Source organism: Hevea brasiliensis, chromosome 9 (genome assembly GCF_030052815.1).
Source record: "Hevea brasiliensis isolate MT/VB/25A 57/8 chromosome 9, ASM3005281v1, whole genome shotgun sequence".
NCBI lineage: Eukaryota > Viridiplantae > Streptophyta > Magnoliopsida > Malpighiales > Euphorbiaceae > Hevea > Hevea brasiliensis.
The window spans coordinates 16862529-16934238 of record NC_079501.1 but is presented as its reverse complement, the minus strand read 5'-3'; the positions used below and the strand labels follow the sequence as shown (position 1 = coordinate 16934238).

Below are 71710 nucleotides of genomic sequence, written 5' to 3'. Positions count from 1 at the left end.
TAGCTTCTCATCAGAATATTATTTATTGTATCCAACTATTGACAAAGCAAAAAAAAAAAAAAAATATATATATATATATATATATATATGTACAGGAGTCAAGTGAAGATGCTTCTTGTAATCTGGAAGGTGACGGTACGTTTCCAAGACAAGCCTGCCACGCATCTTATGCCCTATGTCTCCATTCCCTCCACTTTTCAGATTGGTAAGATTCGCACATCCCTCCAAATTTATCTGGCGGTCACAGTTAAGCCACTTGCATATAGATTTTACATGGCCCTACGGGAATAAATTAGCTTGTTGCTACTCTTTATTTTATGGGAATAAGAATAACATAACCCTTTAAGTGTATGTTTATTTAAAATTATAATTATTTTTTAATTAAAATTTAATTTTATAATTAATTCTTAATAAATTATATTATGTATAACTCAAGAGAGTTGATTCAAATGATAATTATATTCATTCCTTATTTATTATTTTTTTAATTTAATTCTCTCATACGATTTGAGAAAATTTAAGACAGATATTTCTTGAATTATATATGTTTTGAATCTATCGAAGAGATGGACTAATTGAGTTGCTTAAAAGATTAAGTCGTACAACTATAGTAATGAAAAAACAAAAAAAGAAAGATTGTATCATATTATATATAGTAATAAATTTAAAGAATAGTACTTATCACAGATTTTGAAATAAAAACAAGACAAAATCGTACCTAAGTATTAGGCTTTTTGTGGGTAGGACCAGCGTTGCATGAAAATCTCTTCCAACTTCCCTTATCTCTTGCGGAAGCAGACGAAGCTTAGGTTGTGGTGGATCACTTAAAAAAGATACACAGGATCCGGATGGGCACACTTACCTTTATGGCATGTAATGAGATAAACATATTGATAGTGGCTGACCTAATTAAAGCAATAATAAAGTCAAATAGATGCTACCATTCACATGCCCACGGTACATAAGATCAATGCAGACCTTCAAATCCACCCCAATGCTCGTTAGAATTATTTTTCTATTTAAATACATAAAATATATAATAAGAATTACTTATTAAATACAAGAATTTTATATATTTATATTTTAAAATTATAATAAATCAAATTTAAATAAGAATTTTTCTTTATTAATTTTTTTAAATTAAAAAAATAAATAAACAAAATCACATATATTACATCTTATAACTCACCCCTACTCACTTGAAATCTTCAAATTTTAATTTCAACACTGATTTCATTGAAAATAGATCCCTAGTATACGATCAATTAAGAAAAAAAAAATTGTTATATATTAATTATTGACTCGATTAATTCAGAATGACCGATCATATATTATAAGTAATTTTCATAATATGTATATTAAACAATATGGACAGACGTAAAAATACTCAAATTAATGAGATTTATACTTAATGAGTATGGTGGATAGATATGCCTTCATGAAATTGGGTGCATAATATACGAGGTTGGAAAATATATCATGGCCAATCAATGCAGTATATATCTTTATTTATTTTTCTTCTCTGCTTTTTGACCAACTAGCTCGATGATGGAGTCTACAAGTACAAAACAGTGAGAACTGTAGCTGATCCAACTTTTTGTGACTTGTGTTTAGGAATTAAGATCATGGACCATGATTTGGTTTGGTGGGTTGGAGTTGGTTCTACTTCGCCATCCATGTAGGGTCTGGAGTTAATGTTCTGCCATGAGACTTGCTAGGGTTTTTATTGTTGGATTTTGAGTGGATGTCCCATATCTAATTTATTGTGTCGGTTCATAAATAATTCATTTTTGTATTATAAAATTCAAAATTATAATCATCATTTAGTTTTAAATTCATTAATTGATTATATTATAAATTATTTTAATTAGCATATCAAATCAACGACGTTGTATTTTGGCTTGATAATTGGTTTGGTTAATTTTAATTTAATTATCAACACAAAAATGTTCATTTGTGAAACAGAGGAAGAAAATATTGGGAGAGAAATCAAAAAACTGATTCTCATTTATCTGGCACTTGCTTATATATACACTGTACACGTGTATTTGGTCAGTCTGTTACGCATAACCAACTTATAACCACTCATTCCAGCTCAGCTAAACAGTTTTAATTTCTTAACAACTTTTCCGCCATTATAACTTAACTAATCTCTTCAGCCCCCCTCAAGATGGAGTTGGGTTCAAGGGAACCAAACCCATCTTGTACAAGAAAATATGAAAAAGAGAAGAATTGAGAGGCTTTGTGAACAAGTTAGCCAGCTGAGCTTTGGCACCAATGTGTGTCGTAGTGATGAATTTATTAAGAACGTGCTGGTGAACTATGTGACAATCGATATCCAAGTGTTTTGTGCGCTCGTGAAACACCGAATTCTTTGAAATATGTACTGCTACATTGTTGTCACATAAGAGAGGAATAGGGAGAGAAATTGGAATTTGCAAATCACGCAATAGGTAAGAGATCCATTGCAGCTCACATACAGTTGTAGCCATGCTACGATACTCTGCTTCCGTCGATGACTTACTAACAATTGCTTGCTTCTTTGTTTTTCAAGAAACTAATGAGGAACCAAAGAATATGCAATAACCTGTAATAGACTTCCGTGTCATAGGACAGGTAGCCCAATCAGCATCACAAAAGGCACGTAGATGAAGCTCTGTTTTGGTAGGGAAATATAAGCCTTTTGTAGGGGTGCCTTTCAAATAACAAAGCAAAGCCATGAGAGCATCCCAATGGGGCTGTTGAGGTTGCTGTAGGAACTGACTTAGGTGCTGAACTATATAAGAAATATCAGGTCGTGTTAAATTGAGGTATAACAAATGACCTACAAGTCTACGGTACTATATCGGATCATTAAGCAATGGACCCATGGAATTATCGAGCTTCAAAGATTTGGACATAGGAAATTCTTTAATCTTAGCCTTCGTCATTCGGGCATCATGAAGAATGTTTAAAATATATTTACACTGAGTAGGCAATAAACCAGCACTTGATCTGGCTATCTCGACTCCAAGAAAGTAATGAGCATATCCAAGATCCTTAATGGTAAAAGTCTTTTGTAAGTAATCCTTAACAGTGAGAATGTTTGATTCATCTGCTCCTGTTACCAACACATCGTCAACGTATACTAATAAAGCAAGAAAGCTTGAACCATTTCCCTTAGTGAAAAGATAATTATCATGGGTGGATTGAACAAAACCATAGGCTATTAACTTTGAAGTAAGCTCCTTATTCCACTGCCTTCCAGCTTGCTTAAGGTCATATAGCGATTTCACTAGTTTGCACACTTGCCCAGGTTGTGCTTTCTCATACCCTTCAGGACGTTTCATATACAATTCTTCATCAATAAAACCATGAAGATATGCATTATTAATATCAAGTTGGTGGATTGCCCATTCCTTGGCCGAGGCAAGAGCAAGAAGAAGTCGAATAGTAACAGTTTTTGCCACAGGGGAGAAACTAGCAGTGTAATCTAGACTTGGCAGTTGATTGTAACCCTTGGCAACCAATCGTGCTTTATAGCGTGCAACAGTGCCATCCGGGTTGTATTTTACTTTGGAAATCCATCTGGACTCAATGGTTTTCTTATGAGGTGGTAAAGAAGTAAGTTTTCATGTTCCATTGTTTTCCAAGGCATTTAGCTCTTTATGCATTGCCTCAACCCAATGAGGATCTTTCTTAGCCTGAATATAGCTAGTAGGTTCTAGAATCATAGATACATTGGCAATGAAATGAAGGTAATTTGGATCAAACATAGTAGATGTTAAAGATATAGAATTATTACCTGGTATAATAGGAGCAACCGATGGATCAGCAGCAGTTGATGAATTGGATTCATGATCAAAGTCGATAGGTTGGACATTTGCAATGAAGTCTTAGAGCCATGTGAGTTTAGTAATTATCCTGGTACTACGACGAACTGGAGGTGGGGAATGTTGATGACTAACAGATTCAGTTTGTGAGGAATGGTGCAAACTAAGAGAGGAATGTGTAGGAGTAGACTCTTATGAAGGTATAAGGTTGGAATTTTGTGAGATAGGTAGAGATGATGATGCAGTGGGATTAGAAATATGATCAACTGAGGAAAAAATGTCATTTTGTGGCAAAGGAATGGATGGAAAAATTTTCTCTGTAGGAATGGATGGAAAAATTTTCTCTGTAGGAATGGATGGGTATTGTGTGTGTGACTCAGAAAAAGGAAAAACATGTTCTTTGAAGATGACTTCTTGAGTGATAAAAAAGGAGTTTGTATGGGATTGTATACCCTGTAACCCTTTTGACCAGGTGGGTATCCTAAAAAAATGCAAGGATATGCTCTTGGTTCAAATTTGTGCTTGAGGGGTAAGATATTAGTAGCATAACAAAGGCAACTGAATGTTCTCATGAACGAATAGTTTGGCTCTTTGTGATGAAATAGTTCATACAGGGACTTCCATTGTAAAAGTTTCATAGGGAGTCTGTTGATGATGTATGTAGCTGTAAGTAATGATTCTCCCCATAATTTAAATAGCAAGGATGATTGAAACATCAATGAACAGGCCACCTGAAGCAAGTGTCTGTGCTTCCTTTCCACGACACCGTTCTGTTGTGGAGTGTATGCACATGAACACTGGTGAACAATGCCCTTCTCTTGGAATATCTGATTGCAATCTTTGTTGATAAATTCACTGCCATTGTCTGTCACACCTTACCCCTCTGTAAGGCATAACATGATCCCGTAGAATACCTAATGAACTACCGAACTTCACCTACCGATAACTCATTAAGTACCCCACAAGGGATTTTAAACAATTTTCTTACTTTTGACAAGTGGTGAGCATTTTCTAATAGGTATTTAAAACATATGATTAAAAGTAAATCTAATTAATATTTTTGGTCCATTTTAGTTTTCCGCAAATTTTATAAAAATTTTGACAGAGTTCTGTCTGTATTTTGAGAAATCAGTTCTTCAAATACCTGTAAAAAGCACTTCTAAAAATTTTTCTCAACCACTACTTCAAATTTCACAATCAAACTCTATCAATTTCAACAATTCCACAATCATTTCAATCAATTTCTCAGGTTCAAAATTCAATCATCCTCAGCATACTAGCAATACATTTCATTTAAATTAAATAAAATAGTTATACTCATATTTCATTAGAGACAACACAATTTATGTACATTCTTACAAAAATTTACATCAAAAGAAATACAAACTAAACTTTATTACAAACTTCATACAAATTTTTGTACAAGCTGCTCAAGACCCATTTGCACGTCCATACATTTATATGCAATACATACATGAAAAGAAATATTTACAATTAGGGTATAAATTATACCCGATGACTTTAAGCTGATAGCTCTTCACACCTCAGCAGCTCAGTCTGCTACTCCTCTAGTCTTTGTATCTGACAAAGAATAAGCCATCACGAGTACTAGGACTCAGTGGTGCACAACATACTAAAATAATCTTTATGCAAAAATAAAATCACATTTATTCAAAAATTTGACTAAACATGAGCATTAAACACAAAACATGAATTATGAGATTTTAATGCAAACCACGTTCATTTCAAAGTATCAAAACACATTTTATAAAACCCACAGTTAGATCATGTCATTCGAAACAAATAGAATCTCAATAGCCAGAGGCTAAAGAGAAGTCACATCACAAGGCTAGCTAGCTATGGATATCCATTCACATCCTCTTCTACTGGCACACCTCAACACTTCTCCAGAGAAGGAATCAAAATTCGAAACTAATTACCCCCACTAGTCGTGCTAGTGAGGGGTTCAAATATATGGTCATGACACTGTGGTTTCAAAACTTATCTTAACAATTTGCTAAACATTGTCATTTCAAATATACACAATAACTTTCACAATTTAAATCAAACATCATAAGAATGCCATAATTCAATATTTCACATTGTTCAAAACAGTATGCAGAAGATAATTATAAAAAGTATACGTTGTGCACAAACCTCAAGCGAGTCGCCTCTTGGCCTTGACTCGGTTCCTCGGGTTTTTTCCCGGTATTCTTTTCAACTGAAACACACAATTTTACAATGTTTCAGTACTAAAACTTAACATAAATCCCAAAATAAATTTAGCTTCACATTTACCTAGTTCTAACGTGTTAAATTCGACGTTCTCCAAATTTTTGTGTTTCGGGTTACTATTCACTACACTATTCAAGTCAAATAGTTGACTTTCTAAGGCTTAATAGGTATGGAAACTCCAACTTCACCCACATACCACATTTTGGTCACTAAACTTGTTGGTTTTGGTTGTTTACTCAAATCCTAAGTCTTTTAGGTAAATTTGGTAAATTTCAGTTTTGGAGTCCTAAGTTGCACTGTTCCATTGGTCACTTTATTGTTGGAATTTGGCAAAACTTTCTTCATAGAAAATATTCTCCATTGTCTTAAGTTTATTCTCCTTTTTGAATCACCCCAATTGGAGTTTTGTAGCTCAAGTTATAGCCAAAATACATTCATCGTTCACGCATAATCGCTCATGCTGCAATTTTGGTTCTGGCAGATTTTTGATCCAACTTCGTTCAATAATTTGATCAAGTTAAGTCCGTAATTTGGTCTAATTTCCTTCATACGAAATGTTCTACTATGTCTTAGGTTTCCATCGGTTCAATATTCACCTAAATCGGAGTTTTCTAGAGAGAGTTATAGCCATTGAAACTTTACTGTTCAAATGGCAATCCTGCAGTTTTGCAGGTTCAGTAACTCAACTTTGCTCAATAATTTGATTAGGTTAATGGCATAATTTGGGTTGGTGTTCTTCATGAAATTTTTAGATCTATATCTTATCTAATTACTGGTAAAATTTCAGGTCATTTTGACCTTCCTAGCTCGAGTTATGACCAAATGAATAATTACTATTCATTTGGTCAGTTTGTGCAGTGGCAAACTGCTCTTAACCAACTTTGGTCAATTGGTTCACTAGGTTTTGGTCAGTTTTTGAGCATGGTTCCTTAATGAAAATTATGTCATTTTATGTCTATTTTCATCCCCAATTGATATTTTCAAGCTCAAAAATGAGCTTTAATGATGATTTAAGTGAGGGAGAAGGTGAGGGAGAGAGAGTGACGTTTTGAAAAAGAATAAAACTTATGTTTTTTTTTTCTTTCTTTTTATCTATTTTGCTTATGGAAGACCACAAAATCTAATTTAATAAATTAATTAATTTATTTATTTATGGCATCATGCATGAGGTCATGCATGATGTCATCACCTTTTTACTTTTTCATTTTCCTCTCTCTCTCTTTTTTATTTTTTATTTTTCTATTAGTTCTTTATTTTAATTCTCGATTCTGAAATTTTCTTTTCTCCGTTTTTATTTGACAGTTAGGTCAGAAGTAAGCTCTCGGGGTCAATTGACCAAATTGCCCCTCGCCGGTTCATCCCGGTTTGCAATTAATTCCATATTTCTTCCGGCTCCCTGACCTAATTATTTGACTGGATTACGCTTCTTTCGTGATTTTCTCTTTTCCACTGTGTTCATAAGGGTCCTAAGGACCGCAGCGTCACTTTTTACGGTTCGAAATTTGAGTTTAAAACGACTTCGCAGTCGTTCCTGAGAAGGTCACCCATCGCTGTGACTCTCGGCTCGTTTAAGTTCTTATGTTCTGTTTTTCTTATTTATACTTAACTACTTGAACATTACTAATTATTTGTGTTTATGGTTTATCTAATTGTTTTAAGTATGGTTTTAATCCCCTTAATTGTCCGGACCGACACCGGTCACCGGAGCAGTGAAATATACCAGGCTATACAAATAGGGGTGTTACATTGTCGCTTCGAATAATCTTGACTGAAGTATCGAATTGATTGGTCACAGTATTGAGAAATACTTTGAGAGTATATGTTGTTTGTGATTTACCTCGTAAGAGGTAACTCCGTGTTGCACGACTGTAATCATCAACTATTGTTAACATGAATTTTGTGCCAGATGTTGAATATGTTTTATACAGTCCCCAAAGATCTACATGAATGAGCTGAAAAGGCATGCTAGCTCTTGTTGGATTAGATGGGAATGGTAGACGCCGCTGTTTGGACATGTGACAGATGCTACAGTTTACGAAATTAATTGCTTGTTCAATTTGTGGTATGTGGGAAAGTATGCCATGCGATGCATGACCTAATCGGTTGTGCCAAGAATAAGTATGGATAGGAGGAACTTTATTCATATCAACACTACATATGTTTGACTTATTACAAATCTGCTCAATATAAGGGGTAGATGCAGGTATAGGTTGATCAACATAGGCGTTAGTTAGCTAAAATGATGACTTGTCCAACCTATACAAGCCTCCTATCAACCTTCTAATTGCTACAGCTTTCTTAGTCCATCGGTCCTGTAATAAACAGTATGTAGAAAAAAAGGTTACTATTATATTGGATGTAGCTGCTAGTTTACCTACAGATAAAAGGTTGTACTGAAACTTGGGAATGCAGAATACATCTGTCAAGGAAAGACTAGGGTGTAGAAAAATAGTACCTATGTGGCTAACACTTTGTTTGGAACCATCGAGTAAAGACACAAACACTAGATTATTTGGTTGTTGAGAAGATATAAAATGTGTGCGATCATGGGTCATGTGAGTGAAAGCTCCTGTATCTATGATCCAAGATCCATCCTAGTTATATTCAGTGCTAAGGAGGGAAATGTAAAGAGTCATACCTGCATAGCCAGAGAAGTTTTGGCTACCATCCTCAATACTCATCTTGCGTTTCATATATTTTGCCACTTCTTGATGTACAGCAGCAGTAAAATCCTTTGGCCATTCATTTTTGGTTTCATCCAATGGTGTATCTTGAAGAGACATATTACCTTGTGTGAATGAAGCAATTTCTTGCTTGATATTGTATAAGAGAGGCCCATTACTTTCACCGAACCTTTGTCCCAACTCATTCCAAAGATCTTTAGCAGATGGTGTATATACTAAAGATTCAACCAGCTCTTTTGAAATAGCATTCAAGATCCATGCTATTACCATGCAATCTACACGTCGCCATTTCTCAAACAAATCTAAATCTTCCTTTGGCCTTTGAATCTTTCCATTTATAAACCCCAATTTGTCTTTGGCACACAATGCAATTATCATTGAACGTCTCCAGGTTAAGTAATTCAAGCCATTCAAGGGAGCACTTACCAACAATAATCCTGGATTTCCTGAGTTTTGCAACTACAAAGCTCCTTCAATGGACTGATCTGCCATATTTCTTACTTCACTTGAGTTATCAGATGACATACGAACAAGAGAATTTATTGAAGAACACAAAATGTAGCTTGGAAAAGAAACTGCCTCCTCCGATCTATTTGATCAGATTTAACAGTTATAGTAACTAAGGAAGAGCTTTATCTACACAGGAAAGATTGCTCTGATACCGTGAAACAAAGGAAGAAAATATTAGGAGAGAAATCAAAAAACTAATTCTCATTTATCTGGCACTTGCTTATATATACACTGTACACGCTTATTTGATCAGTTTGTTACGCATAACCAACTTATAACCACTCATTTCAGCTCAGCTAAACAGTTTTATTTTCTTGACAACTTTCCCGCCATTATAACTTAACTTATCTTTTCAGCAAATAAATGCAATTCATATTTAAATAAAAGTGTGCAAGTAAATATAGCTTAATATGAGTGATTTCTTCATGATGAATGCAAAATAAATGACCTATAAAAAGAGATTATAGTTGCTTAGAAAGAGAAAGACAAGATTGTCATAGTGCTATTATCAGTGAGAGATACAGAGGAAAAAAAATTATCAAAGAAAAAGGTAATTTACATGGTCAATCACAGGTTATTATTATTTATTTATATAAATGTAATCAGTTAAATCAATAAATAATCAAAATTTAAATCATAAGATTAATAATTATAACTTCATAATGGTAGGGAAACCTAGTGTTACACAGAGCCATAAGTAAACTTGTTAATCCTTTATTCAAACTTGAGAGGGAGATCAATAAGAGGGGTGGTTCAATAAGTAATTAATACGGAAATTAAATAAATTATTTTTATATTTCCTGTTATATCTATATTATATATAAATATGTATGAAATATTGGTTTTACTTAAATTATCTTTAAAATTTAAAATTAATTATAATTATATTTTTATTATTTAAATTAATTTTAAAATTTATATAAATTTAAAATTTTTAATCCTACTTATATATATTTAACTTCAATTAAATATAAAATTTTATAAGAAATAATCAACTAAAATAAAAAATTAGTAAATAAAAAATATTATTAATCTATCTATTATTTATAAAAATGTTAAAAAAAGTATTTATAGAAATAATCGTCCCCAATAATACATATTAAAGATAATAACATATAGCTAATTCATATTAAAATTCATCGCTAATACTATTTAGTTAGAAAAACATACGTCACTAATAATTTTAGTCATTAGTGCCTTTCAAATATTATTGTCGTTAACTTTTTACCAACAAAAAATTTATTGTTAAATCCTTCATGGTGCTGATTTTACAATATATTATATTATTACTATTAACTTTTAGCAACGATATATTTATTACTGAATATCTAATAATTTTTTTAATATTATAATAATTAATATAAATAAAACTTTAATATCATTTTAATAATAATTCTATCTATACTAAAAAATATATTATAATTCTTAATATTGTAATTTTATAATTATAATCCTATAAATATTATTGATTTATTAAAAATTATTTAATTTATTTTAATATATATATATAATCGAAAAGGAGGAAGTAATGGGAGGAACAAAAATATCCTACACATTATTATAAAATTATTATTAAAAAATTAATTATTTAATTAATATAATTGTAAAAATATAATTTAAAAAATTAAATATTTAATTAATTAAGAATTTAACGTTAACTACATATTAAATCAATAATTTAAAATTTTAATCCAAATCAAGTAGATGAACTATATTATTATCATAAATTTATATTTTTAAATTATTTATATTGATAAAAATATAGCTATAATCAAACTTAAAATTTACTTTTAAATATAAAAAAATTTAATTTAATTTTATTTTTATTAAGAATAAAAATAAATAATTTTATATTCTCAAATTATTGTTGAATATAATAAATTAAAAAATAAATTTTATTAAAAACTTTAATAAAATTATTATTATTGCATATTAGTTTTTACTAATTTGGGTAAATAAAATAAAATTAACACTAATTTCATAATTTTAATAATATCATTTAAAATTTTAAATAAAATTTTAAAAAATGCTTAGAATTTTTTTTATTAATTAGTCTTATTTTCAAATTAATTAATGGTTTTAAATTAACGATTAATAATTAATGTGGCCAACATTTTTAAATGGTTTTATCTAAATCAACATTTAAGTATATGAGTTAATGACAAATATAACAATTAAAATATTATTTAAATGATAGACAATTTTTAAATGACAATTTTAAATTAAAAATTTTATAAAATACATCAATAATTTGGACCAATTTTATGTACACCTAGTTGTGATCAATGTTGATTTAATTCTCAATGACAGCTAGAATATTAATTAAATACACAATTTAACCAATGGTATTTATAAATGGGCCAATACTACCCATTGATTTTTATTAAGAAAATTGATATATGGAGCCATTTTGTTTAACAACCATTTTATTTTTAGTCAATTTAATTAATATTTTCCTAATTAGTTGAGCCAATGTAATTGGACTAATGAACATAAATTTTTTTTTTAAATACCAATTTGTTTTTTTAACTAAGTCTAGTGTTTTAAAAGGTGTCAAAAAGTGGAAAATATTAAATTTTGAATTTTTTCAGTTATTAATTTTTTTATAGTGAAAATTAAATGAGAAAAGTTACCCTCAATTGATATGAAACTTTTTTTCCCCTAAAACGTTAAAGGAAAAAAAAAAAAAGGCTTAGAGAGACAAGTGAGAGCCACAGAGAACCATAAACAAGCTCCTTTAAGCATAAATCAATGATAAAAATTGAGAGATTATCCTTTCTATAAAGGCTTAGAGAGAGAAGAAGTTTTACCCTGTTTGCTAGGGGAAGTATAGATCTGATTTGGTATTAAATGTATCATTCTTGTTTGGATGAAAATTTTCAAATGGATCTTTATTATAATCCGTCAATATTTTTTCTACCTTTCATGCTTTAAGAATTATTATTATTATTATTATTATTATTTTCTTGTTATGATTTGTGTAGATGTTTCTTTACGGAGTTGGAACCTCACTTGCTTCGATGCTTGCCACGCCTTATATTTATATCATGGAGGAAGATTTAACTCAAAATCGTTTAGAATGGAGAAAGTGAATCAATATAGACGACTTTAAATTTTTAAAATAAAAATTTAGTTGAATTGAATTGAGTTGAGTTGTCATGACTTTTAGAGGATTCATATGCTCCATCTAAAATTAAAAATATGCCAAGGGTCCTAAGTTCAAACTTATAAATTTATATTTTTAATTCCTCATCTTATAAAATGTTTAGATAATTTTATTCTTAAATACTCTCTTTATAAATTTCTATGTTTATTTTTTATTATCTTTTATGAAATAAAATTCTAAAACAATTTAATTTTCATGTAAATTTTTGTTATTCTTTCAATGTACGATATGATATAATACTTAAATATTTTATAAAAATAATTTTATATATATTTATAAATTAATTAGTTTGTGCTTTTATAGTGTGTTTCGTTTGACTCTTACTCTTAATTTTGACTGGTTTGAAACTTAAACCCCACATCATTCCAATACCGACATGATTTTTTATTTTTCCTGGAAGGCTACAAAATGAAATGGGAATAATTTTCTTTTCAAGGTCCATTTTCCCTTGCTGAAACCTTTCTCTGTTTGCTTCTGTCAACAGTCAACACCATTTCTACAGTTCTTCTTCTTCTTCTTTTTTTTTTTTTTTTTTTAAGAAGACAAACTTCTCTCATCTTTTAAGTAGCAACACTTCTATCTATTAGCCTAAGATTCCTTCCTCACTTCAGAGAGCGAGAGAGAGATGAAGCATTTTTTGTTGGTCCTTTTGCTAGCCATTTTGATCCACCAAGGATGTTTCCATATCGATGTGGAAGCAGGAAATGGTTTCATTAGAACCAGAGGAGTTCATTTCTTTTTGAATGGTAACCCTTACTATGCAAATGGCTTCAATGCATACTGGTTGATGTATGTAGCTTCTGATCCATCTCAGAGATCCAAAGTCTCAACTGCATTTCATCAAGCAGCAACACATGGCCTCACTGTGGCTAGAACTTGGGCTTTCAGTGATGGTGGTTACAGGCCTCTGCAGTATTCTCCTGGCTCCTATAATGAACAAATGTTTAAGGTGGCTTGATGAATACAGACTCTTTTCACTTTAAGTCTTTTCTTTGAATCTTTTAGATTCACAATCTTGACGTTCTGGGTTCATTTTGTTGGTCTAAAGGGACTGGATTTTGTTATTGCTGAGGCTAGAAGATATGGGATCAAGCTCATATTGAGCTTAGCCAACAATTATGACAGCTTTGGAGGGAAGAAGCAGTATGTGAACTGGGCTAGAAATCAAGGGCGGTACCTGCCTTCCGATGATGATTTCTTCAGACACCCTGTGGTTAAGGGTTACTTTAAGAATCATATAAAGGTAACAATTCCTCTTGCCCCTTTCAATTTGTTTGTTTACAAGGTTTAAGATGCTTTTTTTTTTCTCTCCATTTCTGTTTCTTCATTATTGTTATTTATTTATTTATTTTATAAATCTTATGAGCACAATTAATTGCCATAGATTTCTTCAAATTGTATTATAGAGAAAAGCAGCAGAAGCTGGTATGTGCAGTTTGCGCTGTATTTTTAGCAGTGACTTTTCCCATGAATTGTGCTTTTCCAAGAAAAGAAAAAAAGAAGAAAGAAAAAAAAAAAAAAAAACCCTTACCAACATTTTCTTATTTATTAAAAAAATTGCATTTAGTTCGTAGGCATGATATATGAGACCAATTATCTTTTTTACTTTTTTTTTTTCAGACTGTTCTTAACAGATACAACAGCTTTACTGGAATTCATTACAAAGATGATCCAACAATCATGGCATGGGAGCTTATGAATGAGCCTAGATGTACATCTGATCAATCTGGAAGAACTATTCAGGTTTCTTTATCTTTGCTGTCATTTTATTACATCTAATCTTTACCTTTCACCTTCTCACGATTTTTTGAAAAGAGAAAAAAATTGATTTTTTGAGCTTGATGGATACTTAACCATGTTCTTATAAATTCAATTGCATTTCAATTTATACCTTTTTTAATTTGAGTCCACTACTCAGCAATAAAGCTTTTCAAGTTTCCTTTCTGCCTTTTTTGCTTTTAGACCCACTGCCATGAGGGTAGGGACCTCCTTAATTAGTGCAAAAAATAGCAAAAAATTTGATTTTTGCGTGATATATCTTCATTTAGCACATCCAATGTGAATTCTTGGATCTTTATGATAGGCTTGGATAATGGAAATGGCCCGGTTTTTGAAGTCAATAGACAGAAACCACTTGCTTGAAGCTGGTTTAGAAGGATTTTATGGACAATCAACACCACAGAGAAAGAATCTCAACCCTGGTATTGAAATAGGGACAGATTTCATTTCCAATAACCGCATCCCTGGCATTGATTTCGCCACAGTTCACTCATATCCTGATCAATGGTAATCAATCAAAATATACGTAGAAACTCCTGCACTTTACAGATTCAAGATAATTTATGTTTACGGATGTTTTTCTGTCGCTTGAGCAGGTTATCTAGCTCTAACAATGAATACCAACTTGCTTTCTTGAACAACTGGCTCAATGCACACATCCAAGATGCACAGTACATTCTACGAAAACCAATCCTCGTAACCGAGTTTGGAAAATCTTGGAAAGATCCTGGTTTCAGCACATATCAGAGAGACCTAATGTTTAACACAGTTTACGACAAGATATACTCATCAGCTAAAAGAGGAGGTGCAGCTGTTGGAGGCCTGTTTTGGCAACTTCTAACCGAGGGAATGGATAATTTTCGAGATGGTTATGAGATAATCTTGAGTGAATCTTCCTCAACAGTGAACGTTATTACTCAACAGTCACACAAGCTCTATCAAATTCGCAAGATTTTCGAAAGAATGAGAAATGTGCAGAGGTGGAGGAGGGCAAGAGACATCAAGAGGCATCAGTGGCAGCGTGGAAACAGGGGCAGGCATATTGGAAACTGAAAATATGAATTTCTTGAAACTGTGTGAGGGAGAAGAGTGTGCCTTTTTTTTTTTTTTTTGTGAGGTTTCAGAATATGGTTTCTCTCTTAGAGATGATTGTTATTCGTCCAGGAGGGCTAGCTTAGGTCATTATATGATGCAAGTTAATTTCTCTGTCTTTATACTTGTGCTGTGAGTTTAGTTTGCTAAGGAGTGTTCCCATTATGCTGGTGAAGTTGGAAATTTCCACTAAGAAATTTCAGGTTCAAAAGCCTTGAGAGGATGCAATTAATAGCCAGATTCTTATAAAATCTGCTTCAAGAATTAACATTCTAATGCCTATGTTCTCAATCCACCAACCCTTTAACAGGTTACAAGAAATGTAACCAAGAGAAATTTGCAAAGAGTTCAGAGTTTTGGGGATCTAAAAATTTGAAAAAACAATGTTTAGCCTTAAATCCCCACCGTTTTAAAACTATTGTTTGGCATATTATTAATGCTGATTGGTAATAAAGTTTGTTTTTTTTATTCAATAAAAGTTTAGGTAAAAGAAAACTCCCACAATCTCCAGAGCTAAGATATATTACTAATTTTATTAATTAATTACAGACAATGTATAAGGCTTGAATTCTCAAGTGTTCATCCAGTTTTATTAACTAAACCAACCTTCATTTCGTTTGGACTGTAACAATGATTTTTATTCAAATAATTTTGACATAATATTAGAGATGATATTTTCAGTTTAAATTTTAATTAAAAATAAATATATAAATAAAAATGCAATGATAATAGAATATATTTTATTGTTGTCCAAATTAATCGCAACCGTCAAATTAGTAGACAATTACTCCAATAAACTCATTTAAGTTTAAATTGAACATCGGCTTCGAACTAGTGAAATCAAATCAATGTGGTCTGAACAGACCGTCTGATACAGGTTTTAAAACATTGATTTTTGACCAGCCTGGGTGGGATTCAAGTGAGCTGCAACTGCCAAATAGCCCTGCAAGTTCTCTGCTCCCTACAGAGTGCTGTAGTGTTATTCATCATTCCTTAACGAAAGAAAGAAGTTCTGGATCGCTTCCCTCTGCCTGTGAGCACAAATGTCTCAATTTAAAAGGATGCTTTAAAGCTTCTCTGTGTAGTAGCTTCCCTAAGAAAGGCATGGCTTTGTCCTTAAGGCCTTATATGAGAAGATTTTTTAGAGTCTCAAGCTCTGCTTCTACCGAGTGCAGAGACCTATTGATTGCATATTCAGGCCCAAATGACTTATCTCTAAGAACCCAACTCCTTTCTCCCATAAACATGCTTGAAATCAACTCCCAATTGAAGTATCTGGTCAAAACCGATCGCTTGCGGGACGCCCGCCAAATGTTTGATAAAATGCATTCCAGAGACGAGATTTCATGGACCACAATTATATCTGGATACGTCAACGCCATGAACACCACTGAGGCCTTAACGTTGTTTTCTAAAATGTGGGTTGAGCCAGGACTCCACATGGACCCCTTTATCCTAAGCCTTGCACTCAAAGCTTGTGGGCTTAGTTTGAGTACAAGTTTTGGTGAATCAGTGCATGCGTATTCGGTAAAAACCGATTTTGTTAACTCAGTTTTTGTGGGGAGTGCCCTTCTGGATATGTACATGAAAGTTGGTGAAATTGAACAAGGTTGTACAGTCTTTCATGAGATGCCTACAAGAAATGTAGTGTCCTGGACTGCAATTATAACAGGGCTTGTTCATGCTGGTTACAGTAAGGAGGGGCTGGTTTACTTCTCTAAAATGTGGAGATCAAAGGTGGTCTGTGATTCCTACACATTTGCTATTGCATTAAAGGCATGTGCTGATTCAGGTGCTTTGAATTATGGGAGAGAGATTCATTGTCAAATATTGAAAAGAAGCCTCGAAGCAAGCTCATTTGTGGCCAACACTCTTGCTACGGTGTACAACAAATGTGGGAAATTGGACTATGGTTCACATTTGTTTGAAAAGATGACCATAAGGAATGTGGTTTCCTGGACAATGATAATAACGACATATACTCAGATAGGTCAAGAGGAAAATGCTCTTAGAGCATTTATAAGAATGCAAGAAATAGGTGTCAGGCCTAATGAATACACTTTTGCAGCAGTCATTTCTGGTTGTGCCAATCTTGGGAGAATTGAATGGGGTGAACAATTGCATGCCCGCATGTTATCTCAGGGTCTAATGAGTTCTTCTTCAGTGGCCAATTCCATCATGACCATGTATTCAAAATGTGGACAGTTAATTTCGGCTGCAATGGTGTTTCAAGAGTTGACTAGAAGAGATACTGTTTCGTGGAGCACAATAATTGCAGGATATTCTCAAGAAGGGTATGCAGAAGAAGCATTTGAATATCTATCATGGATGAGAAGGGAAGGGCCAAAACCAAATGAGTTTACTCTTGCTAGCGTACTGAGTGTTTGTGGAAACATGGCAATCCTTGAGCAAGGGAAGCAATTGCATGCACATATATTGCATGTTGGGTTAGAAGAAACTGCAATGGTCCGAAGTTCATTAGTCAATATGTATTCCAAATGTGGAAGCTTAAAGGAAGCTTCAAAAATCTTTGATGAGGCAGAAAATGATGATATTGTGTCATGGACAGCCATGATTAATGGATATGCTGAACATGGATGCAGCCAGGAAGCCATTGATTTGTTTGAGAAAATTCCCCAGATTGGTTTGAGACCTGATCCTGTGACTTTTATTGGTGTTCTTACTGCTTGTAGTCATGCTGGACTAGTTGATCTCGGCTTCCATTACTTCAATTCAATGAGTAATGAATACCAAATTTGCCCCTCAAAAGAGCACTATGGCTGCATGATTGATCTCCTTTGCCGAGCTGGACGATTAAGTGAAGCAGAAAGCATGATTAAAAGCATGCCATTTCAAAAGGATGATGTTGTTTGGTCAACTCTTCTTAGAGCATGCAGGGTCCATGGTGATGTTGATTGTGGAAGGCGTACTGCAGAGAAGATTCTTGAATTAGATCCCAATTGTGCAGCAACTCACATTACCTTGGCCAATATGTATGCTGCCAAAGGAAGGTGGGATGAAGCAGCAAATGCAAGGAAGCTGATGAAAGTAAAAGGGATAATTAAGGAGCCAGGGTGGTCATGGATTAAGGTCAAGGATCGAGTTTCTGCATTCATGTCTCGTGATCAGTCTCATCCACAGGGTGAAGATATATATAGCATGCTGGATTTACTAGTCTCCAAGGCACAAAAGCCTGTCCTAGAAATAGATCCTCTTCTAGATGATGCCAACCATTAGCAAAGGTGAATCATGCACCACCATTGGATGTAGATTGAAGCTAATTTTAACTTATGCAGTCACTTTTATGAGCTGCGTATCATAAAATATGGGAAGGAGGTTAAATCTGGTTGATATAGATCGCAAAAGGTAGCTATAAAGCTTACTCATATGATTACAAAGATACACAAATGATAGATGGGACAAAGTTGAGGTGTGCAGGATCTTCTTATGGTGTAGCATGCACGAATTGTGGTTATGTTCATATTAAACGAGCCGTTGATCTTACGAGGTAGCAACAAACGTACATTTTGCTGATGCAGGTCACAAATGATAACTAGAAGCTGATTTTTGTGATTAAAGATGTAGCAGATGATGGATGATGAAACTGAGTTGCTGATGCATCTTATCATGTGGTATGTAGTGCAAAGTATGTTTATGTCCTTATAGAGAGAATCTACAAAACATAGATGGATTGCATCTTTCTTGGCGGCAGACAACTATGAGCCAATCAGAAAGCATAACCACATGCCAATGATGCATTGATATTTGGGACACATGAATTTGTAGGTTATATTTCTTCATTGAACTTGTGCAATTAGAAGGATATTTTTAACATTGAGAACTTCTGATCTTCAGGTGATATTGTATGCAAACAGGGTTTGAGACTTGAATGCATTTTGGCAATTCAATCATATTGTTTCTGAAGGATAACTTCTCTTTTATGGTGTATATTCGAATGATTAAATTATTCATCTTATGTTTGGGATTCAAAAAGGGAACACCCTAGTTGGAACATTTGGTTGTTCCATGAAGTTGAAATCCTGAAGTTGGGGTTGGGGTTTATTGAACAGGAGAGAGTTACCCTCCACCGTCCAGCCCATTTAATGGAAAGAAGGGAGAAAAAGTGATACTAAAGGAAGTGGAGGTGTGAAAGGTAAAAATTGGAAGTAGAAGAGTTATGATGAATGAGTTCAAAAAGAGTTGTGATAAAGAAGTGTAGCCTTCAGTTCGTTGTGGGCATAGTTTTATTTGAAAGTTGTCTTCTCCTTGGCATTTTTGCACAAGCTCTGGAATTCCAAAATTTTCGAAGATATTGCGTAGTTACTGAAACAACAAGATCAATACTGTTAAAGAAAGGACAGCACAGTTTTACTGAAATCTTCGGGGTTCTTTTCTGATTTACAGGAGGACGACATTCTTTGTACGTAACACATAGCTGAGGCAGATTGTAACATTGAATGTATTTAATATGGTAGGAGTGGACCCTGTGGAACCATATAGTAACTTTTGCATTGAAGTTTCCTTCGTATTGATATGCATTAATGCACCATTTTTTTTAAGTCTATGATCTCCGTTGTAATTTACTCAATTGTGAATTATATCTTGCAATTATCTTCCTCTTTCTCTTGAATTTCTGCGTTTGATTTCACTTCTCAAAATAGACTGCAAGCCATGTTTGCATATTAGATCGACCAATAAGATTCAGTTAGCATTCAAATCAAATCTGATCAACCACTAAATAATTTAAGGATAAAACAAGGGAAAGAGAAAGAAAAACTAATCTGATCAACCACCAAGGCAAAACTCGACTCTTTACCCTTACAACAACAAAACAAAAAAAAAAAAATATATTAGATTCCAAGTCCAATTGAAATTAGAAAATATAATTAATTTAAAAAATTTAGTAAAATTTAAATTATGAATTTTAATAATTACAATCTTAAAATGACTAAATTTTTTAGTGATCTATATGTATGAGTAATGAGTTGGATTTTGTATTGTAAAAAACTCATAAAGTGGAGGTGTGTAGAATTTCATGAGTTTTGTTTGAGTGACTTGTAAGAATAAAAAAAATAATTAGTAGTTGTAATTATTTTTTCTTTGATAGTGGATTTGTTTGATGAAGTAAACTTATACCGAACTACGTTAAATTTTATAATTTTTTAGTTTGTGTGAGTATAATTTTCACAATAATTGGTATCAGAGATGTGATTCTAGATATTAAAGATGGTGAGAACAAAATTTGAGGTAAAGTCATTCGATGGGAGAAATAATTTTAATTTGTAGCAAAATACCGTCCTTATACAATAAGAATAAATTAAAGCATTGAACAATAAGCAATTGACGACCATAAAAATATAATGATTGTGAGGAACTTCAACAAAGAGCAGTAAATACAATTTTATTGACGTTAGCCTCTGAAGTGAAATATAGTGTTTTGGAAGAAACTTCACCAGTTGTTTTATAGAAGAAATTGGAGAGCTTGTACTTGTCAAAATAACTCACAAATCACTTGTTCCTAAAGAAGACATTGTATTAACTCAAGATGGAGGAGGTACTAATGTGAGAAATTACCTTAATATTTTCAATAAATAAGTTACCTAATTGGCTAGTATTGATATGAAGATGATGATGAAGATAAAGCCCTCTTGCTTTTAACCTCTCTCCCTCAATCTTATAAAAGTTTGGTGAGATCTTTAACAGTTGAAAATGAGACTTTGAAGGTAGAGGAGGTTACCACAGTTATCTTGGATGATGAAACGTTCAAGAAGACAAATAGTAGCAAGGAAGATAGAGCTTTTGTTACTGGTTCTAGTCGTGAAAGAAATAATTCATGTGAAAAAAATTGGAGAAGAAATAATGATCAAGTTTGAGACCACGAGTAGACTTTGAAGATATATAACACTACTATTGTCATGAGAATCACCATATTCAATACCATCGTATGAAGATGAAGGAAGATATTGCAGAGTTTAAACAATTCAAGAAGAGTTACAGAAAAGAAAAAGAAGAACTACTGCAATTACAATTGATGATAGTGTTGATAGTGCATATTTGAATGTGGATGATGATAAGAAAAATGCAAAAGATCCATTACAAGATAAGTGGTTAATGGATTCTGCTTGCCTATTCAATATATGCTCAAAAAAGTAGTGGTTTGATATGATTGAAAAAAAGAAAGGAGAGAAAGTTAAGTTAGCCAATGAAAATAAAATGGAAGTTTAAGGTGTTAGAGGAGTGAATATCAGCCTACATACTGATCGTGTGAAATTGTTAGATGAAGTGAGGTATATTTCTAAATTCGAAAGGAAGTTAATTTTCCCAGGTAAATTGGATTCTTTGAGTTATACGTGTTTAATTCATGATGGAGTTATGAAAGTTAGTTGAGGCACTCTTGTGATCAAGAAGGACGAGAAAATTGATGCAAAAAATCTCTACAAATTGGAAGAAATCATAAGTTGAAGTAAGAAACAACATCAACAATCAAAAGTACGAAAAAGTTCTCAATAGAAAATTAACTTTTGCAGAAATTGTGAAAACTAATTCTATTTAACTTGGAGATTACTAGAGTCCAAGTCTAATTGAAATTAGGGAGTATAATTAGTTTAGAAAGTAAAATTAGTTTAAAAAGTTTAGTAAAATTTAAATTATGAAATTTAATAATTGGAATTCCTAAAAACTAAGTTTTTTTAGTGGCTTATATATATATGAATAGTTGATTAGCCTTTGTATTGTAAAGAACTCAAGAAGTGGAGAGGCGTATCGAATTTCATGAGCTTTGTTTAAGTGACTTATAAGAGTAAGCAAAATAATTAGTTGTAATTATTTTTTCTTTGATAGATGATTTATTTGGTGAGTAGGCTTATGTCGAATCAGATTAAATTTTATGTTTTTTAATTTATGTGGATGTAATTTTTATGACAATAGAAAATATCTTACATGAGCCTATCTCCTATTTCAGATCAAGCCATCAGAATAAGATAACTCCAAAACGGAATTCAGTCAGGTTGTATTTAGGTTTTTCTTTTGAAAATGATTTCGTTCCTCATCTTTAAGCCAATGCCTGAACACGTATAAAATAAAGCCTAGGCAGAACATACAAGCTGCCGAAATTATGATTATTCGAACCGACAAGGAGGACACAAATGCTGCCAGCACAATCGAATGCCATGACCAATGCCATAAAAATGAGAATAGGGACCCAACGGCAGCACCAACCACCACTTGGCGTATTGTATGATATTGTTGTGATACCCGTAGCCATGACTACAAAAACAGATGAGATAAGCATCAGCAATCTGTCTATTCTCAATTACCACACAACAAAAAGATTTTGTAAACTGTCACCAATTATATGGAAAGGGTTCAAGAGTCTTCATTGTCATAAGCTCCGTTAACTAATCTATTGTCTTAATGTTCTTGAGAATGTAGAATCTCTTAGAATAGTTCAGACTCTATAAAATTTTCATTCATTTCACCAATTTGTAAACCATTATTTTCCTCAGTTTTCAGTTTTCATATTATTTCTTTCTCAATGACAGAAAGTTTGCTATGCCCACATGCATATAATGTATACTATAGTATGAGCGACAACATGATACTTACAAAATATGAGCCACATGCCAAGGTGAGCGCACTTGTGATCAATGTAAATTCATTTACTCCAAAACATTCTGTAACTGCAACAGCACGCAGAGCAGCAAGAAATTATGTGTCAGCAACAGAACCACTACAAATCAACTATTTACTAATGAAGAACTAAATCCAGTTCCTTTGCTCGGTCTGACAATGAATATACACATGGGGAAACATGAGTACCAGCAAGCAATTGCTTTTTAGGAAGAAGAAATAAACAGATTGTCTATAGTCTCTTATGCATTCAAATGTTTCACAGAAATACACAGATTGTCTATAATCTCTTATGTGTCCAAATGTTCCACATAAATGCTTGTTCCATTTTGTTTCACAAACTATATGAACAAACATGTCTTCTTCCGAGACAGGTTAATAAATAAATATCACTATCAGCACAGATGATATTGAGGAAATGAGACTTCACTCCAGTGAAACAAAGTATCTGATTTAGTTCCTCTAATGCAGTATGATAGAATCTATCTTTCTATATATATCATGAAAAAACTTGATAATCCTTCATCCATTTATCAACCTAAATTTTATGCAATCACAGGGTGTAGAAACTTTCTGCTAATCCATATTATCATCTTAGATTGATGCTTATTCGAAATCACCCTGCAAAAAAAAATTAAAGATAATACTTCAAGGCTGCATTAATTATTCAAGTTCTCATGGAGTTTCTTTTATGAACTGAAATCTTCAGGCCTACTTCTAGTGTTTGGTTGGTGAGAAAATGAGATTAAATTAAAAAAAAAAAAAAGCAGGGATTAGGCAGAAGGGGAGAGAAACAGAAGTGCAAATGTGTAAAGAGATGAAAGATTCTAGAAGGAGAAATTGATTCTTTAATTTTGCAGATGCACACCTATACAATTCTACTACCTCTATTCGCATGCCCAACCTATTAAACAAGGATACTAAATTAGTTATAAGAAGATTGAAAATATTTATCTTCCCCCATAACAATGACTAACAACTCATTCCTAAAGCTTTCTTGACTAAAATTAAACAACCATTAAGCTAAAATAGCCAACCGTGAAAATATAACATAACATTTACCATCTCAGTTCATAGTGATATAACAAAATGGGCAGTAGAATTACTTGAAAGAATGCAAAACACAACAATGTAAAAGATGGATTGTGCATGTGAAGATGGCATCCCAGGATCAGAATTTGCCGTTGGAAAAGGTCTTTCTTGGTTGAATATCCGTTTGAGCGTTGCTGAAAGTAGAAAATTTAATACAGACCCCATACCAATCCACATGGACTCACCATCATGCCTCCAAAGAATGACAGCAGCAAACAAGACAGATACAAACCACTTGCTCTGTACCGACAATATCAAGCTATAATTTCATGAGAAAAGTTATTTTGTCTAAATTTTGAGTGAAAATTCTCAATTAAATGCTGAGAGAAAAGTTTTAGAACATGGTAGTACCAAAAAGAATTGGCACTCAAATATGGTCCAAGGTTATTTAGTACTAATTAACTTTCTGCAATTGAGGCTTATATAACTATATCATAGATATGAGATAAGAAAAGATTAATTTGAAGTGACTTACACAGAGTTCCTACAAGGGAACAAGAATATGGAATATTAATTTTCTGGGCACAACAATATTATGTGCACTAAGATTTTGTAAGGTATTAGTTTCATGATATTAGAAACTTGCGTTTTGAATTTCAATTTTGTATATTAGTTTCAAGTTTCAACCACACCCCCTTGTTATGCTATAATTCCTGCTTTCTTGGGCACATATCAAAATCTAAGCTTGAGCCATGGAATACAATATAGACCCACACGAGAGTAACAAGTCTCACCTGCAAAAGTTATGAACAATAAATGAAGAAACATAAATAATATCTGAAATTAAAGAAAACAAAAAAGCAAAACAACATAGATTACAAAGTTCGGGGCAATAAAAAGGGAGGGGGGGGGGGGGGGGGGGGGGTTGTGGTGTGGTGGGAAAGAACAAACCAGACGATTGAGAGTACGTTCCAATCGTTCAGCCATGAGTTCAGAAGGAAACTCAGAGGAGTCCTTCACTAAAGCTTCTTGTTGAAACATTCTGACATTTTTCTCATCATCACCAGTCCTAAACTCAGAAGTTTTAACCAGCTCAGTAATGGAGGTCTTCGACACGATTTTCTTGAAACCAAACTCACCAAAGAAAACAGATGTTGAAGCTGGAACCCGGAAATGCAAAGTGGGTTTGAAGCTATGGAGGTTAGAAGGATGAGAGGGAGAGAGCTTGAAGCTGGGTTTGTGGAGAAGGGCAGTATTTGCTCCCATTTTCAGGAGAAGTCTTGGCATTGTACAGGCAAAGTGTGGAAGAAGAACCAGATAGAAACATTTTCTCGAAGGGAAACGTGTGAAAATGCGAAAGAATCGATGTGGAAAATTTGGTGAATGAATAGCAGAGGAAAATGCAAATAAATTAGTAGCCTAACCACAAATTGCATATTATTATTATTTTTTTTCTGCTCATCTACTGCATTTACCTCTTAAATTTATAGCCTAGTGAGAGATAATATAAATTTTCCCTTTATATAAAGTTTTTTAATAGTGTAAAATCATCATAAAATTAAAACTATAATAATTCACATCAAGTACATTTTTATTTCATCAAATAATATGGCCATATTCAAAGAGAATAAGGCTATTAGAAGTTTGATTAATATATGAAAAAGTCATAAGCCTTGAATGTATATTTTATTTATTAATAAAAAAATTAATTAATTTTAAGTAAATACAAATATTTAGTTTAAAATTTTTAAATTATTTTGTATAAATTGAAATTTATATTATATTTACCTGTTAAAAAAGTTGACATAGAATGGCGAGAAATTTGTCTCTATCATTGAAACACTTCATTTTTCTCAAATTATTAACAATAAATTCGACGGTAAATACTGCACCATCTCAATTTTACTTATTTAGGAATTTTTTTTTGGACAAAAATAAAAAAAGAAAGAAAATACAATAAAGGAAGAACATCTTTAAATGAACTAATGAGTTTATTTATTTTATTAAAAATATTTTCCATAATTTTCGACATTTGAGTTCTAAAAAGGAAAAAATCGCAGGAAAAGAAAAATACCTTCACCATTTTCCGTTTTTGGAACGGAAAGTCATTTTCTTTCCCTCTTCAATAGCTTGCTGCTTAGCTTTTAGATTTTTGGATTGTTTTTTTCTTTTCACTGTCTTCGTTTATGACAAATGATACGAGACCTGGCCGGATGAATTTAATTTTTCCTAATATATCAACTTTTTTTTTTAAAAAAAAAATTTCTGATTTTGTTTAACATTTTACTAAAAATAATAAAAATGGAAATAATAATAATAATAATTTTTATGTTGAGTTTAAAATATTATTATTTATAATTTTTTATTTTATTATCTCTTTGTGAATAACTAAGAACATAAATTTCACTGGCAGGAAAATGAATGAGCACCAAATCAAACTTTAAAAAATAATTTTTCACAGTCAAACATAAAATATTTTATGTTCCTATAAAAGATTTTTCATTTAAAATATTTTTCATAAAATAAACACAAAAATTTTTCATCTAATTCTACATTGTTTATATAATCAAATAATAAAAAATTATTTTATTTTATTTTAAAGGACTTTTCATGGAGAACATTTTTCTCAAAATAAATAGAAATATTTTTCATCTAATTTTTCATTTTATAGTTAAAGAATAGAACATAGTTTATTTTTCTTGAAAGAATTTTTCATAAAAAAATATTTTCAACAAAATAAATACAACGTTAAAGATTTTTTTTTTAAATAGTCAAATTCAAATTTAAATTTTTTATTTAATAAGAGACATTGATATAAAAATTGAATCGATCCAACATATTAATTTAATAAATCAATAACTAAGTATAAAATCAAGTCAATTCTTTTATTAAATTGAATAAGAAGATGACTTAAAAAATTAAATGACTTAACAATTGAATCGGTGATCGTGTGATTCAATAATTCATTGACTTATAATTCTAAAAAAATACTAATGATGTTAACACTTTAATATTTAAAAAATTTAAATTTACATTGAGTTAATGGCTAAAATATTATTTAGCTGTTATTTTTTTTTTATTTATAGTAATACAATAAATTTTATAAAAGGATATGTTTTTTTTTTAAAATTTACAATTAATATTTAAATAAATATTAAAAATAGTAACTCATTTATTAAAATATTTTTGTTCTCCTGGTGGAATTAGAAATTTTTTTAAGGCTAAAAAGAAATTAAATGAAATCTAAATGAAAATATAGGGATTAAAATAAAAATAAAAAACTATTAAAAGATCAAAATTAAATAATATAAAAGATATAAATGAGATTTATATAAAAGCGTAGAGGTTGAAACAAAAATAAAAATATTAGAGGCTCAAACAATAATTTTTTTGAGAAAAAAAAAAACTAAGATCTATATGTGAAATTTAATTTCAAAATTTTTTGGGACAAACAGTAATTCTTTTAAAAAATATGTTAAAATTTATGAGTAAAATTTTAATTTAAGAAACTTTTGGGGGCCAAGAGCCACCAAGCTTGTTTCATATATTATTTATAAATATTGAAAATAAAAATATTTAAATTTTATATATTTTTAATATTTTCTCTATATATAATAAATATTATAAAACTGAATTTTAAAATAAGTTAATACAATAATGATAAGTGGAAGTCTATTTTATTATCAAGTGACTTTATATGGAGAGAATAAGTTTTTCATTCCCATTTTAATGGCTACTTATCTCCATTATCCTATCATTTCTATGCTATGGTTTCAATTGTGGATCCATTTAACTCTTTGTTTTCCATCAGTTTTAACTATTTATTTTCTCTTCTTTAATAGCACCTTAAATATAAACTCTCTCACCCCTTCAGTTGTCATATGTTAATTCCACCCAAAAACTCTTTCTGCTTCAACTTCCTTAGTTACTCTCTATATCACCCCTTTAATTACTATTTCCCTTCCTATTTTTTGTTGATAAGCAAGCTTTTTTTTTTTTATAATTTTATTAATCACGAATCTAGGAAAAACTTAGCATAAGCCATCCAACTAAACCCCAATCAACCGACTTCTCTAAAATACCTAACCTAGAATGACAAATGCTAAGTGAAAAAACTTGGAGAAAATATAATATAAAACGTAATAATTCAAACTATCAAAGTCTCTAAGTTAAAAAGTAATCGAGTAGACTTTACAAGCAAAGCTTCAAAACAAAACACAACCATTAAGAGATTGAACTAAAATAGATCAAACCAACCAGCAACAAAGAGCAAAAGGGAATTGTAGCACTCAAAAAGCAGCAGCAACCCAATTGTTGCAATGAGCATAAATTTCTGCAAAAACTAGAAGAACATAACTAGCATCCAAGATGACACAACCAGTAGCCTAGGAAGCATGAGAACACCCAAAGCAACAATTTAACAGATTTTCATCAGGTAGAGAAGAATCAACAGCTAAATAACTACCCACAAGGGAAGGATCACCAGCTAAATAAACTACCCACAAGCCAAAAAAATTGCCACAAAAGTTAAACAAAAATAAAACCAAGAGAAAACGCAAAAACCACTAGAAACCAACAACCCCTCCTTCCTGAGAATATAAATTCTTGATTGCGTTATTGAAGCATTATAACCATGCAATGAAATCAAAGTCCCTTGAGACTCTTTGCTTTGCGAGACTGTTAGCAACACGATTTCCTTCACACAGCACATGTTAAAAAGAAATACACCCTATTATCATTCTTAAATTATCAATGATGTTGAATTCCTGTTGAAGACATCATGGCCTATTATCTGGTGAAGAGGAAATCCATGTAATCACTTTGAAAGAATCGGATTCAATAATAATCTTAGACACATCAGAGCTACGAAGTAATTTAGAAAATTGAAGGCCTTCCTTATGGCCAGAACTTCTGCATCATTATAGTCTCTAATACCACAAGGGCAAAAAAAAATACATAAAAACCTCCTGTTGAGTTTGCACCCATCCAATTCTCCAATCCCATTGAAAACTAACCCTTCCTCTTCAATTTTCTTAATTCCTTGAGTGACTTTCTACATGTTTGCTTTACGATTCAACATGGCCAGCAAGCAGCAAAAAGCCTTTGGATTTTGTATGTAAAGGATAGAGAAGTTATAACTGGGGTGTCATTGGATCAAATGCAGCAGATAAAACAACCGCACCACGGGTGTCCGCTATCTGGTGCAGTGGCGGTAATAGCAACTCCAGTTGTGATCATTTTAGGAATAGCACACACGGCAACTCCAATTGTGATCATTGCAGGAATAGCACACATGGTACTTCGTTATGCAAAACATGCATGTAATGGCAAAAATGAGAGTGTCTTTGCAAGGTCTATGTCCATAGGAGCTCTCCATGGAGGCAAACTGGCCTTGGAAAGACTCACTGATTATCATCAAGCTCAAGCAGACGCAGCATCACTAAACACAGTTGAATCAGAATTTAAAGTTCTACTCGAAGAGGAACAACCTGATTTCAATAAGCTCTTTTCTTTTTCTTTTTTTTTGTCTTTTTTTTTTTTAGTTCTTTCTTTTCAAAAGCTTACAAGTATGGATTAAAATGCTATCATATTGAACCAGGTTTTCTACTACTTCACATTTTAGTCTTTTTTGTTAAACTGATATTTGTTGTTTAATGCTATTCCCCAACAAATCAATACCTATATATTCTTTTTCAGTAATTTTGTGTTCAGTAACGTATCTTGAGCAATATAGTTAATGTATTGCAATATTGGAAGTCCCGTTTATCCTCAACCAAATTGGTGGCTGCAAAGTTGGTTGAGAAGAGAAATTCAGGCTCTTTTGCAGGTCTAATTATTGATTTGAGATTTCCATTGAAATTTGATGCTCTATCATATGATATTATGTTATTCAATTAATATACTCTTCGCGCTAGATCAAAAAAATGTTATTAATGAAGTTGCATTGCTGGTAAATTGGAGTTCTTACCAAAATTAATAATTTGTATACCTAAAGTGGCATTAACGGATAATTGCATAACCGTGTGAAAAACTGTTCAAACCAAATAATTTAGAGTCATATGGAGCTTACATGTAGCATCAACTAATGTCTTTTCCTACTTTACTCGGTTGAATATAGATCAATTTTCTATTTGTTTAATGCTAGAGTTTGGAAGGCATTATTCTCTCACAACTCTCTCTCTCTATATATAAAAGCTGTATCTAAAAGAATGCTTTCCAAAATTAAACCATCTAATTTAATAAAGTGCTTAAAAAATGTTATGTGCTATGTGGAATTTAGTTTAAAAAATTTTAAAAAAAAGTTAATAATCAAATTATTTTAAAATTTTTAAATTATTTAGTATTTATCTTTAAATGTTTAACATTTAAACTACAATGCCTTTTCTACTTTCTCAAATGTGTTCTTTCATTCATCGAAAATGTTTCCTTTTCGATTGACATTGTTTAATACTTTAATTGAAAAAGGGGAAAAGAGAAGTTATTGTTCATGAGGAAGCCAGAAGCGGATCACAAGTGAAAGAAAACACAATAAGTATGCAAGAGCTCCAAAAGCAACAATTATTCGAACCCACCAAAAGGACATAAATGCTTCCAGCAAAATGGCATGCCATGACCAAAACCACAAAATGGAGAAAATTGACCCAACGGCAGCACCAACAACCACTTGGCTTGTTGTGTGAAATTGTTGTGAAACCCGCAGCCATGACTACAAAAACAGATGATAGAGAAACTTCAGCAAACTGCCCATTTTAGTTTCTTAAGTCTTCATATGATTATATCCATTCTTGATTGAGGCAATCTACTTCCCAACCAGTGGAGGTGAGCAGAATCAATTTCCACCAACTACATTTTGTAAACTGTTTGCAAGTTATAGAAAGTTATTTAGCTCAATCATCTAGCTGATATTAGTCGTCATTCTTTTAGTGCATGTGAATGTTGAACTTAATTAGACTAGTAATTCGCACTTCGCAGGCTCTGTATATGTGGAATTTACTTAAATATTTTTGCTAACTTGTTAGTTGATAACCTCATTAATTTTTTTCCCCATAAGTTTATACTTCATCATGCAATTAACTATAGTGTGAGACTAATGTTGTTTAGCTTGGTGGTTTTGGAGTTGTCTCCAAGGCTGTGAAGTCTCTAGTTCGAGTTCCAGTTGAAGCCAATTGTATATATAAAAAAAATAAATAAATAAATAAGTGGCAAGATGATAGTTACAAGATATGAGCCGCACGCCAATGCAAGAGCAGCTACGATAAACGTAATTTCATTTGCTCCAAATGTTTCTATAACTGCAAAACCATACAGAACAAGAAGAATACTTGTTACTTTATTAGCAATAGACCTATCATATTCACATTCATGAGTTACTAAAGAGGAAATAAATAAAATTCTTCAATAAGACGCAAAAAAAGTAGATACTCATATGGATAAGTAACAAGAAGAAGAAATATACATCATCATGGAAATCTTTGAATATTCAAATGTTCACAGGAATGCATTGTATGTCAATTCAACTAATTCAAGACTGATTTATTTCCTTTAATGAAACAAATAGATTCATTCTATGTCCTACGAAAATACTTAACAATAACATCAATCCATATATTTGCCTGAATTTGCATGCAATCACATGGAGCATACACTTTTTGCAGAAACCGGTGCTTGTTTCAAATCATCACTTGTTATTATCTCAAAGGGAAAAAGGAAAGAATTAAACATTCTACCACAAGACCTCGTCAATTCTTCAAGTTGTAATGAAATTTCATCATTGAGATTGAAAAGCTATTGAGCAAAACAGACAGCTCATGAAACAAATTATATAAATATATACAAATCAAAGTGACATCAAACACAGAGGGTAGGGAAGTGGAATTACTTGACAGAACGGAGACCATAGAAATGTAGAAAATGGATTGCGCATGCGAAGATGGCATCCCTGGGTCAGATTTCAATGTAGAAAGAGGTCTCTGTTGGTTGAATATCCGCTTGAGTCTTACACAGAGGATAAAATTTACAACAGATCCCATAGCAAGCCACAAAGACGCAGCATCATGCCTCCATATAAGCACAACAGCGAACATGGAAGATACAACCCATTTGGACTGCACTGGCAGAAATTAAGCTACTAATATAATGAGAATTCACAACTACATACTAAAACAGAACATTTTTTAAACAAATTAGAAAGCATTAGGACTCAAATCTACAAACTTTCTGCAATTTGAACCTCATGAGAATGCCAAAGTTACCAATCAACACATATAATATCTGAAATTAAATAACAGAAAGATGAAGAACAAACCAGACGATTGAGAGTAGCTCCCAATTCATCAGCCATGGATCCAGGACAAAACTCAATGAAGTCCTTCACAAAAGCTTCGCGTTGAAAAACTCTGAAAATGTTCTCACCATCGCCACTCCTAAACGCAGACCTTTTGACGAACTCAGTTGTAGACTTTGACACGCCAACCTTGGAATCACTCCCACAAAATAAGACCGGTCTTGAAGGAATAAGTGAAGTGGGTTTCAAAGAATGTAGCTCAGAAGGGCAAGAGAAGGTTGGATTGAAGAGAAGAGCTTTTGTTAGCACCATAATCTTGGCCTTGGGGATTAGCAGCCCATTTTGATACAGGGGTTGAAAACATGAAGCATGTGGATTGTGAAAATGCCTAAAATATGCTGAAGAAGTGGAGGAAAAATGGGTATTTTTGTCGGTATCTGGTAGGAGGAGGAGAGAATCGACGGAAAATGACCATGGGAGGAGAATCCAAAAGGCCACCTGTGACTAACTGAATAATTGATAGGCTACTACCTAACTATCTGGGCCTAACTACTGGATCTCGCGCTGAAATTTTTAGGCCCGTTTAGTTTTTGGATCGGGTCTCACTTGTACTTTTGATCAAGGTGTTGGGTTTGGTTCGGTTCCCATTCTTGTTAAGAATTGAAATTAATCAAATGTAATTAAATTTTAATTTAGTTTTGATTTATCTTTTACTAATTTATTTTAATTTTATATCAATTTCAATTTTATTTTTTATATCTTCGTTTGCATTTAATTCTATTTTAGCTTCGATTTAATTATATTTAAAAAAAAATTATATAATTTTTGTTATAAACAGTAAAATCTGAATCTTTATTTGATTTTAATTGTTAATTGTCTCTTGAAATATTGGGAAATTTTTTTATTTTTTTATTTTATATATATATATATATGTATAATCTATTAAATTAACATAAAATATATCAAAATTATTTATTCTATTAACTTAAATATAATTATATTAATATAAAATAATTATTAATTATTAATCAAATTCATAACAATTAAATTTAGATATCAATGTTTATTTATAAATAATCTCGTCTTTATCGTTAGAATTAAAAAATTATTCAAATTTATTAATATAAATGGAAAAAATATATTTTGTCATAACTTTTATATATATATATATATATATATATATATATATATATATATGAAAGATGTAGAAAAATATAGGTATAAAATTTATTTTAGTTTCAAATTTTTTAATTGATTCGATTTTATTTGGGTTCAGTTGAGTAAATATTTTTTAATAAAAAAATTATTACTAAAAGTATTTTATAAGAAAGAATTATTTTCTATATTCTATTGTAAAGAAAAATATTTTGAATTTTAGATTACTTTAGAAAATATTAATTATTGTCACTTATTTAATAATAGTTACTATAAAATTTATATAAAAATAGTAAATTATTGTCATCATTAAAAAGAGATTATATATATACTATAAGAAATTTAAAAAATAGCTACAAAAATTATCAACTAAATATACCTATATTTTGTTAGTAATTAGAACTACTGACGAAATTTTTTCGTCTATAAATTCTAGTGTAGATAATTTTTATCGATGAAAAAAATATTATCGCTAAATTTAATGACAAATTATTTCACAAAATTTTTTTTATAAGTAATTTCATGGAAAATTATATATTTATAAATTATTGACTATTTATTGATAATTTTTTTATTGGTAATTACTGACGCAAATAAATTATTGTGGGCAATTACTAATGACAAATTTTTTTATTAATTTTTATTACATATTTTTTAATTTAATTTTTTAATTTTTAATTTAATTTAAATTTTTTATTTTTTAATTTATTTTTTAAAATTTTAATTATTTTTAAATTAAATATTAAATATTAATTATTTTAATTTAAATGTAAATTTATTTTTTAATTTTTAAAGATTTAAATAATTTGAAAAAAATTACTAGTGGCCTAAAGTAAGCCTCGTATAGTGGCTATACCATAATTACCCTATGTTGATAAGTGATTTTTCTTTTATAGAAAATTTACTCCTCTCCTATCTATTTATAAATAATGTGAAAATTTTATACTTTTTGTAATTTATCGACGAATTATAGATGAAAAATTTTCGTAAGTAAAATTTTTTAAACTTTTTAATATTTTTATTTTTTATTTTCTTTTAAATATTATCGATTAAATATGGTTCGTTGGTATTAAGATAAAAAATTTTCGTAGGTATTTATTTTAAAATTTTATTTTTTATTTTCTTCTTAATATTACTTGTAAAAAATGAATTCGTTGGTAATTACTGATGGAAAATTTTCGTAGATAAAAATTTTTAAGTTTTTTAAAACTTTTTTGTTTTTATTTTTTTTAATATTATCAATAAAATATTTTTTATTGGTAATTACTGACGAAAAAATTTTGTTGGTAAAATTTTTTAAATCTTTTAAAATTTTTCCTTTCTATTATCTTCTTAGCATTACTGATTATATATGATTTGTTGGTAATTACCGGTAAAATTTTTTTATAGATATTTATTTTAAATTTTTATTTTTTATTTTTTTCTTAATATTACTTACAAAAAATGAGTTTATTGGTAATTACTGATGAAAAAATTTCTTAAGTAAAATTTTTTAAGTTTTTGAATTTTTTTTAAATTTTCTTTTTAATATTACCGATTAAATATGAATTAGTCAATAATTACCATTAAATCTTTTTGTCGATATTTTTTTATTTGATAGCTAATATTATTATCAATATTAGATGTCACTTTTACCTACGAAATTACGTCGAGATAATCACGTCGAGATAATCGATCGATAAATTGGTAAAGTGTTGATAAATCATCGATAAATTACTAGCGAAATTCTGTAGTTGATAATTTTTGTAGTTATTTTTAAAATTTGTTATATATATATATATATATATATTTCAAGGCTTTAAAATTTTGATATATATATTTTTAAGATTTTATAATTCTAAAAATAACTTTAATATCATTAAACTATAATTAATTAATTTTATATTTTTATATTTAATAAATTTAAAATATATATATAATATAAATAAATAAATTATATTTAATATGATCTATTTGTCATATTTTTTTAAAATAAATTTGAATTCTGAAAGTTACCACTTAATAGATTCACTGTTTCTCTGGACTAAGGTATTAAAAAAAAAAACTATAAAATTCTGAAAAGCCGCTGAGGTTATTATTTTTATTTTTATTTTTTTTATAAAATGCAGAAACTTCACTAAAGAAGGACATCGGATCAAAGCGCAGGACATAAGTACCTTGGTGGAATCACCCAAGTTTGTGGACTATCATAACACAAAGAAGCTCTAGCTAACTGTTCTGTTACTTCGCAAAACAAAAAGTGTAATGGCAACGCACAGCCCCCGTGCGTGCGTGTGTGTGTACTCGCGGGAATCAAAATGCATTCGAAAAAGGGGACGAACCCGAACGCGCTAAGCAGAACCACGGACGCCATCCACCTCACGTTAAACTTACGCATCTCAAAGCCGGGATATTTGTCCGCAGGAAAGTTAACCTTCCCTTCTCTTCTCTCCCAACTCCAAACTCTGTCCTTTTTATTAGTGGCGGAAAAGGGAAAGGCGGCCTTACTTTTTCTCTTTCTATTTCTCCACTCACCTTTCATTCTCCTGAGAAAATTTTAGCTACATTTTCCTTTCGATTTTCTCTCCTTTTCCTTCTCTTGAAAATGGCTACCCAAACAAGCACTTCTCCGTAAACATATATTCTCTCTTCTATTCCTCTTTCCAATCGCTTTTTCGTTATGGATTTGTTTAATTTTGATAACTTCAAATCTAAGAAACCAGGCGCTAGACGATGGTGCAATTACCTTCCAAGCTTACCAAAATTGTTCCGATTACTTGAGTTTTGCCTTGCTCTGGTGCTTCTCTCATGGACTTTCAATAGGCTTCCATTTGCCGTTAGAATTTGCAGCGAGTTCTTCATGAGAATTGCTGGAGTCATTGCTAGCCCAATCTTCGTTTTCTTGCTCTGCAACGCTATTATCGCTACTCTCATTGTCAAATCTGGCAGATTCTCCGGCGAGAATCCCGCTGCAGACAATGCTGAGACTGAGCTTTACGATGAATTGTTAAAAAACAACGAAGATTGTTATTCCAAGTCATTTTCAGAGAATCCTTCTTCCCCTCCTCATCCCCCGTCTCACGCAACCGAGGAGATTGAGTGCCAGGACAAGGAGATAATCTCTCAAGTTAACGCTATCACTCAAACAGGCGAAGATGATGACGATGTTGTTGAAATGGACTTGTATTCGTTTTCGGATTCACATTTGGAAACGGATTCTGGCAATCCGAGAGTTTGTCGAAGGTCAAAATCGGAGAAGCTACGGAAAAAGTGCGCGGAGAAGGTGAAAGCGAAGAAGCTGCGGCGATCGGAGACTGAGAAGTGCATGAATGCGGTGAAGTTCACCGACTGCGAGAGTTTTTGTCCAGAGAATGAATTAAGTGACGGGGACTTTCAGCGCGCGGTAGACGAGTTCATTGCCAAGCATTTGAGGTTTCGTCGCCAAGAGTCTTTGGCCGTTGTTCATCATAATCAGCGCTCAGTCGCCGAAATTGAGAAAAAAATGAAAAATTAAAATTAAAAACTGCGAGTACTGCTTTTTCTATCCCCATCACCGGTACAGATAATTTCACAAAAAAAAAAAAAAGTATAAACCGTGGTTTTGTTTTGTTTTCCTGAGGTGATGAATATGATGAAAATTGAACATGGAATATCTGAGCCGTCTGTTTTGGGATAAATGATATGCTAATGCTGTTGTTGGTTGATTGTGACATAGTGGAAATGGCAATCTAGGATTGCAATTTATAATAGCTCCTATAATCCTGTTTTATTTTGTTTAAAAATATTAGTCAAGCATATCTTATGGCGGCGGAATTGAAGGCAATCCAAACGTGTTTACCAAAACTCAAAAGTGTTATTTATAAAAATAATCTTTTTGATAAGACTATTTATAACAATATTTTACCAAACTTTAATTTTTTTTTTATTAACATCTATATATTAGCCATTAGGAAGACAAATTTTATTATGGATTAAAACAAACACCAGATTAAAGTTTGGAAATAGTTGCAGTCATCATATATAACTCAATATCTTCATAACATATATTATGGGATGGTTCATGTCATCTTAGTTAACTAAGAATATGCACGATATATTTGTCTATACAAGTTCATCAATGAACCATATATAGAGAAATAAATCATTTAATAAATTGTTATGGTTAAAAGCAGATTTTTTTAAAAAAATTAGATTGGACTTTAAGATTTGATACCCAAAACAATAATAATAGTTATAATAATTTGGGTTTGGATTTTGTTGGTAGAAGCTGGAGCCTGGAGTGTTGCAGTGAAGGCCCCTAAAAAGAAAAATCAATTCCAAGATATCAGTGATTAAGAAATGACTTTCTTGGAAGGACGACAAAATGGTTTTAGAAATTCAACATTTGCGGCAGGAGCAAAATAGATCATAGCCTCATTATTGCCTTTTTCTTCCTGCTTGGGATCAAAAAGCAATATCGTCCCAACATCACAGTACTTATGATAATGCTTTTGCTTTCTCTTAAGCAGGAGACATTAATTTCTAGCGGGTCTTAGCACCAATCATAATTGAATTATATGATAACTTGTCCCTCTAATTGATCAAGGAAAAAGTCACTTTATCGATGCTAGTTTGGGCTCTATAGCTTCCTAGAAAGAGAAAAACCTATTTAACTTTCTAGTTTTGTTTTGGCTCTCGGATTTTGCTGGGCTTTTGCTTTCAATTACTCTCCCCTACCCTTTTGGACAGTGGAACGCGTCTTCTCCGACTCGGTTTATGGGTTCACCTCTCCTCTTTAGGCTTGATAGTCTATATTTTTTTGGGTTTGATTGTTTTGGTTTGCAGATTTTGGGTCTTTGGTGATAATTTTTTTTTTTCCAAACTTTATATCATATTTGTATCATGGTTCCTCAAAATTTCATAATATATCATATAATTTTTCTCCTTATTTGTTTTAGTTATTCTTTTTTTTTTAAACTATTTTAATTATTCCTAAAAGATGATAATTTTAGATTGTAAAATGATAGTTACTTAACTATATTTACCATAAATTTGAAATGGTTTAAAATTTTTATATTTACATTTTATTCTTAAATAATTTATAAAATTTTAATTATATTCTACTCTTTAAATTATTTATATATTTAAAGCATTAATAACGATAATTTAATAATTTTTATATTTATCTTTTTATTACAAAATTATTACCATACCATTTTTCAAAATATGTTAACAGTATAAATTAATAAATCAAACTACACTTAATTCAAATGGGTGTCAGTGATAGCTTGGAGAAGATAGGTTTGAAGGAATAGTGGACTAAAATTCTGTTTAGGTGTGCTGCTTTCCTGTGTCCAGCATTTGCCCTTTACTAGGTGGGAGGCCTCCAGCATTCGGAGTAAACTCAGAGGAAGGCGTCTTTAAGATTTGAAGAGCCAGTGCACAAAAGTAGTTGTCAGCTCCCTATGACTAGATAAGAATGAAATGCCATGACCCCTATCTCTTCTCTCCCAAATTCATGGTTTCTAAGCTGTGTAACCTCTGCAAGAGGCGTTGACTCTGTTGATAGGGCTATGAGGTGTTCTTTCTTGGCTTTAGATGGTTGTGTAGCCATGCATGCATAGCTTTGGCAGAAGGAATTTCTTTTTTTAGCTTTCGATGGTTTTCTCCGGCTTAGTTTCCGGTGGTTGTCTCTAGGTTTCTACTTATCAGGTTCTTTAGGTCTAGAGTTTAACTGGTTAAGGTTCTGGCCTTTTTGTTGGACCCACTTCTTGGTTTGAGGTTTTCTTTATAATGCAAGTCTTCAGCCGTAGCTAGTTCAACTACCGATCAGGCATTTGATTGCCATCCACTGTTGAGATCTATACCATAAATATTTCTCCATTTTGCGTCTCTAGCTTATGGAGGGATTTAGCGTTGGAGATTGAGACTCTAAGCGCGAAATTTTGTAGTTTTAGAAATAATTTTAATACAATTAAATCAAATATTTGCCCATAATTTTTTAATAAAATACAAATTTTAATGTTATTAACTCTGCAAATGAAAATCTTGCTATAGCATATTTTGATTTATTGACAAATCAAAAGAAAAGGTGAAAAAATATTTATTTATTTTATTAAATTAAACTAATTGGATTGAAAAATCAATGAATTAAGCATGAAATCAATTCAATAACTCATTGGATTTTTAAAATGATATTAGCTATCTTGAATTGATTAATTATATTTTATTTCTGTTTACCTTAGTTTAATAAATGGTAAAAGTATTTATATGCAATATATAATTTTGCGATTTAATTACTTAAAATTTAAATTTTTATTATGATGTTTTGCTACACTATATTATTGTATAGTTAGCATTTAAATAATAAATATTTTAATAATATTAATTTTACTAATTTGATAAATAAATTTTTTTTCTTAATATATTAATGTGTGTAATTTCCACTTTATTAAATAATAAAATAACAAAATCAAATCTATAAAATTCTCTTCCTACGAAAATTCTCTCAAGTGGTTGCTTCTTGTTGGTGGGAGCTCCTCCCTCATTCCTTTATATTTGTTTTCTTTCTTTTTTTTTTTATTTTTTTATAGTTTTTTAATCTCTCTTAAATCTATACTGTTTGAGAACGGATATTAAGAGTTTATTCTTAAATTTAATCTTTTTTGTAGATCTTAAATTTATTCATCTTAATTTTTATGGATGTCTTTTTTTTTAATAAGGTTTTAATTTTTTTTAGTTATTATTAAAAGTATGATATCAGTTTTATTTGATTAAAAATTTTATATCTTAATTTATAAATATGAATTTTTTATCAATAATATGATATATGCATTAAACTTTTAAAAAAATAATTTAAATATGAAGATTTAAAAAAATTATTTTATTATCTAAATCAAATAAAAGACTCATAACTATTTAAAGGTTTATATATTTTGTCAAAATTATATTAAGGAAATTAATATTATAATATCAAAAAATAAACGAATTTTATTATCTATAATAATAATAAATTATATATTAAATATATACGTGGAGTCTTACCCCTCATATACTTATTTGTAATTTCCAAAAATTTAATTTTATTACTAAATTTATATTATTTTAAAAAAATAATAATAAAACCGCATGAGAATTTTTTATATTATCTACTTAAATAATTATCTTTCTCTGTCGGGACAGGCATGATTGCTTCCACTTGCAACTGCTATGCCCTTTTGGTACGGTTGAATTGATGATCTCCTTGGATTTAGAAACGACATTTAATCAAAATTACGAAACTTTAGCTTTCAATAATGTTTATTGCCCCCCATGCCCCATGAAGACATGTCAAAGACCTTGCCCTCTCTTTTTTCACTTGATTTCCATCTGCCTTCGTTGGCATCCATTGAACAGGCCATAGGGTGGGGTGTGGGATGACAAAAATTGAAGGCATTACTTTTAAATATCACAGCATTAAATCATATGACATATATGTTAATCTCTTGAAGGAAATATCATATTAGTCTTCTATGCACTAACTTGTTTTTCTCTTGTTTCGCTGGTTTGAGAGTCCCATGAGTTTCTGCCATAAGGCCGGCTTTTCCTCGCCTTTTCGGACAGGGAAGCTCGCTATCAGTTTTCCTTAACAGAATGTGGTCCTCTCTTCCCACATCAGGTGGGACTGTACAACTTTGTTCTTTTAGTGGAGGAGCTTGAATTTGAGTAAGGATTGTTTGTTTTTCTCCCTTTTTTTACATATCATATTTATTTGAAGATTGGTTCTTAGATCTATATTTGTTACGTCCAGGAGATGCAGGAGTCTCGTAATTTGGGAGCAACTACTTTATTTGTGTTGGTCGCCGTCTTCTTTCGCTGAGATGAGGTTCAGATTCGCATGGTGACGGTGAGGGTGCAAATTAAGGAGGATTTATCATTTGGTCCCAGTGAGCTAAGCAGCTTGATGTTTGGCACCTCATGGTTATGAAAGACTGAAACGTCATAGCTTCGTTCCTTCTCCTTCTGTGCGTCTAAACTTTACCTGTTGTTGTCACTGGAGATGTTATTGGTGCTACTATGTTTGGTACCTGATGGGCTTTGGTTGGCTTCTATGAAAGCTTACAAAGTATGTTGGGTCATTCTTACTTTTATCTCCGGTGATCGTTTCTTTTCTCCCCAACATCTGTGGTAACTTGTATTTATTTCTGTTACTCTAGTTTTTATGTGTGGTGTTGGGTGACAGTGATTGAGTCTGGGTAATAGACTTGATGTTGGATGGGCTTACTTGTATTTTTCATGGATCTAGAAAAAGGACTTTAGTGCAAGATTATTGCAAATAAAAAAAAAATATATATATATATATATATATATATATATATTAATATCTTGAAATTTAATTAATATATATACTGATTCCCTACAAGTACACCAATGGTTGATAAAAAAAACAAAGGAGACAGAATGATTAATGGTACATATTGGACTTTTTGTCACTCCTAATTATTAATTACAAAAAAAAAAGAGTATGTGGACAGATTAAATGTATAGTTTCATAACAATTTTCTAATGTTTGGTATATAGTTTTGGTGGATATATAGAGTAGAGTAGTAGGTCAAATCAAATCAATAGATATGAAGATGGACAAATTAAATGTCTATTTGTATTATGTTCACATCAACTATTTGCTTGAAATTAATAATATTTAGATGATTTGTCATTATTCAAACCACAAGACTATGATCCATTTAATTTAAAGAATGATGACTATATTAATATCCTTGTTTACTTCTTTTTTTTTCCTCATAATGTTAAAAGTGTGTGTGTAAATATTTGTCAGTCAACTTCCTTCTTTTTAATATATCTAATTCAAGGTAATGGTTAATATGGTAATTTTATAAAATATAAAAACTGAATTATTGAAATATAAATTCATTTTCACTTTCAGTTTGAAAGCTGCAACATTTCCATATGGGCCTAAAGTGTTATGGGTCATAGGTTTATGCATTTAATGGAGCACTTGATTTTGCCACAGCCCAAGTATGAGGGCCCAGTTAATATTGAATTTCAGGATTAATTTTTCAAAAAAATATTATTTAAAAAATTATTTTATAATTTTAATATTTTATAATTAAAATATTGTAAATTAAATTTAATACTTTTAATTAATATATCTAAGAAAATATATTGCCAACCGCGGTTTTAACAAAACTTTTAAATAAAACAAAACTCGTTTGAGCTGTTAAGATATAAGCTAACTCATTTGTTAGGTTTTTAATCACTATACACATTTTAGCAGCTTTTTATAATTATTTTATATTAAATAAAATATTTTATTTTAAAAATTAAATTTATAAAATTTTTCACATTTTATTTCATAAATTTTATAGAAAATAACATATAATTTTTATAAAACAATAAAAAAAATATTACATCAACAAAAAAATGATGATATGTACTTTAAAATTTTAATAAAAATTTATATATTAAATTAATGATAATAAATTAATAATATACTTTAATAATGAAAAATAAAATATGATTATTATTAATTTAAAATGATATTTTATTACATTATTTTTAAAAAAATACTATATACTTATATTAAATTAGTCAATTTTTATAAAATAATTACTTTATAAAAAATATTTCATTTTAATAAAACTTATGGAAAAAATACTTAAATTTTGTGAAGCGTAAGCTTTGGTCAAACAAAGTAATTATACTTTTTTTAAATACAATAAACATAAAAATATCATGAATTTATTAACAATTTATTATCAAATAAAAATATATAGAAAATAAATTTTTTTAATTTTGTAATATACACCGAAAATATAATATTTAAAGTTGATGGATTTTTATCTTATAGGTCTAATTGATAAAATGTATTTGAATTAAAATGCATTATTATAAAATCTCTTTTTTTATAATATTTATAACACATTTTTATGAATAATTTCATTAAATTTGTAAATTTTAATTGGAATTTAATTTTAGTGAAAAAAATCTGATATCATGAAATAATGGTCGACCTAAAAGTTTAGATTTGTAAGCATTAAAAACAAAGAATATGGAAGAATGAATTAACTTTCATATTTTTAGAATTTATTATTAATTATTTCCCTCCCTTCTGATGAGTTAGTTTTTCAGTTATAATTAAACTGCAAACAACAGGCCTCCTACAATATTGGGTAAATTTCTAATTATAATTAAATTAATTGAATGATAATGTTGAGATAATTTAAAATAGATGATGATGAAACATATAAATAGCAATATTATACACAAAAAAAAAAATCAGAAATTTTAGTGTCACAGTATTAATTAATTATAATTTCTTAAGAACCAAGGCAAATTGAATGGGGTTAATATCTTCTTTAACAATCTCCTCATTCACCATACTTGCATAGATCTCAAATAAAGAGTCTAAAATCTGATCTCCAAAGTGGTGGGAAATCATTGATTCTTGGATAGCCCTAACTGTCATTGCAACTTCTGCTCCATAGTTTCTGCTAACCTTTTCAAGTTGGCTCTCAGTCTCAAACATCTCCATTCGAACCAATTCAAAAGAGCCTTCTCTCCTTATCTCAGCTTCTATTTCATCTTTGGATGCTGTATAGAAATTCACTTCATAAGAATCAAGCTTTTCCTTCTCTATTTGTCCCTGCAAGAAATATAATGACAACACTTGTCACTATCAAAAAAGAAAAAGAACAGAAAATAAAAAGAAAATAAAAAGAAAAATTGGAAAATAGGAACCTGGGAAACCAAAATGGCAAGCGATCTTGAAAGAAGTTCCCAGAAGAATGAATTCCCTCTATCAACATGATCTGGGCCTATTCTTCCCAGCAAAATCAAGACCATACACCCTCCAGTAGTTACTTCTTGGGACCTTGATCGAAGGAACAAGGAGAAGTCATCTTGGAATTGCTTAAAATATGCTTGGGACACTAGCGGAGGACTGGATTCAGAAATGTAAATGTTGCCTTTATTTATTGACCTTCCTTGCTCATCATAAAGACCTGGTGGAATCTGCATATACTGACACGGTGATTCACATGCTTCACTATGCTTATTAACTCTTTTAATTTAACTTTTAGAACAAAATATTTTGTCTTTCTTGCTGCAAGTTTTGCTGGGACAGCTTTTGTAATTGTATTAAAAAAAGAAAAAAAAATCTAGGACCTATTATATTACATTTACTTCCTTTATTCTTTTTCTGAATTTGCTATTTGGAGGAAGGGTTTGGAATTAAGCCCAATTTATTTAATAATAGCCACAAATACACTATAAAAAAACCCCACAATTACATCCCCATTGAAGGAAAACATTATCCTTAACTAAAGGGTTGACAAAATAAATAAAAAGAGTGCAGACATAGTTTCACAATTTAGTGTTCAATTCATCAGAAATTATGTATGCATGAGACATTAATTTAATCTTAAATCACAATTGAATCATCTATAAACTTTTGATAATAGAAGAATTGATTCTTGTAAAGTAATTTGTCTAAGTACAGACTTCTTTCATATGGAACACTAGGACACAATTAAGAAACCATCAAAAAAAGACATCAAAAAAAAAAAAAAAAGGAAAGAAAAAAATCTGACCTGAGAAAGCCAGTGTAAACTGAAAGATGAGTAAACAAAGTGCAAGCAATTGTTGGGGAAAATTCGTCCATAAAAGGAACCAGGATAGCCTGCAATGAAAAGGGAAGGAGACCCACCACTTCTTTCTTTCTTAAGTTCTTTATAGAAATCTGGCAGGGACTTAAACACTGAATTGAAATCATTTGTTGGAAGATCATTAAGGTAAACTCTGAATTCTGGTGCTGGGCTCATGATCTTACAACTTACTGCTTCAACAGCTTCCAGAATATCTTTGATGATCGATAATGTGTTGGGTCCAGAAGAGCAACCTAAATCAGCTATGCCAAAGCTCTTTGGTGCTAGTGCAAGATAAACTTCTTGTAATGCTTCTATAGTTATGTGCTTGACCATATGAGATGCCTTCTTCTGTTGAAAATGAAACAAAGAAAATAAGCAGAAAGAGAGTGATACAAATATCTGCAGAATATTGGAAGAAAGAAAGAGGAGAGGAATTGATCACAAACCTGTAATGAGGAGTTTTTAGCATAGCTATGCTCTCCAATGCCTCCTGTCATGTGAAAGAGCTTCTCAACATCCATATTGATGGGTGATGTTCTAAGCATTGGAGGGTTCTGGTGCATTTTATCTTTACTTAAAGGCAAATTTCAATAATGTACTTCTTTACTTTTCGTTTCTGTCCTTGGAGTTATTTTTATATACATTTATAGTGATGATGGTGGTGGTTCAAGACTCAAGATACATTTAAAGTCGTCAAGTGCCAATGTGACATGATCATGATTTCGCTGTCCTCCTGCCAATGCAAGCCAAGCCGATATAGATCTGTAAAACCCGGCAGAAATGAAGTTTGTTCGTTATTATTTGCATGTAGTATAAAATAGTTTAATTATTTTGACTAAAAAAATCAATTAAATTTTTATATAACATTATTAAAAAAATTTATGTTTAAATTTAATTTATTATAAATATAAATGAGAAAATTTATATATTAATTTATATCTAAACTTAATAAAATTTTCAAACAATCACTATTATTGAAGTCGAATCAATTTAAAAAAGTTAATAATATCGAATTGAATTTATCACTATTTATAATACAGAAAAAAAGCTAATAATATACGTAATAATAATAAATATAATAATCATATGATCATCATTTTATCTTTCAAACAGCTGCATGGCTGTTATGATAAATTAAAAGTATATTATTTCTATCAAAATCAGTTGGATTTACGTGTCTAATCTGCTACAATATAATAGATATATTGTATATTGGTAAATGTAATATTTTTATTTAATTTATAAGTAAATAATATTTATTTATTGCAAATATTTAATTACTTATAATTTTCTTTTTAATTATTAAAATATATTTTGAACTAAATTACAATTGACATGTTAACAGAAATAGTAATAAAAAATTTTATCTAATAATTTATATTTATTAATAGTTAATTATTAATTATAAAATATATTTTATATAATCTATAAAAAAAAACAGTGGTGACTAAATACATACTTTGTGGTTGAGGTGAGAACTTGTTTTGTTAGATTTGTAACTTAAAAAGTGATTTTTTTTTCTTAGTGAGAGAATTAGTGGCGAATTTAGAAAAAAGAATTTTTAGGGTTAATATATAGATAAATTGTATAATATATTCAATGCATAAAAAATAGTACATTGAATATTTATATATAAATAGTTAATTTTTAAATTTAAGAAAACAGAATTCATATCTTTGTGAGTAAAAGTGTACATATGATATATACCACAAACACATAATAATTTATTAAATATATAGGAGTTACCTGATTTCTTATTAGTTAAAATATATTTTTCATTAAAAAGGTGAGGTGAATTAAATAAATATATAAATATATATGACTAATTAAAAAAAAAATGCATCGATTGACCTCTTTTTACTATATTAGATACGTCTCTGAAGAGAATAATTAATAAGATGGAGGATTATTTTTTATTCAAGATAGAACTCATATTATAGTATAATTTCTAAATTGAATTGGATTCATAATTAAATTAAGATTGAGAATTAATATAAAAGATTTATTTTGCTTTTATTTACTGCAGGATGAGATTCTTGCCCGTTAAGAGAGGTTTGATATGAAAAATATAGCTCTCAGAAGAAGAAATTATTGTATATCATAGTTAAAGATGTAGTTAAAGTAGTAAATATATAAGATAGTTAAAGTAATATATTGGGTTAGATTTAGAGAAGGGTGAGAGACACTGCCTAATGTATTATTTTTTTTGTTAGGTTTTGTTAATTATAATTGAATTGATAAATAGTATAGTTTTGAACATATAATTATTGATCATTTTATTGATAGTGAAAGAAAAGTATGCTCATAAATATAACATATATTAAGATGATAAATTATGTAAATATTATTATGGTGATTATTTGCTTTTTTTTTTAAGTGTGTAATATATATTAAATATTAAAAGAAATTAATTTTATAGCATATAAATTAATTAAAAATATTTTGATAAATAATTTATAAATATTAAAGCAAAGAGGGTTGGCTTTGATATGAGCTGCTTGGAAGCCGGTTGGATGAGATGACATAATGAGTTCCGCAAGTGATGGACCACTTGGGCATTCGAATAAAAAAAAAAGAATAATGGATAATGCGTCATGTTTGGGGTCTCACAACCATGCCTATCTTCAGCTGCAAGTGCTTTTCTTGGATTGGAGATCTCAAACAACTTTTCCACTTGTATGAACCATCTTTAAGTCTATCAAATCACAATTCAACTTGGTTAAAATTGGAACTTGAGAATACAATTCTTTTTTTCCATCATTTCCCCCATTTCATGCGTGCAGCTGCATAGCCATTTGTCAACTGAGGGATCCATATGCTTTATTTTGCTGGGAACTTCTTACAACACTACTGATAGCTACCCAAATTAATTACTGTGCCTATTTCTGGTTCTAGTTCATGCTACCATGTATATCATCCTTGTACATATATATATATAATTTCTTTCAAATTCTCAAGTTAATTTGATTACTTCTTCCCCATGTTTGGAATTTGGAAATTGGAAATTTTCTTTTGAGTAATTTTGGACCGTTCATTATTCTAAATTTGTTTTAATTAATAAGACATTTTTATATATAGTTATAACAAACATTTACACTTCAATTATTCCTCATAATGGGATCTACTATATATATAAATTGGTGGTCAAAATATATATAATGGTGGAATCAAATAATTTTTAATTATGTTTAACATTGTGTTCAAATGCATTAATTTCCACTATGTTTCTATACGCATGACTTGATAGAAAAATAGGGTTGAATTTAGCACAACACCACTAAAGTGGCATAAACCATTGTGGTTTAAATTGATGGCTCTACAATCTATGTACCGTTCATTTTGCTCTTTTTGGCCAAAATGGAATTATCCACATTTCAACAATTTTTTTTTTAAGTGTAACTGAGCTACATCACTTTGCATTATACAGGATAATGTTAATATCCCACACTAATTTAAGATTTAAGATGGGATATTGTGTCCTTATAAGGTTTTAAACACTTTTTCTTCTTGAATTAATTTTTGAAGTGAGTTAAATTTAACTTATTTTCTTAAGAGATAATTTATTTAATTAATTATCAATTAATGAGTCTAGTTTATCTATGTTTTGTCCATTTTACTTTCGCGTCCTCTAATTTATAGTCGTTGAAGTTGAAGTTGACGTTGATGTTATATTAAAGTTTGCGGGCTTAGAAATTAAAGGTTAAGGGTTTGTTTGACAATACTAGCTATTCCAGTAATTATTAATTGTTATAAGTTATTTTATTAATTAATTATTAATGATTAATTATTTATATAGTAATTTAAAGTAGAAATCTTTCGTAAAAAAAAAATCATAATTCACTTTTTAAAACTAGTATAAATATTTGAACCATCAAACAGCGCAAATAAGAGAGAAAATATTTAATTATGAAAACACTACACACCACTTGATAAATTGAGCACAGCTCCATTAAAATAGCGTAATACATATTTGATTGAATGGCTGGAGACTTTATACACCCTTCATTTTTCTTTATTCGTGGCGGACGTAGGATTGTCCACATTCCAGCAGTAGTTCCTATGTTGAGGTTGTCATTGTCCATTAGAACCAGAACGGGCACACACACCGCCCATAGAGGAGTGCAAAAGAAAAAAGAGTGCAGAAATGGAAGTTGTTGAAGTTCCATCATCTTTAGCTCTTTACTGCTTTGCTTTACCCTAGCTTTTGGCTTCTCCATCATGCGTCTGCAATTATTCGTTTCACTGACCAGTTCTTTTAACAATCGTAGTGCCATCTCAACCTCTTCGGGGAATTTCACACATAAATATTTGGCAATGGTTTGGGCTTCGGCAATGCTTTAACGTCACTTGTTAGTATGGACATAACAACTGTTCTATGGACTTTGCTCTACGCATAGCAAGCCCACAATAATGCTTCTCAAAACTTGGTTCAAAAAGTGGCAAGTCCAATTCAATGGTTATACAAACTACAAACTTCAATGTCGATATATATATATATATATATATATATATATATATATATATAATAAAGAGATTGAGAGATTACATGTTAAAATTATATATCTTACAATTTTTTATTTGAAAATAAAATTATATTTTCTTTTTACTTTTTTTTATTAAATTTTCACAATAAATTATAATTAAAAGTATACTATTATTTTTCTTAATTTAAAAAAATAAATAAATTTTAACCGATCTAAAATCAAATCAAATCTACAACTAAACAAAACCAGCGATCCGATTGAAGTTCCACAAAATTATAACCCAAAACCAAACCTTGGCCACTACTTTACTCATCCCATGTTTTTCAATATAAAAATTTTAAATGTAAAAATTTTATATAATTTTTTAGCCTACCAATAAGATTTTTGTGCGAAAAATAAATGGGAATTTTAAAAAGCAATGGGAGTATTCGGTGGAAAATCTGGTCCAAGACTACAAGAAATTTGGCGGAGAAAATTTGCAGTGCAGCTAGTCACGTATGCTTAGTACCGGGACCAGCAAATTTGGAATTGACAGCTCATTTTTTCTTATTTATTTATTTGCAATTGGTTGCTGATTGCTTTGCCAAAAAAAAAACAATATATAATTATTTTATTTAATGGTGGATATTTGTCAAGATAATTTTTTTTAAATTATTATTTATTAAGTATAATAAAATTTTAATTAATAATAAAACTAATAAATAAAAATATAAATTAATGAATAAATTTAATAATAATTTTAATAAATATTAATTTTATTACAAATAAAATAATTTTATTGATAATTAATTATTAAATATTTAATTACATCGAGTCATTTAAATTGTAAATTATTCATCAAATTATTATATAAAAATAATTTTAAATTAATTTACATATTATCAATCGTTGGAATTAATTTAAAAGAATAATTTCTATCTCATTTATTTTTTGAGTTTTTCATATTAATTAGTTAAGTCATATAAATTTTTGGATCGACGCTAACATAAATTGAAATTGATTTCTAATTAATGGTTCAAATAAAAATTATAGTCTTTAATTTCAATTTTCAGACTAATAAAAATATATATATAAAAAAAAATCCATATTAGAAACAACACCTTAGGAATGGTTATTATCATTTAATATCAAATTCCTAGAAATATCTGAAATTTTACATCCAAATTCTTCAATAATTATTTTTGCAACCCATAATTGGAATTTTGCTTTTACAAATTCACCCAAAAAAAAAAAAGAAAAAGGTAAAATGAAGAAAACACACTAGCTAAAGATATTGCATATGACTAAGCTAATTCAGTAATCATCCCTTCTTAGTCATAGCCACAATCACATTGACAAATTCAGTCTTCTCTCTGGCCATGCGATCAGCCACGAGTACCCTGTACTGGCGGAAAATATCTTCGATGATCGCGTCGCTGAAGCCAAAGTGTCCAACAAGCAAGGGCTCAGCCACAGCTCTCATGCACTTTGCAACATTATATCCACCATCTTTAAATGCATCAGCAAGGTTAAATTCATTGTGATAAGCATCCCAATTGACTGCAGAAACCTCCAACCGATCAATTATAAATGACCCTTCCTTTTCAATCTCGGATTGCACTTCAAATGGGGATGGTGTATACTGAGGAATGTTGAAGGAATCAAATTTCTCTTCCTCTATGATTCCCTGCATCATTAACATATATAACTCCATTTCACCACAAATATATTTGAAATATTCTTTTAAACCGGAAAGGTCACAAGATTAGTCAAGTATTAAATTATTTTGTGTTATGAAATATTGATATTCAGAGGGTTAATTATACTGATGATTATTAAGTTAATTATCCCTTAATTGTATTTTCATCATATAACTTCAATTTATGGAAACTACTTTCCATGAATGTAATATTTTATGTACCTCTAAGACCATTTCGTTAAGAACCATAGCCAAAAGCTCCCAGATGTAGCAGCACTCTTTGCTAGAAGGATCTGGACTTCTCCTACCCAAAAATGTCAAAACCATACGACCTCCTAACACCAACTCATTGAAGCGACAATTCAAAAATAATGAAAAATCTTTTTGAAATTGGAGATAATATGCCTTGAGAACGCTTGGAGGACTGCCGCTAGCCATATAAATGTTCCCTTTGTTATCCTCCAGGCCTTCAGGAACCTAAAGCAAAGATGTATCGATACATCATGAAATTTCACACGGGTATCGACATCTTCAAATTTAATTGTAAAGAAAAGAAAAAAAAAAAAAAAAGGAGAGAGAGAGTTTAATGGTCACCTGAGACAACCATTGGAGACTATAAGACGAATGGACAAAATGCAAGCTATTGCTAGGGAAAAGCCTGCCATGGAAAGAACCAGGGACTCCATTGAAAAAGCATGGCCCAGTTACAGCTTCAGCTTGTTTTTTCATTCTTTCTTGGAAACCTGGCAAGGATCTGAAAATGGTGTTGAAGTCATTCCCTGGTAGATCATTCAAGAACACCTGATATTCTGGTGATTGACGACCCAGCTTTCCACAAAGCTTTTCCACCACTTTGATGATTTCAGACACTGCAAATAGAGTGTTTGGTCCTGAAGAACATCCAAGGTCTGCAATGACTAGAGTCTTTGGGAAGGTGCCACAGTAGAGGTCTGTGATGGCTTCCTCTGTGATAGGCCTCGTCATCGATATCACTTTTTGCTGCATATATATTCAAGGTAAAATTTAGTAAACGGTCAGGCTTGAATAGAATGGAATGCGTGTCAAATTCAAAATGGGCCAAGTCAAAGGTTTTCAGGCCTGAATCAACATATATTATATATGTATAATTTAATATATAAAATTTTTAATTTATCAAAAATATTAATCATGTAAACATATATTTTATTTTTATTGAATAATATATCAATTAAATCTTAAATTTTTAACCCCTATATATTTTTATCGATTTAACAGCAGAGTTAAATTTGAAAACGATCTGCATGCATATTGGTAGTTGAAACAGGATCTAGGGTGTAATCGCACTCTTAACATATAAGTATGTAGCATAATCAATATTTTTTTCCTCTAAAAATATCCGTGTGAAATGAAAGTAATTTGTTGCATAATAAGTTTTTTTTTCCCATTGCCATGTTTCACTAATCTTAAACTTTTATCCATAACATTTGAGAATAAAAAATGAGAAATTATTAGATGTTTTTTAGGTATAAGCACCTTCTCACATTATTATATGGGGGCTTACCTTTTATATTATAAAAAGATATTTTTATAAAAGAATATTATTTGTATGTATTTTAAAAGAAGACATAAATATATGATAGTATTACCTATTAAATATAAAGATACAATATATTTATATTTTAGCCAATGGGTATAAGCCAGTCATGTATTAATCCTAACCTATTTTATCCATAATTGATAACAAGGAATCACGGCATAGCTTTCGCAAAACCTAATATTAATTATATGAAACTGCAGTGCTACTGTAAGGGCCGCAGTGGAAATGAGCATATATGCATACATGCTGGGAAACGGTTCTATATGAAATGAGCAGAAAGTAATACCTGAACCAATGAATTTTGAGCATAACTTGTTTCTCCAATTCCTCCATTCATGCGAAGAACTTGGACTACTTCCATCTCTCTCTCTCTCTCTCTCTCTTGTTTAAGGTTTTTTCTTGGGTATGCTTGTGCTTTGAAGTGAGGTGAATCTGCCTCTATTTATAGGCGTTCAAAAGAGAGGATGGTTGGTATTAGCAGTAATTAACTAAAATAGAAGGAATGGTTTCAATTATTGATTTTTGTTTTTTTTAAAGAATTATTGAAGTTTGGAATTTTGCTATTCAAAAAAGAGATAGGAATTGCATGACAACCGGGTTTGCTGTTGTGGATAACTGGCTACTGGCGATGACAGCTTTAACAGAGTAATGGGCCAATGGGATGGGTTGTTCAATTTTAAGGTTTGTTTCACACTGCTATTAAAATTGTTATCAAAAAAATTATTTTTAAAATATATTAATATTAAATTTAATAAATTTAAGTTATAAAAATATTAAAATAATAAAATAATTTTTTTAATTATTTTTTTAATAATATTTAAAATAATATTTTTATTTAAAAAATAATTTTAAACTTCCAAACACAATAAAAAAAAAAAACACTTACTTGTCCACTAACAATTGAATTTTTAAAATTTTTCATCATATGTCACATTCGCTTACATTTTTTCAGTCAATTATTGTTTATCAATGATTCTTTTATATCAGGGTATCTTATCAGGAACAGGGTCAATCCCTTACCACACATATAATAAACTCATGCTATGCCTTTTCCTCTTCATAGGTACTCTCTGGCTGTGCCATTTTGTTCATTTGCACCTTAATGTCAAAATAAAGATATTTCTGATACACAGGATCCTCTTAGAGAGGCAAGTGTAGAGCATACGTATCTCTGATTATAGGAGTATGATACATGTTCAAAGGTTTTTGGAGAGAAAGAGAAGAGTTTAGAAAGCCATAGAAGAGAACTTCAGAGAATATTATTGAAAGCGGAAATAGGTCTAATTACAACTGAAGAGAGCACTCCTTATATAGACTTGGAGACTCTTGGCATTACAGGCAACCGGTTAGAAACTGGCTACCGACACTCTTAAGTAGATAATGAAAAGTAAAATAAAGACGGACACATTATTATATTATTGACCGACAAACTTTAACTTTTATTATGGAGTGGTGGACAGATTGAGGGTGTCAAAATCGGAGTCATCAGAGTCGATTCCAAAAAAGTCCTTTGACCACTGTCGGTGTACAGGAGATGGTGGGTCAGCACTTTGAATGGCATCCCGTGACTCTGTATCCATTGGATCCTGGGAATCTTGCCACATGGGATGGGTCCAGTCAATAGGCTCATCAGTGAGAGACCGGATGGGACCAAGTGATGTACAATTCACATGGGGAGGCACCAGGCAATAATAGCTGTTGATTTCACAGAGGTATTCAACTAGTTGTTTTCTCAAGGGTCCCATGGCATCTTTGTCAATAATTGATCCTACGTAAGTCCTCCACTCGTATTCAGTATTCTGGGTCCAGAGAAGTCCATCGGGCCTCCTAGAGAAAGGCCTGTGAAAAATGAACATGGTTTTGATGTTGGGCTGAGTACTGATGGGCCTTTCCTCTATTCCATGGGTGTCTATGATGCGCTTCAAATTGTAGCGCCATGCTGAAATGGGCTTGAACCATTCCAGAAACCTGGAGAGGAGAGTCTTGTTGGTGTTGTTCATAACATACTGGTACAGGGCCATGAGTGGGAATTCTATTCCTGTGGAATAGAGAGTAACCATGTACCAGAGGAGCCATAGTTCTTCCAGGATGAGTTCTCTATCAGGGTGGATACTGAAACATGTGAGGAAAGGGTTGTCAGGAATAAAGATAGACGAGGATGGGAGTAATCCTCTTTGGGTGTTTCTTGCACTCAGGTAGTGAAACAGATGATCCCTTGCGAACTTAGCCATTTGTGTGATAGGCTGGTTTGGTGAGCATCCAGGAGGGAAACTGTCTGGAGTAGGAACTAGGAAATTGTGCATTGGAGAAGGAGTATGTGGGGAGGATGAAGATGATGCCATAAGGATCAAAGGGAGTGTAGAGAAAGATTGGATCAGGTGGAGGTTTTTGGGCCTGGATAGGAGGTCAGGAACCAAATTATGCTTCCCTTTGATATGCTGGACTGTGAATTTATACTTGGCGAACTAGTCTTTAAGCCTCAGTAATTGTGGTTCAGGAAGAGACTTATTTTTGAAGTCGAGAACCTTTGGGAAGGATGAGCTGTTCCTGACCACAGTGAAGTGGTGGCCAATCAAATAAAATTCAAATTTCTTTATTCCATTTTTGACAGCTAATATCTCTTTATAGACCGAATGATAATGTTTCTGAGGCTCTGGGAATTCTCCACTAGCATGTCCGCAGATATGCTTTTCTCCTTGTATTTCTTCAATGAGGACTGCACCCCAGTGGGTGTCACTGGCATCAGTTTGAAGGATGCGGTGTCCAATGCTAGGAATCTTTAGTGGTGGCGGGTTCAGAGCCACTTCTTTTAATGCTTTAACTGCACATGTCTGTTCATGCTTCCATGGTGGGGCATCCTTCTTAAGCATTTTTGACAGCTGGCAAGTGTGGGCAGCCACATGCGGGATAAACTTCCTGATGTAATTGATAATACCAAGGAACTGCTGTATTTGTTTTATTGTTAAGTCCTTATCAGGGAACTTCAGTAATTCTTCTGCAATGTGAGGTCCCGGTTGGTATTTTCCATCCTTGAATTTCATTCCAAGGAAGTCGATATCTGTTTGGGCCAATGAGCTCTTCTTTTCTGATAGCATAATTTCATAGGAATCCACCAATTGTTGAAATGTAGAGAGGAGTGTCTTATGGGCCGTAACATCTTTGGAGAAGAGAAGGATATCGTCTATATAAATAAGAGCACTATGAAGTATAGGCTCAAATATCCTTGTCATGGCCTTTTGGAAAACTGATGGGGCTGTCTTAAGGCCGAATGGAAGGACTGTCCATTGGTATTGGGCCGTAGGGATGCAGAAAGCAGTCTTGGGCCTATCAGAGGGGTTAATACCCAATTGCCAAAATCCAGCTTTGAGATCAAACTTGGAGAAAATATGGGCTTCGTGTAGTTGAGTGAACAAGGCTTCAGGCTTTGGTAATGGGAACTTGTCATCTTAGAGGAAATGATTGAGGAGCTTGTAATCAATGACAAGTCTTTTCTTTCCTCTTAATTGTTCTGATCTTTTTTCAACATAAAAGGCCTGGCAGGCCCATTGAGAGGAAGTGGGTTCTATGAGGCCTTGTTGGAGAAGCTGTTTGCACTCTTCTTGGGCTAAAGCCAAGTCTGTAGGGTTCATCCCTGGGTGTGATGCCTTTGTTGGGTTGATATCTTCATTTAGTTTGAATGGAAGATTGACAAAGAATTCCGGATTTTTCCATGGGGGTGGTGATGGCGAAAATGTGCATGGGAATCAGCACAGGACCTTAAGAGTAGCTCCTTGTGTTCTTGGAACTTAGCTGAGGCATCAGCCAGAGAATATAATCTTGGGACAGAAGAAAATGGCTAAAAATTTCTCTTATATTTCAATCCTGTGGGGAGGATCTTCAAATGCTTCGCCTGTTGATACAAGTCAAAGCCTATTAATAGATCCTTGTCAGGAAGATCTGACCCAATAACCCTGGTCCAGAGGATACAAGTGGGGAAGAACTGAATTCCAATTGGATGCTTGGTGATGAGGCTAGTCTTGAAAACATTCCCATCTGCTGCCTTAAAGTATTCTTCATGAGGGATCCAGTACTCTGAGGGTAAGATGGCTGGGTTCATCATGCTTTTGTGAGCCCCGGTATCTAGGAAGCCAATGACACTAATGGGCCGTTCATACTTGCTGGGGAGGATATGAATCGGGACTAAAGGAATTGGAATAGTGTCTGGGCCATAAGTGGATTGAGAGGATTGGATATGTTGGACCAGTTAAGACGGGTAATGGGCTTCAGTATCTGAACTGGATTCTTCTGATCCAGTGTCCACTCCAAGGGCAAAGACTGTATCTTCATCGGGTTCATCCTGTTCAGAGAATAGGGATTCAACATCATCATGCTCCAGGGAGATGTGAGAAGCCTGTTGTATATGTTGTAATAGCTTAACTGCCTTATTGGGGTTCTTAGGGCAGTTCTTGGCATAGTGACCTCAATTTCCACAAATATAGCACCTATAAGACTTTTTTGTACCCGTTTTTTTCTTCCGAAAGTATCTGACCGTCCTTCTTCCCTTCTTTTGCTTGAAAGGGGGTTTGAACCCAGATGGATACTTCTTGTAATGTGTTTTCTTTTTTGGCTTGCATTCACAGTTCTTTTCCTTACATTTAATGGCAAGGTGAGACTTCTGGCATACATTCTTTAAAGCTTTGCTGTTGTCAATGATGTCTTTGAACAGCTTCTGTTATTCACACATTTTGTCCAGACAGGCCAGAGTCATTTGATGGATTTCTCCTATAGTGATAGCATTCATTGCTCTTCTAGTAGCAGCAATACTTCTGTGGAGTTCTGGTTGTAATGCTTCTGGTAGGGAGGCAATATAGGTATGCCTGAGGTTGACATCATTATAACCATTAAGCAGATAATAACGTTGAGTCATGCGCTGGTAGTTTTTTTCAATGTCTGATCTTTTCAAAGAACAGCAGCGTATATCAAAGAACTCTTGCCTTAGCTGCTTGTTGTATAAGGAAGCATCTCTGAGGAATTCAGCAAAGAGAGCGTTGACAGCTTGTAAGGGAGTCAGGTGGCAAAATTGAGCTTTCTAATATTCTCCAATGGAGGAAAACTAGTCTTGCAATGTGCCAACAGTTCGAGAGATAAATTCTCTGAGTATAGAGTGGGAGTCAGCACCTTCCCGAAGCATTTGGACATCAAGCCAAGCTTTAAATTCTGCAAGGCGATCTCTCCATCTTGATGGGGGAATATCATCTAAGGTAAACCATGGGCCTGAACTGGGCCTGGCCTGTTGTGGAGCGCCAGGTAGTCTAAAATCTAGAATTGGTTCATCATCAGGGATTTCAACATGGGGATCTTGGGCTTGATGAGGCCCTGTAGGGCCCGTAGTGCCACTGGTAGAGTCTGCAGTTGGAGAAGGACCTGTTTGAGAGGCTGCTGGCTGAGGATCAGCCATGAGCAGTGTTGTGATATCCATTCGTCCGTCCTCGCTGTCATTAGACGAATCATCAGAAGAATCTCTTTCTGGTTCTGGTTCAGAGGGTATAGACACCATATGCTGAGGAGGAGGATCAGGATACATCTTATCCTTCCCTTTATCAATTTTCCTTTTCGGAGGATGGGATTCTTCCGAGGAAGATGGACTCTTTGGCTCATATCTGGTAGGTGTTGGAGTTGGGGTAGATCTGAACAAAGGAGATGGGTGATACGGGGTTGGAGATGGCTCATATGAATAGTTAAAAGGTCCAAACGGAGAGTAAGCAGGTTCAGGAGTAGGAAGAAAAGGGTTAGGAGTTGTTTGAGCAGAGAAAAGGCTGAATGAGCTGTAAGAGACCGGAGCTTCTGTGGGTTTGTGCAAGTCTGCTTCAACTTGGGCTAATTGTTTTTTCAGCCTTCTTATTTCCTGTTCCTTTTGGTTAAATTCTACACCAAATCTCCGTTGTTGGATTAAAGCCTTCAGATCTCTATCAAGCTGGGTAATTCTGCCTTGTAAGTCTTTATACATGTTTTGGGCAAAAGCAGTGAAGGAGTCAATCTTTTGATCAACATGCTGAGTCCTGGTGAGGACTTGATCAATCTTGGAATCAATACGCTGTAGCGCCTTATTCTGGACAGCAGCATTCTTGGTTTGCCAGTTCAAAACTTCTTCAGCTTGAGTGATCGGGGTTATTGACCTTCACTATCAACTTTAGTTGAGTGAATGAAAGGTCTGGTGGAGATTTTGGTCTGCTGGTCTGTCTGTTGTGCTAATGGAGGAAAGTCTGCTTCATAAGAGGCAGGTGAGAACGTCATGCAGGGTTGTACCAGAGGAAGTGCAGGAGGAGGGGAAGAAACTGGCTTGAGAGGGGGTAGTTTCTTTCCTTCCTTTCTGATGATCTCAAGGGCAAGCTCATAGATGGGAAGAGGCTTCTTCTGCTTGGTTTCTTCATGGATACCAATCCATGGACTATTATCTAGATAGTCTCTTCTGAGAACTTGTAGAGGCTTGCAAGAGGCTTTCTTAGTTTGTTTGGTGAGCTTCCTCCAATTTTTATCAGACAGAGGATGGTCATATTCATTTTCCCAGTAGTTATCACAACAATCACAATCTTCATCGCATGCTCTAGAGTCTGGGAGATCCCAGGGACAGTGACCATCTATTTTCTGATGATAGATGTAATGGTTGTCAGGTGTTACTGCTCCAATGGGATAGTCTTCTTGCTCCTTATCTAATGGCTGGACCATCATGGTCTGGAATACAGGCAAGGATCCTGTAGAATGCCGTGGTGGCTAAAAGGAAGTTTGTACTGTACCGTTAGGATTCCTTTTGAAAGATGATTCTGTGATTTGGATTGATTGAGATGTTGAATGGAGCCTTTCATAATTGGTTAACCAATCCTTTGGGATGAGCTGTTCAAGCTCATTTCTAGGCAGTTGCCTAGGTATCTGAACAATCGTTGGGGTGGTCTCAGTGTCCGCTAGCACAAGTAAAGCGTCATTTGATACAAATGGCTGAGATAAGTCTACTGCATGATCTTGCAGCCTGTAGATAATCTGGTGGTGTAACGTAGCCATCATGGAGGATGTGACTTGAGCTGCACCTGTGAGTTGGATTTGGACTTTCAAAGCAGTGCTGAGATGTGGATCTCTAAGGGAGAGATTGTAGTTTGGAAAAAATGTCAATACCACACTTCCAGCATGTAAAGTGGTAAGACATGTCCCTATCACTGCATGTTCATACTGTAAGAACCTTGTATCAAGGAGTGATACTCTTGCTGTCACTGGAAGTCCTCGTCGTCCATGTAGACTGAGGATAAGTCAGACAGCTCCAAAGTGGAGGTGAGAAAACCCTTCTTGTCTCCATCTAGGAATGAGCTGAGGAGGGATTTCTAAAGTCACGTACTGTTCAACAGATGAACTCTGGAGAGAGCATTGATCCATTATGGAGGCCTAAACATATTCTTTTGACAAAGATCTTCTGGAAGAAATCAAGGATCTGATAGATCTGGTAAGAGATCCAGATCGTCTGTAGATATTATAAGGACTGAGAAGAGGTAAGAGTGACTCTCCAACCTGAGCATCTTCAGGTGGAGTAGATATTTCTACAAGATTATCAATTCTGGAGGATAGTGTTCTCCGAAGTGGTGAAGAGAAAGAAAGAGAAGAGGTGAGATTAACAATCTTAGAAGGAGAAGGGGTCTGAAGATGAGTTTCAGCAATAGGGTTGGGTGTTTGACAATCCATGTTTGGTACGTGGCGTTGTGGCTAGAGATCGCTCTACCTTCTAGGAAGGAATCAAGCAGTTACTAGTTTCCAGCCGATATACCAAGGTAAGAGAAGATGGCAGAAAACAGTGATTACATGTTAAAAATATATATCTTACAATTTTTTATTTGGAAATAAAATTATTTTTTTTACTTTTTTATTAAATTTTCACAATAAATTATAATTAAAAGTATACTATTTTTTTCTTAATTTAAAAAAATAAATAAATTTTAACCAATCTAAAATCAAATCGAATCTACAACTAAATAAAACCAGCGATCTGATTGAAGTTCCACCAAATTATAACCCAAAACCAAACCTTGGCCACTACTTTACTCATCCCATGTTTTTCAATATAAAAATTTTAAATGTAAAAATTTTATATAATTTTTTAGCCTACCAATAAGATTTTTGTGCGAAAAATAAATGGGAATTTTAAAAAGCAATGGGAGTATTCGGTGGAAAATCTGGTCCAAGACTACAAGAAATTTGGCGGAGAAAATTTGCAGTGCAGCAAGTCACGTATGCTTAGTACCGGGACCAGCAAATTTGGAATTGACAGCTCATTTTTTTTTTATTTATTTATTTGCAATTGGTAGCTGATTGCTTTGCCAAAAAAAAAACAATATATAATTATTTTATTTAATGGTGGATATTTGTCAAGATAATTTTTTTTAAATTATTATTTATTAAGTATAATAAAATTTTAATTAATAATAAAACTAATAAATAAAAATATAAATTAATGAATAAATTTAATAATAATTTTAATAAATATTAATTTTATTACAAATAAAATAATTTTATTGATAATTAATTATTAAATATTTAATTACATTGAGTCATTTAAATTGTAAATTATTCATCAAATTACTATATAAAAATGATTTTAAATTAATTTACATATTATCAATCGTTGGAATTAATTTAAAAGAATAATTTCTATCTCATTTATTTTTTGAGTTTTTCATATTAATTAGTTAAGTCATATAAATTTTTGGATCGACGCTAACATAAATTGAAATTGATTTCTAATTAATGGTTCAAATAAAAATTATAGTCTTTAATTTCAATTTTCAGACTAATAAAAATATATATATAAAAAAAAATCCATATTAGAAACAACACCTTAGGAATGGTTATTATCATTTAATATCAAATTCCTAGAAATATCTGAAATTTTACATCCAAATTCTTCAATAATTATTTTTGCAACCCATAATTGGAATTTTGCTTTTACAAATTCACCCAAAAAAAAAAAAGAAAAAGGTAAAATGAAGAAAACACACTAGCTAAAGATATTGCATATGACTAAGCTAATTCAGTAATCATCCCTTCTTAGTCATAGCCACAATCACATTGACAAATTCAGTCTTCTCTCTGGCCATGCGATCAGCCACGAGTACCCTGTACTGGCGGAAAATATCTTCGATGATCGCGTCGCTGAAGCCAAAGTGTCCAACAAGCAAGGGCTCAGCCACAGCTCTCATGCACTTTGCAACATTATATCCACCATCTTTAAATGCATCAGCAAGGTTAAATTCATTGTGATAAGCATCCCAATTGACTGCAGAAACCTCCAACCGATCAATTATAAATGACCCTTCCTTTTCAATCTCGGATTGCACTTCAAATGGGGATGGTGTATACTGAGGAATGTTGAAGGAATCAAATTTCTCTTCCTCTATGATTCCCTGCATCATTAACATATATAACTCCATTTCACCACAAATATATTTGAAATATTCTTTTAAACCGGAAAGGTCACAAGATTAGTCAAGTATTAAATTATTTTGTGTTATGAAATATTGATATTCAGAGGGTTAATTATACTGATGATTATTAAGTTAATTATCCCTTAATTGTATTTTCATCATATAACTTCAATTTATGGAAACTACTTTCCATGAATGTAATATTTTATGTACCTCTAAGACCATTTCGTTAAGAACCATAGCCAAAAGCTCCCAGATGTAGCAGCACTCTTTGCTAGAAGGATCTGGACTTCTCCTACCCAAAAATGTCAAAACCATACGACCTCCTAACACCAACTCATTGAAGCGACAATTCAAAAATAATGAAAAATCTTTTGAAATTGGAGATAATATGCCTTGAGAACGCTTGGAGGACTGCCGCTAGCCATATAAATGTTCCCTTTGTTATCCTCCAGGCCTTCAGGAACCTAAAGCAAAGATGTATCGATACATCATGAAATTTCACACGGGTATCGACATCTTCAAATTTAATTGTAAAGAAAAGAAAAAAAAAAAAGGAGAGAGAGTTTAATGGTCACCTGAGACAACCATTGGAGACTATAAGACGAATGGACAAAATGCAAGCTATTGCTAGGGAAAAGCCTGCCATGGAAAGAACCAGGGACTCCATTGAAAAAGCATGGCCCAGTTACAGCTTCAGCTTGTTTTTTCATTCTTTCTTGGAAACCTGGCAAGGATCTGAAAATGGTGTTGAAGTCATTCCCTGGTAGATCATTCAAGAACACCTGATATTCTGGTGATTGACGACCCAGCTTTCCACAAAGCTTTTCCACCACTTTGATGATTTCAGACACTGCAAATAGAGTGTTTGGTCCTGAAGAACATCCAAGGTCTGCAATGACTAGAGTCTTTGGGAAGGTGCCACAGTAGAGGTCTGTGATGGCTTCCTCTGTGATAGGCCTCGTCATCGATATCACTTTTGCTGCATATATATTCAAGGTAAAATTTAGTAAACGGTCAGGCTTGAATAGAATGGAATGCGTGTCAAATTCAAAATGGGCCAAGTCAAAGGTTTTCAGGCCTGAATCAACATATATTATATATGTATAATTTAATATATAAAATTTTTAATTTATCAAAAATATTAATCATGTAAACATATATTTTATTTTTATTGAATAATATATCAATTAAATCTTAAATTTTTAACCCCTATATATTTTTATCGATTTAACAGCAGAGTTAAATTTGAAAACGATCTGCATGCATATTGGTAGTTGAAACAGGATCTAGGGTGTAATCGCACTCTTAACATATAAGTATGTAGCATAATCAATATTTTTTTCCTCTAAAAATATCCGTGTGAAATGAAAGTAATTTGTTGCATAATAAGTTTTTTTTTCCCATTGCCATGTTTCACTAATCTTAAACTTTTATCCATAACATTTGAGAATAAAAAATGAGAAATTATTAGATGTTTTTTAGGTATAAGCACCTTCTCACATTATTATATGGGGGCTTACCTTTTATATTATAAAAAGATATTTTTATAAAAGAATATTATTTGTATGTATTTTAAAAGAAGACATAAATATATGATAGTATTACCTATTAAATATAAAGATACAATATATTTATATTTTAGCCAATGGGTATAAGCCAGTCATGTATTAATCCTAACCTATTTTATCCATAATTGATAACAAGGAATCACGGCATAGCTTTCGCAAAACCTAATATTAATTATATGAAACTGCAGTGCTACTGTAAGGGCCGCAGTGGAAATGAGCATATATGCATACATGCTGGGAAACGGTTCTATATGAAATGAGCAGAAAGTAATACCTGAACCAATGAATTTTGAGCATAACTTGTTTCTCCAATTCCTCCATTCATGCGAAGAACTTGGACTACTTCCATCTCTCTCTCTCTCTCTCTCTCTTGTTTAAGGTTTTTTCTTGGGTATGCTTGTGCTTTGAAGTGAGGTGAATCTGCCTCTATTTATAGGCGTTCAAAAGAGAGGATGGTTGGTATTAGCAGTAATTAACTAAAATAGAAGGAATGGTTTCAATTATTGATTTTTGTTTTTTTTAAAGAATTATTGAAGTTTGGAATTTTGCTATTCAAAAAAGAGATAGGAATTGCATGACAACCGGGTTTGCTGTTGTGGATAACTGGCTACTGGCGATGACAGCTTTAACAGAGTAATGGGCCAATGGGATGGGTTGTTCAATTTTAAGGTTTGTTTCACACTGCTATTAAAATTGTTATCAAAAAAATTATTTCTAAAATATATTAATTAAAAATATTAAAAAATAATTTAAAATTAAATTTAATAAATTTAAATTATAAAAACATTAAAATAATAAAATAATTTTTTTAAATTATTTTTCAATAATATTTAAAATAATATTTTTATTTAAAAAAATAATTTTAAACTTCCGAACGCAATAAGAAAAATACTTAATTGTCCACCAATAATTGAATTTTTAAAATTTTTCATTATATGTCATTTTTGCTTACATTTTTTTAGTCAATTATTGTCTATCAATGATTCTTTTATATCAGGGTATCTTATCAGAATCAATCTATTGATTATGCTTTGCATGGAATATTAAAAAATTATTTAATTTAAAATTTTAAATAAAAACTTTAAAAATAATTTAACATATACTAATACAGAAATATTTTAATAAGTAATAATAATAATATCAAAAACCTTTGACTCACAGAGACCCATATAAATTAACAACTCAGCCATCACAAATAGAATTCCGTTGAGGAAATTACATTTTCATGTTAATTGATTCGAATTAACACATGCATTTGAATCTTATCAATGTCAAAAAAAGGACCACTTTTTTTTTTATTAAACTCATAATTTTAAAAAATAGTGCTTGGATACTATATTAAATTAAATTCAATTTGCACGTTATACATGCATTAATGCATATATAATTCCATTTAACTATTGAACATTAATTGCATAAATTGAAAATTGGTTTTATAAATAAATTATGAATTAGGACCACAATTAACGATATTACCTACCCAAAAATCAATCAATCATCTAAGTAGTTATAGTAATAAGTTTTCCCCATGTAATTAATTAGTACGTGATTGTAATTATTAATTAATTAATTAATTAATCCAAGTGATACCTACACGGCACCTCAATCACACCTCACCTACATTACATATATAACCTAACATATATTTGTCCTGTGTACCTGACTTCGTAAGAAGCGACGTCTTGCTTCCGTCGGGCTAATGAGATCACTATCCTTAAAATAATAATAATATTTGCGTGCAAGATAGATCTAGAAAATTAATGCAAGCAAGCCGACTTATCATAAACAAATTCCCACTATTGACTTTACTGCATCGCACTAGATCAAATACCTGAGCATCGAAGGGATCAATTTTTGTCTGATTTAAATTTTAATTTGTGCAAAAACTGAATAACCAATAAAATTGAAAGTCAGTCTGATAATTTGTGTAACCATATATGAAGCTAATTAATTCGAGAAATGAAAATTAAAAAAGAAAATTAAATAAAGCTAATTATTTTCTATAAAATTTTACATTTTAACTCAAAACAACTTGCAATTTTCTAAATTAATCTGAATTTGAAATTCTTTTATATATAATAATTTAATTTAAAGAGTATTTTAAATTAAATTACAATTCAAAATAACTCAATTTAAATGTATCTAAAAAAACAAGATTCGATGTGATCTAAAATTAAAAATAGTAATAAATTCAAACTCATCCAATTTGGGTAATTTGCTCTCTTTATTTAATACTAAGAGGGTATTTCATTTAACTATTTAATTTTAATTTTTGATTTAAAATATATTTTTAACTTATAAATTAATTTAAAATAAGTAATTAATTACTTAATAAAATTATTTAGAATTAACTCATAAATAATTTAAATATTTAGTTAAAAGATGTTTAAAAGTAATTTAATTTATCAAAATGAGTAAAAAAAATATATATTAATGAGTGTTATGATTATTAAAATAGGATAATATTAATTTTTTTAAAAATTATTAGGATAATACCATCTTTTATTTAATCAAAATATAGTTTTAAATAAATTATAAATAAAGAGTATTTAACTTGTAATTTCTAACTTATTTTAAATATTTTTTAATTTATAAAATAAAATAAATATTAATTTACTTATAATTTTTTATTTATAAATACGTTTGATCCACTTATAGGCCAAATCAAATATTTTTAAATATTAATTATCTTATACTTAATCAATAAAATGATTAACATATGCTATAATTGGTACACTTGTGTTTGACACTTATCTGCAAGAATTTTCCAACAAATTCTTTATCACTATTTAATTTGTCTTATTATTTTTTTTTCTTTTACAATTTGAGTGATTTATAAAATCCTAATCCTTTTAAGAATTTTTATTTAAAAAAAATAAATTATTTATTAAAAAAATATAATTAAATATAATTAAAAGAATAAATTTGTCTGAGGAAATAACATACATAAAGATCCAAAAGCACCTACCTAGTGATATTGACCAAATATTAATTTAATAGTTTAGACATTTACATGCTGTTTTTTTTAATTAAAAGCAAATAATAAAATAATTTTTTTAAAAAATAAATAAATAAAAATTGTCATTTACATGCTATTTTTTTAATTAAAATCAAATAATAAAATATATTTTTTTAAAAAAATAAATAAAATTTGTCTGGCCTAATAATCATTTACCCTGAGTACGAAACTCATGATAAATTTTCTACCACAATTAGCTGATATTAGTAGCTCTTGTTGTCAGCAGAGTCGAAGTTGATGACGTCATGTTGGTGAGCTCACTCCTTTTTTTTTTTTTTTTTTTAGTAAAAAATCAAATGTCCCACATAAGACACAAATGTCTCTTTAAGCTTGTTTGAATTTTTCAGGTTTGTATGTATATACACTCGCTATATTATCATGGAAATCAGATCATTGTAAAAAATTGCTATAATTTTGTTTCTGTTTCCTTGTATTTTATTCTTTAAAAATTGTAAGCATATCTGTAAGTGGGTTTGCTATTTGAGTCTAATAATTGCCAAAGTTATTATGGCTTAAATTTAAGATACAAATTAATAAAAATATTTAAAAATAATTATAATTTTTAAAATTTTTAAAAGCCTTTAAAATTAACTTAAATTTGATTTTATTTTATTAATTAAATCATATCAAACAAAATAGAAATTTTTAAATAAAATACATATGTATATGTGGTGGGGCTATTTTTGGAGTATGTGTGTGAACGGGTGATAAAAAGCCCGGAGGAGGTAAAGAAATGATGTGAACCACCAACACATGCTGCACGCCGTGCAGGGCTTACGTCCTTGCGTGACGGTGACGCTCTTTCAATTCTAAATCTCTGGTATATAATGATACTTCTCTATCATTTATAAAAATAAATAAATAACCCAGACACCGTGCTTCACGAGGCCCTACCAATAATTCTTTCTCTTTTAACCGTTTTCATTTTTCTTCACACAATTTGGATCCAATACGAAGAAAAAGAATCTTGAATTTACTACATGAGATGACCATACTTCCTTCAATTTTAACCTATTGATGTTATAAGATAAATACTTATTTTTTTTGAAAAAAAAATATTAGATTAAGAGTCTAATATTTGATTTGAGTGTCTAATTTTTCATTTTAAAAAATTATGGATTCAAACCAAAAAAAAAAAAAAAGAATTCCTCCCCCCCCTCCCAAAAAAAAACTATGGAGACATTACATGTGGAGGTCCCCCCTCTCCCCCCAAAACTATGGAGACATTACATGTGGAACTGGTTGTTGAAGATGCAACCATGCAGTTAGAAAAAAAAAAGGCATAAAAAACAGAGCACTGAACAATGGATTGCCATGGTCCTTCGGGATCCCATAATGTATGATGAAAGTGTGTATATAAATTATATAAAATAAAAAATTATTAAAATTATCATAATTTTAATAATAATTTAATTTTATTACTAATTTAATGCATTTGTTTTTATCTTTGACAAAAAAAGCAATGGTTGTATTACTGGAAGCTGCGGAACCTGTCATATGGTAGAAATGACGTCGTAGAATGCACAAGACCCACATACAAGGTTAATTATTAAGTGTATTTGATGCATTAAAATATAATATTTTTTTCATAAAAATTTTTTTTTTTATTATTATATAAAAAATAAATTTCATATTATTATGAAAGAAGGTATGCCACGTTAATCATTAATTACAAAATGTCCTTGCAAGCGCTCCCTGAGAATATGTGGCTGATAATTGTGAAAACCTGACTGAAGTTGCCAGTACCATGGAATCCAGTTGGCCCCAGAACACCTAACATTTAGATGCATAGCATACCATACCATACCATACATCGTGGCACTTTCGGCATCAGAGATGGAGAACAGGTCAAGGTTCTTCTTTGGGAAGAATATTCTTTAGGAAGGACAATGAACGGAGACAATTGGTCGGAGTAGGTTGGATCCAGTTTGGGAATATTTTTATCATTTTTTTTGTTTGAATTAATTACGTGGCAGCCCTACTGCATATACAGGTAAGATAATTCTACACTCAAGTTAAAAATAAGATGTAAATAAAGCCATTTCAATAAAAATGATTTTAAGATTTGAATTTTTAGACTTATAAGTAAAATTTACTTGAAAATTAATTCCACACCACTAATCCAAACGTTTATTAGTTCTTCGAGTAAATTTTAAATAGTATGTATTTGCATTTTGAGGTGTCTATCTACCGAAAGCCTTTTTGATGGTCTCATTTCTCTATTGCTTAAACAATCTTCTAACCTATATTTTTGCTAATGTTGTTGTAGATAATGACGAAGGGTTTCATTCTATATGGCAGTGGTTTTGCAACGTTTCACTAAGACAAATAACAGCATGTGCTTCTTCACTGACATGGGCATAGGACTGACTTCTCACAATTTATGCAAAGGTCTATATTTATGTGGGTAGGGTGGAATCGACTTCCTAAGTATTTGCTAACAAATTTTTAATGAGTGCAATAAAATTTGGTATTTTAGTAATTGATCTCTTAAATTTTTTATTGACCTTCTAAGTATTTGTAAAAAAATCTTATATAAATGTAGTATATTTTATTTTTTTTAATTGACCTTTTAAATTTTCTATTAGCCCTAATAATTTATAATTTATTTATTATAATTTAAATTGAATAATAAAAATTACTTAATTGTCATTAAATAAGTATTTAAATTCAATTAAAATTAATTATTCAAACTTTTATATTTATAAATTAAAATTAAATAGGTAATTATTATTTAAAAATTAAATACAAGTCAATCTAATAATTTCCTATCATATAAGCTCAAATAAAATGAGATTTTTCAATTTGTATTTTCGCTCTCCCCTTTCTTTTATGAGTATAATATAATTTTTTTTTCTTTGACTTTCCTCTCATTTATTTTTATTTTCTTTATGTCATTTAAATTAAAAAATTATTTTACTTACATTTATACAAGACAAATGTCACGATCCAACTTATGGGTTGGACCGGCACTAGGACCTAGGCCAGCCTAAAGGTCCCGAGGCTCGTAGTGAGCCTAACTACTCCTCAACTCAACTCTAAGGCCTATTTGGGCTCAATTTTAAGAATTCAACCGGACAGAGTCTGGTCATAAAATAGACTATTTAACGGGGAGTTTTTGACTCGCCCGACCTGTAAATATAATATATAATAAATTGGGGAGCTCAGCTCACCCTTCACATAATCAAAATGTCATAACTCAAATGGGAGCTCAGCTCCCTCATCCAATCCCATCATGCATGTCGACACCATATTTTGGCCGATCTCCGAAATTAATAGACTTTGAAATCGATTCCCAACACCGAGTCTCCATGTCGTTCAATTCATTACCGATCTCTCAAACCAATTATCAAGTCGCCTTACCAGTCAATCACATTTTCGATCTCTCGTCAAACGAAATCGAACCAACACTAGGTCTTCGTGCCATCCAGCCTTATTTTCGATCTTTCTTTTATAAATATTGTGGATAATCGTTAAGTAAAGTTAAGGTTTCAATTCGGCTTCATGGTGCTTCCGATCTTAAGTGTTCAAGTCAGGTTTCCAATTTTAATAATCTTAAGTTCCGTTCGGTGTTTGTTCTCGGCTTAGGCCAATCTCATGCTTACAATGTTTTTCCGACCTCTCATACATAGATTAATAATCACTTTCAAGTTTGATGTTCTAACATGTTCAAATAATCAGGCACTTATACAACTTAGATACTTTCCGATCTCATCAAGTCATTGAACAAAAGAGAGAATTTCATTTCATTTCAAAGTAAAAAAAATACAAGTCATTCGGCTAGAGGATCACCCCTAGCCTGTTCTACATTTTGCTCACCCTCTCTATCTCCCTTAGCTTCCTCCTCCCTCTCCTTTTCATCTTGGGGAGCCAGGTCCACCATCCAAGAAAAGTCCTCCTCAGGATAATGCCTCTTAAGCTCGGCCAAAAGGTCCCCATGGGCGTTCACGTAAGCACCGGCCTCCCTCGTCACTGCCTCTTTTTCTTTCGCTCTAAGTTCTTCAGTGAGGGAAGCGATATCAGCAGCTTGGAGAGCCTGAGCTTCTTCAAGATCATGAGCCTGCTCGGCCAATTTATCCTAATAGAATTTCATCCGCCCCTCAATTTCAGCTATGTAGTCCCAGGCGGATGAAAGTTAGGCTCGGGCTGAAGCTGCATCCTGGCCCGCCTTTTGGATCTTCTGCCTTAAATGATGAGCCTTTTCCCTAATGATATGCTGGTTCACCAAGCTCTCCAAGCTCAAGCTCATTGTCTGGGCCAGGAGATCATCGATGTTGCCCTGGGTCAGCATGTGCCGATCCTTTTGGAGGCATATGGAAGCTCCCAGAACCTTTGCCAAACTCGGATTCTCCCGTACAGATCGGTTCTTCTCCAAGGAATGAATGAGGACCTGGGCGCCGTGGGAAAGGGTCCTAGTATAGGTTGGGAAGGACCACCTTCCGCACTCAAAGGAGCAGGTGGAGGCGATGGTTCTTCTTGTCGAGGAGGAGACCGGACTACTTCTATTTCGAGGATCGGCGGTCTCAAGGGTCGTGACGAGCCTCCCAACACCTCTCTTGAATCATGCCTTGGCGTCTGTGAGGCCTTGGCGTGCTTCATCTCCCGCACTTTCTTGGAGACCTCCCTCTTACGCTTTCGACTCTCTTTGGAAGCCTCGCTGCCTGCCATACCTGCACAAAGAAAAGTCAGTGAGTTCGCTAAGGCCCAGAGATCAGAGATGTAGAAAGTACCAGGGCCGAGGTCAGAGAGCTGAAGCCCGCATTCTTCGCCGGTAACTAGCTGCATTGTCACACCTTACCCCTCTGTAAGGCATAACATGATCCCTTAAAATACTTAATAAACTACCGAACTTCATCTACCGATAACTCATTAAGTACCCTACAAGGGATTTTAAAACAATTTTCTTACTTTTGATAAGTGGTGAGCATTTTCTAATAAGTACTTAAAACATATGATTAAAA

The 71710-nt window shown here is 31.6% G+C and overlaps 7 protein-coding genes and 1 pseudogene across 8 annotated transcripts; 3 read left to right on the top strand and 5 right to left on the bottom strand.

Moving 5' to 3' along the window:
• Positions 1–12827: 12827 nt before the first annotated feature.
• On the top strand, positions 12828–15489 carry LOC110663561 (mannan endo-1,4-beta-mannosidase 7). Its single transcript, XM_021822911.2, has 5 exons — positions 12828–13356; positions 13456–13650; positions 14028–14150; positions 14491–14693; positions 14783–15489. The coding sequence occupies exons 1-5, from the start codon at positions 13033–13035 to the stop codon at positions 15237–15239; spliced, it is 1302 nt and encodes a 433-aa protein (XP_021678603.2). The 5' UTR covers positions 12828–13032; the 3' UTR covers positions 15240–15489.
• Positions 15490–16108: 619 nt separating this feature from the next.
• Positions 16109–19889, top strand: LOC110663560 (putative pentatricopeptide repeat-containing protein At3g47840). The gene has a single exon (XM_021822909.2). It carries the CDS (start codon positions 16383–16385, stop codon positions 18513–18515), a length of 2133 nt encoding a protein of 710 aa, XP_021678601.2. The 5' UTR covers positions 16109–16382; the 3' UTR covers positions 18516–19889.
• Positions 19890–22259: 2370 nt separating this feature from the next.
• LOC110663562 (lipid phosphate phosphatase epsilon 2, chloroplastic) lies at positions 22260–25369 on the bottom strand. Its single transcript, XM_021822912.2, has 4 exons — positions 24891–25369; positions 24014–24239; positions 22884–22957; positions 22260–22544 (listed from the first exon to the last, which is right to left on the bottom strand). Exons 1-4 carry the CDS (start codon positions 25224–25226, stop codon positions 22281–22283), a joined length of 900 nt encoding a protein of 299 aa, XP_021678604.2. The 5' UTR covers positions 25227–25369; the 3' UTR covers positions 22260–22280.
• A 4958-nt stretch (positions 25370–30327) lies between these two features.
• Positions 30328–32717, bottom strand: LOC110663558 (lipid phosphate phosphatase epsilon 2, chloroplastic). Its single transcript, XM_021822905.2, has 4 exons — positions 32245–32717; positions 31819–32044; positions 31158–31231; positions 30328–30645 (listed from the first exon to the last, which is right to left on the bottom strand). Exons 1-4 carry the CDS (start codon positions 32533–32535, stop codon positions 30418–30420), a joined length of 819 nt encoding a protein of 272 aa, XP_021678597.1. The 5' UTR covers positions 32536–32717; the 3' UTR covers positions 30328–30417.
• A 2861-nt stretch (positions 32718–35578) lies between these two features.
• LOC110663546 (uncharacterized) lies at positions 35579–37126 on the top strand. The gene has a single exon (XM_021822892.2). It carries the CDS (start codon positions 36038–36040, stop codon positions 36869–36871), a length of 834 nt encoding a protein of 277 aa, XP_021678584.1. The 5' UTR covers positions 35579–36037; the 3' UTR covers positions 36872–37126.
• A 6492-nt stretch (positions 37127–43618) lies between these two features.
• On the bottom strand, positions 43619–45596 carry LOC110663557 (probable methyltransferase TCM_000336). Of its 2 annotated transcripts, none has more exons than XM_021822903.2 (4): positions 45428–45596; positions 44925–45329; positions 44074–44355; positions 43619–43978 (listed from the first exon to the last, which is right to left on the bottom strand). In XM_021822903.2, exons 1-4 carry the CDS (start codon positions 45542–45544, stop codon positions 43643–43645), a joined length of 1140 nt encoding a protein of 379 aa, XP_021678595.2. In that variant the 5' UTR covers positions 45545–45596; the 3' UTR covers positions 43619–43642. The 2 variants fall into 2 exon arrangements, with proteins under 2 accessions (XP_021678595.2, XP_021678596.2); XM_021822904.2 differs by having other exon boundaries at positions 44074–44346; positions 45428–45595.
• A 4956-nt stretch (positions 45597–50552) lies between these two features.
• Positions 50553–53163, bottom strand: LOC110663556 (salicylate carboxymethyltransferase). The gene is made up of 4 exons (XM_021822902.2): positions 53006–53163; positions 51738–52142; positions 51366–51620; positions 50553–51131 (listed from the first exon to the last, which is right to left on the bottom strand). Exons 1-4 carry the CDS (start codon positions 53078–53080, stop codon positions 50766–50768), a joined length of 1101 nt encoding a protein of 366 aa, XP_021678594.2. The 5' UTR covers positions 53081–53163; the 3' UTR covers positions 50553–50765.
• Positions 53164–61559: 8396 nt separating this feature from the next.
• Positions 61560–63265, bottom strand: LOC110663555 (salicylate carboxymethyltransferase-like; annotated as a pseudogene).
• Between the last annotated feature and the right edge of the window lie 8445 nt (positions 63266–71710).

Excerpts from the sequence above, each read along its gene's own strand:
- LOC110663561 (XM_021822911.2), top strand. The coding sequence starts at position 13,033 with ATGAAGCATTTTTTGTTGGTCCTTTTGCTAGCCATTTTGATCCACCAA. Across the intron at positions 14,151-14,490 it reads AATCTGGAAGAACTATTCAG|GCTTGGATAATGGAAATGGC; the intron begins GTTTCTTTATCT and ends TCTTTATGATAG. Across the intron at positions 14,694-14,782 it reads CACTCATATCCTGATCAATG|GTTATCTAGCTCTAACAATG; the intron begins GTAATCAATCAA and ends TCGCTTGAGCAG.
- LOC110663560 (XM_021822909.2), top strand. The coding sequence starts at position 16,383 with ATGGCTTTGTCCTTAAGGCCTTATATGAGAAGATTTTTTAGAGTCTCA.
- LOC110663562 (XM_021822912.2), bottom strand. The coding sequence starts at position 25,226 with ATGCCAAGACTTCTCCTGAAAATGGGAGCAAATACTGCCCTTCTCCAC. Across the intron at positions 24,240-24,890 it reads AACGTACTCTCAATCGTCTG|AGCAAGTGGTTTGTATCTGT; the intron begins GTTTGTTCTTTC and ends TTGTCGGTACAG. Across the intron at positions 22,958-24,013 it reads TGTGTTTTGCATTCTTTCAA|TTACAGAATGTTTTGGAGTA; the intron begins GTAATTCTACTG and ends GTGCTGTTGCAG.
- LOC110663558 (XM_021822905.2), bottom strand. The coding sequence starts at position 32,535 with ATGGTGCTAACAAAAGCTCTTCTCTTCAATCCAACCTTCTCTTGCCCT. Across the intron at positions 32,045-32,244 it reads GAGCTACTCTCAATCGTCTG|TCCAAATGGGTTGTATCTTC; the intron begins GTTTGTTCTTCA and ends CTGCCAGTGCAG. Across the intron at positions 30,646-31,157 it reads TGGCGTGCGGCTCATATCTT|TCATGGCTGCGGGTTTCACA; the intron begins GTAACTATCATC and ends CTGTTTTTGTAG.
- LOC110663546 (XM_021822892.2), top strand. The coding sequence starts at position 36,038 with ATGGATTTGTTTAATTTTGATAACTTCAAATCTAAGAAACCAGGCGCT.
- LOC110663557 (XM_021822903.2), bottom strand. The coding sequence starts at position 45,544 with ATGCACCAGAACCCTCCAATGCTTAGAACATCACCCATCAATATGGAT. Across the intron at positions 45,330-45,427 it reads CTAAAAACTCCTCATTACAG|AAGAAGGCATCTCATATGGT; the intron begins GTTTGTGATCAA and ends CATTTTCAACAG. Across the intron at positions 43,979-44,073 it reads TTGCCATTTTGGTTTCCCAG|GGACAAATAGAGAAGGAAAA; the intron begins GTTCCTATTTTC and ends TATTTCTTGCAG.
- LOC110663556 (XM_021822902.2), bottom strand. The coding sequence starts at position 53,080 with ATGGAAGTAGTCCAAGTTCTTCGCATGAATGGAGGAATTGGAGAAACA. Across the intron at positions 51,621-51,737 it reads GTCTCCAATGGTTGTCTCAG|GTTCCTGAAGGCCTGGAGGA; the intron begins GTGACCATTAAA and ends TCTTTGCTTTAG. Across the intron at positions 51,132-51,365 it reads TTAACGAAATGGTCTTAGAG|GGAATCATAGAGGAAGAGAA; the intron begins GTACATAAAATA and ends TTAATGATGCAG.